This window comes from Corapipo altera, unplaced genomic scaffold, assembly GCF_003945725.1.
Source record: "Corapipo altera isolate COAL_440 unplaced genomic scaffold, ASM394572v1 1, whole genome shotgun sequence".
Taxonomy (NCBI): Eukaryota; Metazoa; Chordata; class Aves; order Passeriformes; family Pipridae; genus Corapipo; species Corapipo altera.
Window position 1 is genome coordinate 36909291 of NW_020884873.1, and position 72089 is coordinate 36981379.

At 42.0% G+C, this 72089-nt stretch overlaps 1 protein-coding gene across 2 annotated transcripts; it reads left to right on the forward strand.

The window, feature by feature from the left end:
- Positions 1–14534: 14534 nt before the first annotated feature.
- SLC38A1 (solute carrier family 38 member 1) lies at positions 14535–56559 on the forward strand. 2 transcript variants are annotated; one of them, XR_003530273.1, is made up of 17 exons: positions 14535–14762; positions 23420–23632; positions 31062–31137; positions 31697–31812; positions 36689–36762; positions 38367–38459; positions 38760–38841; positions 40025–40107; positions 40734–40792; positions 41501–41623; positions 43789–43868; positions 45023–45123; positions 48228–48346; positions 48901–49042; positions 49151–49248; positions 50293–50480; positions 53652–56559. XR_003530273.1 is itself a non-coding variant. In XM_027659066.1 (16 exons), the coding sequence occupies exons 2-16, from the start codon at positions 23514–23516 to the stop codon at positions 50392–50394; spliced, it is 1467 nt and encodes a 488-aa protein (XP_027514867.1). In that variant the 5' UTR covers positions 14535–14762; positions 23420–23513; the 3' UTR covers positions 50395–56555. The 2 variants fall into 2 exon arrangements, 1 of the variants encoding a protein (XP_027514867.1); XM_027659066.1 differs by having other exon boundaries at positions 50293–56555.
- Positions 56560–72089: the final 15530 nt, after the last annotated feature.

A 72089-nucleotide genomic window follows, 5' to 3' on the forward strand; every position in this document is an offset into this window, starting at 1 on the left:
ACGAAGTGAAGAAGTATGTTAATGGAATGTTAGGTCATTTTCGTTTTTCTTTATAGCTGGCTGCACCAAAGGCAAATGACAGTGGTGAATTATTTTGAAGAGCATAGCAACACAGAAAATGAGAGAAATTTAGATTTTGAATAATTAATTTGGATTATGTTGCTGTTGTCAAGTTGTTCATTTATTTGGAAGACATAAAAATTGAAAAATTCTTTGCTTTGAAGAGATTTATAGTCTTAACAATGGTGATCTTACGTGATTTTGGTACTAGCTGTCATATATTTACCTTCACTTTTTTTAAACCTACCATAAAGTTAACAAGGATTAATTGAGGCACTAACTGAAAAAGAGCTGCAAATCCCCTCCAAAACCCAGTGAAGGTGCTCACTCATCATCTAATCAAATTTTCTACACAGCAGAATGTCTGAGGATTATTAAAACCAACTTCAAACCCGACAGCATCATTACTACAGTCCCAGGGTTGCTTTTATTGCTGAAACATAAGTAGCCATGCTCCTAGAGCAATGATGTTGCTTGGAGGAGATGAACAGCACTTAGTCCAGTCTTGCCTGAACTGAAAGACAACTTAAGTTGGCTTTCCCTGCATGGTTCTTGGAGCTCTGAGGATACAAATAAATTATATGCTTTAAGTACCTTGAATGGTCCCACTAACTGATGTTTCTTTTAAAGTAGCTTTGGAATCAAACCTAAAACAAGTTGTTGTTTTTTTAATCAAGACCTCCTATACAGAATGAATTTGGAAAATGAAGAAAGAAAATGGAACTCAAACTTCGCACCAAAACAAGCAAGTAACTGGGGCATGTGCTGAAGAAGGTGACAGGGAGAAGCTCTGCGGCATGAGAAGAGTTACCCTAACTCCCAGGTCTGCTGCAGATACCTAATCCTATTAAAAACCACACTGGATATTTACCAAAACGGTTCTCATGACATTTTCCAGGCCTAAATACCTCCATGTGTTTCACAGCATCAGGCACAGCACCCGTAAGAGAGGGCATGGCATCAGCATAGCCAGGAAGGCCAAGGGTAGCAAAACAAGTTGTGCTTCTGGGATGCATTTGCCAGGTATTTAGCCTTTGAACACACCATCTTTTCAGCTTTGTGGGTTCTTACAAATATTGCCAGATGTTAATGCAGCTGCACGAGTCAAAGAATTTCTCACAGATGCCCTTTCACAGTAAATGTTCCAAGGAACTTCTCAGCTACTGGACATAAAGGTGTTTCACAGAAGACATGGCCACTTTTGGAAGGAGACTTCTCAGCAGGAGAATTAGGAAGATGAAGAGAGCTGACTCAACATGGCTCCTGTGTGAATGTTTTACCTGAACACAGGTGTCCCCCTGCAGCCACCACCTTGCTGCGTGGGCACACAGGATGGCTGCTGGGAGAGAGGGCAGCAGCCACGCTGCGCACACCGGAGCTTCCCTGGGCCCCTCACGTGGGCCAGCAAAGCCACCATTATCCTCCAGGCAAAGTCATATGACAGCACACAGAACAATATTGCTGTGTTTCCTTCCCATTGACTAATTAGTTACCAATTTGATAGTTCAGAGAAAATTAGGAAAATTCCTGCCTGTTGCTGCTAAGTAGCTAAGTTATGAAAAAGTAACCATTTCCTTTAAATTCACTTCTCATTCTCCTCTTTTTACAAAAATTTCTTCATTCTGCTGGAATATAAGACCTTTTAACATTATTTTCTATCTGTTAGGTTTCTTGTGTCGGAAACATCTTCCTGACACACTGTATCAATCCTTAAAGAGGATCAAACAAAAAAAAAGAATAAAAATATTCAAATTTCAGAATTATTAGGATCCTCTTGAGGATGACTTTCTTGTTTTCCATTTCCTGTCAGAATTTGATTTTGCAAAGGAAGCTGACATATGCAAACCCTGATCACATCTCAGTATTAGTTTTATATTTAAACTTATGAGAGTGATTCAGATTTAGCTTGGGATTGTCAGAGCTTCAGGTGCTCATTTCTTTAACTCAGGAAACAGCTCTACAAGGAAAGCATATCTAAGGACAATACCGTGATAGATCAATAAGAGCATTATATGTCATAACACATTTCTATCAAAGATAAAGCACTTCCCACTTGCCTGAGAGGTGTATACCTATCTCCTGGAACAGCAAAAAGGAAAAGAGACAAAGCAGTATATCCAAAACCAAGCGCATACCAAAACTGATGGGGAAAACAGAAATAAACTAAAGAATTTTCAATTTAGATGTCAAAGAACTAACACTGAAATCTTTCCGTACATGTCAAACATGACTGTGGAAAAACTGCAACACAGCAGAGGAACACATATTCTCAGAGAAGTCCATTATAAAGCCATGGGAATCACAATTTAATTTTGTTACTTCCCTCCATAAACTTTGTCACACAAACACATTGTCTCCTTCACATGCTGTAAAATGAAAGATAAGAATACCCTGCCACATATATCAAAATAAGTTGTATTCAATAAATATTTGTATCAAAAGATAGAAAAGATATGTCACTGTAGCCAAAAAGCCACAAGAAAATAAAGAAGACAAGTTTTGTATACAGGGATTACATCTTTTATTAGACAAACTAGTCTAATTAAAAAAAATAAAACTAAAAGAAAGCTTGAAGGAGCACAAACTCTTATACAGATCTGAAATAGAAGCAGCAAACCAAAGTTTGCTATGAAACTACATTTCATAGCACATCACAGTCTGTTTCTTTCCTACTGTCACATCAGGCAGGTGATACGCCTCCCCACACTTCAGGGGATAAAATTATCAAATCTCTCCACTTTGCTGAGCAAGTATCAGCTACCTTTTCTTCTGGGTGGCCTAATTTACATACACCTAATTTGGCTTAGAGCAGCTTACACCCACTTCTGCCAGTTTGCTTCTACATCTTGCCTGGAGAAGGCCATGTGCGCTCAATAGTTTGCTTTACTCACCGTACAAACCTCAGCTTGCCAACAGGTGTTAGTGCACCTCATCTCCATGAATTGTGTCCTATTTTGTTGCCATCTCTCGTGATGTGCTAACACAGAATAATACAGATGCCTAGAAATCAAAGGGCAAGTTTTACTGCAGCAGCATGACAATGAGAGAAACATTTCAAGAATTAGCATCACTAGCATAAGAGAAAATAAACACTTCCATAGTAAGAAATAAATTCTTAGAGAAAATTACAGACTTGTGAATGAAATAGGAGAGAATTCTGTATGACACAGTATTTTTAGACTGGATAAATGCAGGGGGGTGAGAGTCATTTTTGTTAGTAGTTGGATATTTTCCAAGAGCAGTTCAACACTAGATTGAAAAGTTATTTTTAGAAGTTTTATTTCACTCTTCAAATGTGCAGTGTGGACTCAAAAATTCTGAGAGCATGCAAGCAAATTTCCAAATACTCAAACAGCCCCAGAGGGACCATCTAGATTTTGCATTTTATCACCAAGATGAAGGAGAGTACAGGGTGCGCATGCTGTCTCTGTGTCCATAGAGCATACTGGGATGAGGTCTGGATCAACATACTGGGCAATGCAGGTGAGCTGGCAGTGGGGTGTTTTAATTAGCAAAGTGTTCTGCCCTGAAGGTAGTAAAAAAAGAAAGTTTTGTCTGTCTTTAACTAATGACACTGGCACTCCACCTTTCCCATGATGTAATGTGATTTAATGTTATCTATGACGTAACTTAGCCTAAATAAAAGGGAACAAGGTAAGGAAAAAGGCAGGGGAAATAACATAAATTTCAATCCAAAAATTTGCCAAGCATGAGATCAAAATGATGAGGAAAAACTGTCTCCACTTTTAGAAGTCCCAACGCAGCACTGTTGTGTGCAAAAGGCCAGAAGAAGGTGGCCTTTGGTTATGTTACCATCCTCTTCACATTACACAGCTCATCAACTCTGTTGTTGCAACATTTTCAGGCAATTGATTACCTGGTTAGGAAGCACAACTTAATGAGTCATGAGCAGCAGTGTTTGTTGTGAGTGGCACGTGTTTGTTTAATCCACACGAGAAATTAAATGAAAAGCATCAGTAGCCATTTCAAACCAGCTGAACGTCAGAGAAAAGCAAATAGTTTTATATTTGTAATAGTACACACTGGCACTGAACCCTTCTCCTGCATGAAAACCAAAAGGCAAACAAGGACCCAGTGAATGCTTGTGCCCATAGAGGCTGCATGCATCGCTGGCAACGACTAGCCATGAAATTGAAAGCAAATATTTGCTCTGCTTAAAAAATGTTCAGACTGTAATAATTGTATAGTGCTGTAAGCTTCGAGAGCTTCTCGATCATTTATGGAGGCTGCCTCTCTGCTTGCTGAATATATACTGTACGTGGGGGGAGGTTCCCAGCAATTGGCTATCAGTCACTCCCCTGGTTAAATCCAGAACATGTTCAAACAGAACTATGCAAGTGAATCAAGGTTTGATATACCATATTTTTAATTTCCTGGTTCCCTGTAACACAGACTGCTGGGTTTTTTTGTGGCAGTGGGCATGGTCCAAAGTTTGATCCTTGTTTCATGTAAGGTCCTGATTTGGGTTTCTTAAAACCACAATCAAAATCCTGACATTACCTATGCCAGGCATGCTCCAAGCATTAGGTGGCTTGGGGGAAGTTGAGAGGCTGGATTTCTTCTGTCTCAACCAAGAATAGAGGAGGGGAGTCTGTGGCTGAGCTCGGTTACTTTTTGTCTGCTGCCAATCTGCCACTTGACACCCAGATTTTCCCACATCTCACCTCTTCAATAAACCACAGACTTTAGTGCAAAACCCAAAAAGTGCAAAACTCAAGGAAAATTGAAGAGTTCCACTCCCCTGGGATGCAGGAATAAATGCAGTTTTATTACCCAGAGATCTGTACAGCTTCTGTATGACTGTGGTCACTGCTGCAGGGAGTTGGAATGAGCTACCATGCTCCCTCCAGCCTGGCATATAGAGCATCCTCTCTGAGACTTACCAGAGGTTTGCATGACCAGCCCCCTCCTCTGTGTTATGAGGCAGCCCTCACCAGGTCTGACAATGCTGTGACCCTGCTCTGGTCCCAGTCACCCCAATGCTGCCCCTGTCAGCTCACATTGGTGTGCCCTCACTGAGGCTTCCTGGGTCCCAGGAAGGGTCCTGCTCTAGGGAATTGAAACAGCAGTACAGTGGGGACTCTTGAATATCCAGTCTGGGAAGGGAATATGAAGATGTGAGAGAAAAAAAAAATCCCTTGTCCAGGAGTGGGAACTCAGGTACCAGACAAGTTCTTGCAGAAAACTGCTGTAGATTAAAAATACTAGCTCAGGATTCAGAGAAGCAAAGCTGCTTGAGCACCACCTGCCTGTTTCTGCCTGTATCGTGGCCATTCTGGGAACTGATCTGAGCTCAAGGCTTGGAATAGTGTTGTTCCTAACCTGGAACAACAGGTGCCCCAGCCTGGCTCAAAGCAAATGAGATGTCTATGCAACTACAGCCTACTAAGGAGGCATGCCCCTCCCCAGAATCCTCCTTCCCTCTAGACCCTTGTAATTCCAAGCAATTATTTACATCATTACATCCTGGACTCACCATTACAGGCCAAATTTCAGAAAGCGCTTCAGCACAGAGTATGTTTTATGTATCTCTCTGCCTTCATTGACTTCAAGAAGCTTCCGGTCAGCCCTAATGCTGGCTGAGATTGCCAAAGAGGCAACTTCCCACAGTCCCCCTGCATGCACATGGAGAGTTGATGGACTCTGCAAAACCAGCACCACAACTCTTTCTGAAAACAGCAATACTAGATGACAATCTTTTAGAAAGGCATCCAGAATCTGAAACAGGTAGTATTTGCAATGAACATGAATATTTCAGAACACCTTTACAAAATGCAGTCACTCCTTACTTTTACATCTGCATTAGGCTGTGAGTAATACGAAAAACACACTGGGTTACGTACACTAGTCCATAATAATATTTCCAATGTGACTTCAGTACCTGAGTGCACAAAATTTGCAGGATCAGGCTACGGTTTGGTGCCAAGGCAAAGCTTTAGAAAGACAGCATTTTCAAATGGACATTGTGGACTAAGCACACACTTAACAAACTGCAATCAAGTTCTTGCATGAAATACAAGTTCTAAGCCTATTTACAGGAATTTTTTAAAATTTATTTATTATTAGAGCTATAGTAGCATCAACTAATATATAATGTACAATACATATCTGTAAATTTTAGCTATAACGTAGTAATACAAATTTGTATATCATATATACTGTAATATATCTTCTGCCTTCTAGTTATTCAGAGCTTTATACACCAGGTCTACTGGTAAAGCATGATCTTGTAAGAATTTTTTCTGCTATCACTTACCTCAGGATAAAGTCTTTTAAACCAACTTCTAGAATTTTACATGGGTCTTAGAAATGTTATTGCACTTTACCTATGACACAGTCTTATTAAAATGTTACCTGTTTTCTTCATCTTCTGAGTAAGTAACGTGAAACATGGTAAAACAGGAGGGACCTCTAGATGAGTGAAAGCAGTGGGAATCAAAACTACTGAATCTCTTCTCTGGTGTGAAGAGCCTCTGCTAATGTTTGACTTGCATATGTTCCACTGATAAACATTATCTTGTTTGCTGTAAGAAGGTACATGATTAGTTGTATGCACTGCTAAGTTAACAGCATCTTCTGCTAACGTGCTTGTCAGAAGAGGCTGTAGGACAAGGCAGGTAGTCTTCACTCAGATGTTCAACTTCTGGTCGCAGCAAGTGTCCCAGATAGGACACTAAGGGATGTAAGCTCAGATAGGAGAGGAATATTGTGGCAATGGATTTGCCATATGTAGGATGGAAGAAGTGCTGTCAGAGATGGACTAGTGAAGAAAAAGAAAACAGCTCAAATGTTATAGAAACAGAAGTTTTTAATGTGGTTTAAACAGGTTTCAAAATGGCTCTTGCTTTTTTGCAAAGTCACTGCTCCCTTTTCCCGACACCCCCTGTGAGGGACTTGTCTCCCATACAGGAGTGTCCTGGGAAGGTGTCCTGAGGTGTTTCTCATTGGCCTTTGTTAACCCCTTCCTATTGGTTGTTGACTCTTTACCTGATTGGTTTTTTCTATGTGACCCTGAATTTGTGATTGGTCCCCTTTTGACCCTCCTAAAAGCCTTATAAACCCCTACCCCACAATAAACTTCCTCTTTCATCCGTCTCTCCCTGGTGGTCTGTGAGCTCCTTATGGGGTTGTCAGGCCACGTGGCGGGGGCAGGGGGGAAGAGCATTCACCTTCCAGGTAATGGGCTGGCTCCCAGAGCCTGAAGGTCTCCCCCTCCCACTAATCCGTCGTAGAATATAAGTCCATAGTGCTGAAACACATTTTAGGTTGGCAAATATATAGCTGTTGGAAGACAATAAAACAGATGTTGGTAAGAAGCAGGTTCAGTTTTCCATCTCCAAAGATTCCAGGAGCTGGCATGAAGGCAGACCTACTTCTACAGAAGTAAATACTGATACTTAAGGCAGACACCTGAAATATTTTCTATTGTAATACCGTGCTCCTACAATTAACATGACCGTACAGAATTGTACAAAGAGTAGGGATTTGTTCTGGGAAATAAAATTTGCAGGTGCTGTATCCAACTGGATGTATGAGCAGTCTCATTTTGTACTGAAAATCTATAGCACCAGGACCTGCATGGAAGACTTTCATCCAAAAGAAATGTAACAAAAGGTCTTTTGCTTATAGGATCCTTTCAAGGACATCAAAGGAAAGGGCATTTAATCTTGAACTAACTAGTCTTGCCCTAACATTTGACAGGAATCCTAAATAAATAATTATTCTCCTTTTTTTCCCAAGTTTTCAATCTGCAGTGGGGCTAATAACACTTGCCACTTGTAAGCAAAATACTAGGAGATGCTGAAATGAAAAACACTGTGTAAGTTCAAAATACTGTAATCAATAATTCTACAATATGATAGACTCCTCACTTCAATAAGTGCCCTTAAAAAAAAATTATGTACTCTAAAGATAATTTCCCAAACACTATCCTTGAAATCAGAGGATTCAGATATGGAGTACTTAACTAGATTGCAGGAATGCATGCCATTTCTAGTCCTGTAATTAGGCAACAGAGCAGATCTAATCACTTCATTAACGTAATGGCAGCTGCTATATGAAGCCCCAAACCAGAGAGAGAAACGGTTTACCGCACAGGTACCTCAGAATGTGTTTAAGCATGACTGCTAACAGAACTGCATACCTTGACATTTTTGTCTGCCATTTGCCTTTTTCCCTTATTTGCAGTTTGAGCTCAATAGCCTGTCAGTGACGTGCAACTGGTGTTGAGCAGCTCCATGCCGCACGGGAGACTCAGGGGAAGCACGAACACCAGCAGGGCTTGAGACTTCCCTGTCTCGAGTGGATCAGGAAGTTTTGCTATATTTATAACATGAAGTTCCACGTTATAAATATAGTTTATCAGTTTAACGTTCTTTCTACAGAACTTAACTCCTCCATAAACACATGGTTAAAGGCAACACATTGTTAAAGGCATGCACATTTAATAACCACTGAACACACGTGCACAGAGCAGTGCCTTGGCCTATAGCACTGTCACAATCTCTAGGGAAGGACTTGCCAGAATACACAACACCCAATGCCTTGTAAATTATGGATTCAATTTTGCTTTCATTTATTTAATCTAGTTTTAATGAAAATGGAATTAGTTTGCATTTTAAAGAATTGCAAAAGCTAACGTAAACGCTAGGGGAAGTATGGGATGGGTACTGGGCACCACATGAGGCACTTGTCTGGTTTTACCGCTGCATTAACAACATCAGATTTTAAATAAACTGACTATTTCTGCTGGACTTCGGCCATACTTTCTGATGTGCCCTCGGGTGTGTCAATAGCTTTATTTTGGTTTATTCTTTTAAAATATATTAGCCATCAAAATGTTTTAAAGGACTTCATTTTAACCCAGTCCACTACTCCCTGAGTATTAATTTCTCGTGTGTAAAGCTAAGATTTATTAATTGGTTGTTTACTGTGGTGATTTAAAGAGTTCATCATTTTTCCACCATCCTGAAAAGCTTGCCATCTTCTTAGATGGGAATTGTCAAAAAAAAGTCACTCCTTTTTTCCAAATTCACCCATTTAATGATTTTTCATGACCCCATAACTTCTGCAGGATATATTATTGCTGGATTACACGAAGATCAGTACATACAATCTGGATACTAACAGGTCAGCATCTAATATCATATATAGTCAGGGAAATGAGCACTGGTTTCTAAAGATACTGAGTTCCCTTAACTCCTACAGATTTAAGCTGCAGTGAGACATGCTCAGCCACTCTGAAAGCTTTAAATTAATGTTATGGATTTAGATATATAATATTTGGCACTCAAACTCTGAATCAAGTTTTCTTTCTTTCTTTTTTTTTTTTTATATATATGTATATCTATCTTTACTGGGCTCTGCACTAGCAGGCTGGACCCAGATTAAATAAATTAACTTTAGTATAATTTAATACAATACATAACTAAGTATTCTTAGAATAATTTAATTCACAACAGTTATCAATTATTTCATGTTTCTAGACATATCCCATGCTCCATAAATGGAGCCTTTTATGCTCGGACTAGGAGTTGCAATTTGCGTGGACAATTTCTGGCAATATGACATAACAGGTACTGTCCCTCAAAATGCTGGCAAGCCTTTGAAGTTACTCTATAGAAATGGAATTGCAAAAAATATCCTTTTCTGGGGAAAAGGAGAGAGGATCTCATTTTTGTATAGAAACACAAGTCATCATCTTGGTCACCACAAAGTCTAAGTTTACTCATTTCAGAAAGATCAAAATTTTATGGTCTACTCAGACCATATAACTTGGTCTATAGCACTGTAAATTGACATCAAAAAGCAACACCTTAAAAGTAAGTAGATAGAAGAGTATTTTGTTACACCTACTTTTAAAGTGTGTTTGAATGACACTTTTACTATGGCTACAGGGACCTATCATATTGCAAATCTCTTTGGTTTAGTCACTGCTATTTCCTTAACCTCATGCAAGAAGTTTGAAACCTTTGTATCCCAATAAACACTTGTTCTGACCAAAGAAAAGAGTTAGAGCAGATGATCAGGAGGTAAGAAGAAAAAGCACAACTACCTGGTTTGTTGCATGAATTCCTGAATCTAAAGAGGAAGAGCAGAGGACAACTCCTGTTAAACCAGGATTACTCATCATAGTTGTATACCATACTTTGGTCAGAAAACAAACAAATGATAACATATCATGGTCACAGAGTCACTGCCATGCATGCAAGATTTTGGAGCCCTGGAAAACTGACTGTCTCAACACGCAGAGTTGGAGGCGGCTGAACACATGTTTAAACACAGTTGATGCTATCAATGTTCACTAAATCTGTGACAAGTGTGGGCAGTTCTTTTCAGAGCATCGCGCAAGACCAGTCATGTACTTATCGTACATTATGCATTGTAGTCAGTGATGTTCTCCCTTGCTCAGCTGCCAGGCAAAATATCCTCCTCTGCTAATGTCACAGATGCAACATCGGGACCCTGCTAACAGTAGAAGGCTTTTAACATGGCCATAGATTTCCAAGAAACCTTTATTTTTGTTTCCTAGCAAATCCTGGAATGGCAGACTACAGAAACCATAGATTTTTTTTTTAATTATTACTTTATTTCAAAGAAGAAATTTGCACTGTGCAGTGCAATAGCTTGCTGTACCACCCAGAAAGATTACATCCACCTCAGCACACCCCATGGAATGTTTGGGCTTGAGGCACTCCCAGCCCAGGTAGATACCAGTACTTTGTTCATCCTTGCAGAACATCTGCAACACTTTTTGAGCCCACAGTCTCAGTGAAGCCTTGGTGGAAAAAGGCTCTCCCTGTCTAATTACTTCCATTAAGAGGACCGGTACTGCCACCTCCTCTGAGCACCCCATGGCTTAGATGCTGCCTTATCAAACCTGAGCTCACAGGCTCTGCAGCAAATGGACACAAATTCTTCTTTCCAAAAAACAAAACCAATTGAAAAAAACAGCCCCAAAATTCTATGTGCATTTTAGTTCAACTTGATTTAGATGTAGACTGAGGTGCAAAAATAGCCACTGCCTACACCCTGTGCTTCCTCATCACTCTTGACCGTTCTTGAAGGGCAGTCAGACTTCAAAGATGTTCAAGGTCACTTTCTGGTAGCAAGCACCCTCACTGCAAAACACAGGATTTTTCTCCCTAAGGTGACATTTCACTTCTGGTCTGTTCTCTTTTATTCTCCTCTCTTTCACACAAGCACTAGCATGTGAGTTCAAGCATGCCACTGACAGATGTACTAAAATAGAGGTGAAGAGAACTCTGTAAGCACCTCCAGCTCCACCTGTCAGGTTTGTCACATCAGCTGTGAATCCCCCACCCCAGGCACAGCCACCTCCAACCCCAGCAATTCCATTCCCCTGGGCTGTAGTCATATATTTGCCAGAGGGTAAAATAGTTGAAATGGGTAATCATACAAAATTAATGACGCTCTGTCATCAGCTTTGTGCCAGGTGCAAGAATTGTGCTTGGAATGTCTGGTAGGCTTTGCTACAATTTGGAAGCAAAAGACAACGAAGAAGTCAGCCAAGTCCCACTTTCAATGAAATGCACCCCAAATCAAACAGCATTCTGAAAGTGCATGGAGAAAATTGCTAAATGCTCACATGTGCGATAATATAGTAAACCAAAGAAGTATTTGGTGTCTTTTGATTTTAGCTCACTTTTACTATGTAGTTATATTTTTTGTTGCATACTAGCAGTTTCCATTAGGCAGTAAAAGTTAGTCAATAAGCATAAATTTTTGAAGGACAGTTCAGAAGGGAATTTTCCAGACTCTGTAAGAACATTGCACTTCAGAGGGTAGTTCCGAAAATGAATATGGCTGTTGATTCATTTTAGGCTGGTAAAATATAGTCTAAAGAATATTTGGAAGCTGTAGGTCTGAACAAAACAGAGGGAGGCTCAGGGCTATTTCAGAGGAAAGAAAAGAGGACCTATTTTGACTAGATAAAAGTGCATTAAAAGGCATTCAAGAAGAGAACTGCCAGTTCAAGATGGGCAAGAGAAAAAAAAAATTACGTGCCTCAAATATAAAGGTAAATTCCTGAATCTTTTTGGTATATCTGAAACCAGATATGGGAATGATTTAAGACTGAAAAGGATAAAGACCCAGAAGGAATGAATAAGGTCAATAAGAAGCAAATGGTACAAAAATCTGTTGAAAAAAACTTACAAGAAACCATAAAAACTAGAAGATGCTTGCCACAAGCATCAAGGTTTCACAGCATATCAAGGCAAACAGAACCAACAGTGATAAAAAAACAGAGAGAGATTGAGAGGGAGAGTGGAGAAATTTGAAATACTAGAAGTGCAAAGTAAAATAGTTTCCATTTCTTAGAAGTGCTAAGAATTTTGTGGAGCTGTATTAAGATATGTTAAAAAGATTTTTTTTCAAATTCTATAAAAAATTAAGTACCTTGATTTTAAGAACGTGCATGACAAGGTAAGAATCAAATAGCCTGCCTTTACAGCTATAAAATGAAAGCTGGTAGCAGAACACATCAAATCAATGATCATTCACCTGATAGCCTGATAATGTTCTGTTTTAAAGAAATAAAGTTTAGTTTCCTCTTATTCTCTACAGCAACACTGCCTGACCACATCCACTATATAACACACATTTTTATTCAGTAATCTGGGGGAGAGGTTGATTTTCAGTTCAAGATGTATAATCTAATTGAGTCTAAATTGCAAATACCTTCTTATCTGCTTTCAGGCATGATGCCTTGCATGTAGGGCTGGATGGGCAGTCAAGCCTCTAATTTGGAATCCAATCCCACATCTTTTGTCAGTCTGAAATTTCTCTGGGATTGCATATGATTCTGGTGTGAGCCCCAAGAGGTTTACTCACATGAGGAAGTGTTGCAAGAGCAGCCCTTGGCTTAAGACCCTTGGGCAGCTAGCTTTTCCTTGGGCTTCACTCTCATTGCTGGGATGATATAGCTCTTGTCCTAGCAAGGTGCAATGGGATGGGTGTTAATTACTGTTTGCACAGTGCTTCACATTCAGAGAACTCTGGGGTCCTCAGCACAGGAAAGACGCTGTTGGAGTGGGTCCAGAGGAGGGCCATCAGGTGGCTGGAGCACATTTCTATGAGAAAAGGCTGAAAGAGTTGCCGTTGTTCAGCCTGGAGAAGGGTCCAAGGAGACCTTTTAGGTCTTTAATTCCCAAAAAGGGGGCCTATAAGAAAGATAGTGACAAACTTTTTAGCATGGCCTATTGCAATAGAACAAGGGGTGATGGTTCTAAACTGAGAGTCAATTTAGATCAAAGGAAAAATATTTTTTCCCGTATTCTTACATTACAAAGAGGGTGGTGAAACACTGGAACAGGTTGCCCAGAGAGGTGGTGGATGCTCCACCCCTGAAAACATTCAAGGTCAGGTTGGACAGGGTTCCCAGCAACCTGTCCAAATTGAAGATGTCCCTGATTATTGCTCACTGTTCATTGAACTAGATGACCTTTAAAGGTCCTTCTAACACAAACTATTCTATGAACTGCCCTATTGAAAAAAAGATGTGGCAGAAGCGCCAGAATGGGAATGCAATTTGTATATGCAAAGCCAGTGATTTGAAAAACACAGTTCTTAATGTGTGTCCTCTGCCTTTCTGGCCTGACATTTAGAAGACCCAACGTTTTCAACATTTAGTGGAAATTTCAGAGCAAACACCTCAAGAAGCTTCTGGAAGAGCTACCACGAGAGCTTCTCAGCAGCCATTCTCCCCCACTGTGGGCAGCCAGGCAAACTGGCCCCAAAACCTACACCATCCAGCATCCTTTCACTCTTTGCCTTGTGACATCCCATGCGAGTCATGTGCTGTGTGGAATGAAACTGAGGACAGCTGCAATGCCATCTTGCTTCAGGTTTGTTCTTAAAGAGTTTTTTCCAAGTCAAAAAGCTCATACAATGCTTTCTAAAGATTAGTACGGAAATAACAAGCTACAGCAAATCACCTGTGCATCAAACCCCCCCTTGTATTTGCAAAAGGTGTCTTGCCCCAGCTGGAAATCTTCTGACCTCTCGAACGCATGGCAGCATTTTCAACATACACATTTTTGCATGACGAAACAGGAAATCGGGTTACAAGATAATGCCAGATCTCCCGTAGCCATTTCACGCTACAAAAATCCGACCTGCCTGCCAGGAGGGGTTCTCTTGTGGGCAACCGTCGCGTGAAGAGGGAAAAATTATTGTCTGTTGCTGTAAAAAGAGTAAAAAAAATATTTTTTTTTAAAAAGAAAAGTGCTGAACATCCATGGGGCCGGAGAGCTGCGGATGTCGGAGAGCGCCGTGGGTCCCCTGCCCGGACCACGTGCGACCCTCCGCCCCGCGGGGACGGCACGGCCGGGGCTCCGCGTCCCGCAGCACCTGGTGACGCTGCCCCGGCCCCGGTCCCGGCCCCTGGCCCGGCGCGGCGGCGCGCCCGGCGCGCTCCCGCCAGCCCGCCCACCTCCACATGCACACACCCGCGGCGGGAGGAGGAGCGGCATCTTCCTCGCCGTCTTCGTTTCGCCAATTTAATTCCCTTGCATCCTCGCCCCTTTTTCTTCGTCCTTTTTTTTTTTTTAATTTTAAATTTCTTGTTATCCCTGTAATTATTTGTCGCGGTGCTCCAGCCGGCTCCCGGCGGATAGGGTGGATCGGTTTTCGTGGGATCCCCGCAGCTCCTGGGGAAGGTAGGCAGCAGCTGATGCAATCGCGGGGATGGGGCCGCGGCTCCCCGCGCACCCTTTGTCTCCGCGCCGCGCGGGCCGGAGCCCGGAGCCCTGAGCTCGCCGCGCTTTGTCCCCGCCGTCTGCGCATCCCTCTCCGCGCCCCCAAAACGTGCCTCCTCGCCCCCGAGTGCTGCGCATTCCAAACCCTAAAAATGCGCGCAGCGAGCCGGGGAGGGGCTGGGGGAGCCCGGCGGGGCGGGAGGGGACGGGGGGCCGGGGCTGGGGCCGGCCATGCGGCATATCCCCGCGGCTGGGGCGCGTTGCCGGGCCGGAGGCGGGGGGGCGGTGCTGCCCTAGCCGGCTGCTGAGGCGGGCATGGAAAAAAAACCCCAAAAGCCCAGCAGAAATAAAACAAAAACCTGGTAGTCGGCAACTACGAGCTTCTGCTTGCAGCGGGGGGAAAAAAAAAAAAGTAGTAATAGTAATAATAAATGAGTTTGCCCCAGGTGACGGCCGGGCCGCGGGTGCCGCAGCCCCCGCACGGTGCGCGGCCGCGGTGTAGCCCTGCCCGGCTGTGGAACGTTCTTGCCTTTCCCTTAAACCTGCGCTGCTGTGGGGTCAGTGCAAGTTTTACGGTATTCGGAAAATGCAGGCGCGTACGGGTGTGCGTGGTGGCCCGTAAATACATAGTAACAGCTGAGGTAGTCCGTTTTAATGAGCAAAGGCGAGAACAAAAAGGGGCCGGTGTGAATGCCCGCGTGTGCATTGGCTCAGAGGTGTGTACGTCCAGGTCGCTCTTGTGACAGGGAGTTTGTTCCATTGTTTTGCAGAGTTCGTAATGCAACCTGTAGCTAGGATGCGTCTATCTCCTTGTGAAAGAGGAGACGAGGAGGTGTGTAAACCCGTGCTTTGTTTATGTGACATTGGAAGGACTGAAATAAACCCCGGATCTGGCAACTGTTTTTATGGAAGTTGAAGCTATAGTATGCTTGTGCCACCAGCCGAACTCATCTCATGTTCTTAGGCTATTCAGCGTCCCAGACTGCTGTGGGACATTTCTACCAACCTCTAGTTCAAATTATAGATAGGAACCTGTGCTTTTGTGGTGTTTCATTCACCTTGAGGTTTGTTTGGCTTTTACACGTGCTTGAAAGGCAAAAGAACATAGAAGAGCCATTGTTCTAAAAGTAAAGTGTTTGAAAAAGATACTTTTTAGTTGATAAAATACATTCTGGAAATAAAAATAAAAACCAAGAAAGTGACTTTCTGAGTCCAACATTCTTAGATCAGAAGTAAAAACAGCTACAGGGGGAGAAAGAAACAGCATCCTTCCATCTAAGGTTTACTTCATTTGCTACCAAAATACCAACTTTGTTTTAAAAGTCTCTAAAAGGAAATTCCATCTGTTGCTGAAGGACATAGATATCAATAACTGCCCTTTTCAGGTTAGGAGCCCCTGCCGAAATGGCATTGAAATCTGCTTGCAAAACCTACCTGAAATCTAGGAACTGCCATATTGCTGGTAAGCAGAGGCCTTCTGCTGAGGCCTGATGGAAATTCACTGACTAAAATGAGATCTGCTTCACAGTCGTACTGAATGACTCCTATTTGACTTTGCCTTTTCTGAAGGTTTTTTTTTTTTTCTTTTTAAGAGGCACCATAGAGAGAGCACTTCTCTGAAGCACACTGCAGCATCCTCTGGCTTGTCACTTGAGGCTGTTTATGCTGTAGTTGGACCAACTGGGCTTTCTAGCCCAGGTGAGGACAGGAGACAGTTGTTAGTGGTGAGCGCCACACTCCACATACACCTGTGCAGAGGATTATCCTCTGAGTTGTTTGAAGCTTTTTGAAGAGTGCTGTAAAACACAGAGGATCAACTGTCCTTCATGACCAAATCCCTCTTTTTACAAAGGTTTTAGAGGATGGAAGGCGAGGCAGGGCTCTCTCCGCCTTCCTGCTTGCAGGCTGCTTGTCCTGGGTCTCTGTCCTACATTTTGTCTGTGTTTTTCTGGTTTGGGAGTTTGTTTTTTTTAGCAGGGGAAGAGTGGTGACTGAGCAGAAATAGGACTTTCCTTCCCTCTGTGCTCTCCTCTGTCTTTTTATCAACCTGCTCATTTCTGTACAAATCCATGTAGCACGTAGCATGACAATAACCACAGCTTTAAAGTTTGTATTGTGAGGACAAATGAAATGTTGTGGGAATATTTAAATATTTTAAGCCTGAATTCAGTTTCCTTTCTGGTAGGTATTTACTGCTGTGACCTTAATCCAATCCAAGAAGTTTGAGCGGCTGCTCTTGGGAAAAATCGCAGCTTTTTCATGTTTTGCAGTCAACTCTCATAATATTTGTCTAAGCTTATCAGATAAATATCACTCTGAGTCTCTTAGAGTCAAAACTGAGGTAGAGAAATTACTTGTAAACTGGGGCAGAAGGGAAGTGAGTTACATATGAACTTGTACAAAGGGTTCTTCCTTCTGTAGTACAAAATTTATTGAAATAGGAATTTCAGGGCTGCTGTTTAACCCTTACAAATACATCTGGGTAGTCTGTTTTGTTGCAGTGCCCCATAAAGTCCCACTCATACAGCATTTCCACTTTCTATGGAAGACAAGAGTTTATTTGTGGCAGTGCGTTCTGGGATCTCTTTTCAAAACCGAGACTGTTGAGAGGATTTCACAGAGAAATATAATTAGGAAAAAATGTGACTATATTCCTCTGCCAAATGCCTTTCCTAAATTGACTGGGAAGGGCTCAAAACAAAAATGTACTTAAACCCATTTTCCTTTATGGTTCATCTTTAAGTGTTTTGCTTAAAGTAATGAATCACTGGGTGAATCAGACTGAGATTTTATGGTTTCTTATTTGCCTGCCTTTGATCAGCTGAGTAGCCTGTCGAGACTTAATTTGGGACTGTGTTCTCTTTCTTTATGGCAGCATGGAAGGGCAGTGTGGAGAGTGATGGGGCAAAGCAGGAACATTTTCCTGTTGCAGCACAAGGTCACACACTACCAAGAGAAAGGTCGACAATCCACATTTGTGCTCATCGCTTCTGAGTGATATATAGCATCCTTTTCTGAGCTTCCTTCCGCTTCCTTCCTAAGTCTTCTGTCGATCCTTTCCCCCCTCCCCATCTTATCTTTTAACTGTTTCCATCCTGTGTGCTGTGGAAGCTGTGTGAGAGAGAAGAAGCCTGAAAATGAAAGGTGGTGGTTTACAACCACCAAAGAAGCAGCTGCAGCAGCTCGAAGTCCTTCCAGCTGCTGCACTGCTTTCGTCCTGGCGCTGTGTCCGATGGGCAGGACGGCTGTGTGCTGGTACCTTGTCAGTTCTCTGTGGCTCCCTGAGCCCAACTGGGGCTGGGCTACCGTGGGACCGGAGTGAACCCGCTTCCTTCCACTGCTACTGTGGCTGCAGCCTGCTGCAGAGGGGCAGAGCTGAGGAGCTGGAGGCAATGACATTTCAAGCACTGCAGCTGTTTGCTCAGTGGATGTGAGTCAGTCTTTAATTTCCAAGCTCTTTTTATCTCAGTGGCTGTTCTCTAATCTCTCCATTTTGTCCTTCCTGTAGATGAGGAGTAAATCTGGAGCTTTATGTTCCTCATGTCAGGTGTCACTAATGTGGAACGAAAAGGAGATAGTTGCTTCCCCGCCTCCCAACGTGATACTGTTTCGTATAAAGCTTATTTTTGCTTTTTGTTGTTTAAGTGAATAGTCTGTGCACAGAGTTTCAGGCTCAATGTTTCATTGTTTATATCCATGATATCTTACTGGTCATATTGGTCTACTTTGAAAGAAGTTTCAAAAGTATGAGCAAAGACGTATCACATCTTGGGCTTTGCAGGACTAAAACCAGCCGATGTGAAAATCAAGTGCTGGATTCTGATGAGTTGTAACCAACCAAGAGGAGTTCTTGGCAAAACTCCCTTTGTGAAGGAAATTGAGTTATGTTTCATCTTTTGAGTGAATTAGCTTGGATTTCATAGTTAAAAGTGCTTAGTGTGTCTTGGATATTTACAAATCCCAAGACTGACTGTGGGAAGCACACAGTGAATGAAGCTCCCCTCTGGGTGTGCAAGGGCACATTACAAAAACCATATCCAGAGATGGGCTAGATGGTGTCCAACCTGACCAATTATCCAAATACCTCTTGCATACTGGCTCAGCTTTTGGGCAGTCATGTGCTTTAAGGTGACACTTTTTGAAAGATGTAATTTACGGGACATGAAAGAAAAAAAAGTCATGTGAATTAAGACATCACCATTACCACCTAGAGTGTTGATGTTACTGTTAAAAACACAACTTCCAGCAAAGTGTTTTCTGAGAATACACCTCTTCCAGGTATGGCCCAGAAACGATTCATGCTTGAACCAGCAGAAGAAATAAGGATATACCATCTGTATAACATTTTTTTTTCAAATACAAGGGTTTTGATCCCATTACTGCTCTTGTGGAATTTAACAGTCCAGAAAACTGGAGTTGCAGGGATTTTTTTTTTTTTTTATGTTTCAGAAGGCAACAGAGAAAATTACCACAGTTCTTGGAATGTGCTTTAAAGGCTTGTGAAGGTCTCAGTGTCCTTGAAAAAAAAAACAACTTTCATTTTATCTTCTTGTGTCATCACATAGTCCTCCTGAATTCTGTGACCAGTTGTAATCTTTCCCATATTCTGCAAGGAGCACACAACAAATAAATTATCCATAAAGGGTTTTACAAGACATATCATGGAACGTTTAAAGAGAAAGCCAAGCTCCTAGGTCAGAGCACTGCTTTTTCTACTAAAGGAGGGGCTGGGTCAGCTACCAAACAAAGGCCCTTTAGGTTCCTTTTGAAGGGTCATTAACTCTTTCCTGGTTTTCTCTTAGGGTGATTCCTGCTTCAAGGAGCAGTGATTGCCCATATGAGTATAAAAGTTTGAAATAAGATCAAAATTCTAATTTCTTCTTCATGATTTACTTTGTGTGTGTCTGGAGAGAGAGGTTCTCTTTTTGGAAGGTTTAAGGATGGACAGAGTATTAGGCACAGTGACTGAAGTGATTGGGATTTCTGCAGTAACTCTTCACATGATTATTTACTACCTTTCAATGTGAATTAGGAATAAAGCTCAGTTTAGGAACTCTTGCCAACATAGCATTTTTATTTGCATTTCTTTTATGACATTTCTTGAATGAAAAGGCTGCAAAAGTACAAATATTACCATGCTGCTTCCAATATAGCTCAGTATCAACATATAGTGAATTTCTATTAGTTGAAGCAGTTTGGGTTTTTCTTCCCACAGCATTAGTGGCACCTACACCTGAGGTGGCAACTTGCTTAGTTCAGCTATCCCAGCATTCAGTCTCCCTTGGGGAGCAAAGCTATTGCAATTGTAGGGAACAGCTCAGTGAGACTTCAGACCACTCCTGTGGGTCAGGGTAAGTTGTCCTTCAGCAGTGCCAGGCTCCGCTGTAGAGGCCAAGTGACAAGCCTGGAGCGGACACTTGACTTGTAGGGAATGAAGCTGGTTGATGTGAACGCTATCATTTGGAACTGTAGATTTTATTAAGGCTCTGCGGTTTGTCACATGGGTGAATTTGAAGTTTAAAATGGGGAGGAAAGTTATATGACCACCTGTACTCCATTGACTGTGGAGGGTGCCCAGAGTGATTAGCAATGACAATGGGTTTTCTCTGTATCTTTGCAAAAAGATATAGGAATAAGATAACTGTATCTTTGCAAAAATTTTGTGATTTGCATAGTGCTTTATTCCAGGTATCACATTTATCACCCTTTCTCTCTGAATCTTCAAGGGCTTCACAAACTGAGTGTTATTGTCGCTATTATCATCTTAATTTTACAGATGGAAGTGTTAAGGGCATGTTAGTTTTTCTTTGCCAAAGATCTGTGATGAGTTCATGCCATGACAATGAAAATTTCAGTCCCCAGCCCCACCACTCTCTTCTCACCCTCCTCATGTTTTGGCACTGAGATGAAGTTTTCTCATACTTGGAAGTGCAGTGCATTATTTCACTCAATTTTTTTTTCTTTCATGGTTTTTTATTTTGGTGGTCTTTTAGTAAATCACCCTAACAAGAACCTGAGGCAGATTCAAAGATGACTGTCATGCTGCTTCAGGAACAACTTGTCTGCCTAAAAGCTGGAATCGACTGAAATGATTACTGATGCTTCAGCTTGTACTAAGATTTCACTCCATCTTATAGAATCGTAGAATGGTTTGGTTTGGAAGGGACCTTGAAGATGATCTTGTTCCAACCCCCCTGCCATGAACAAGGACACCTTCCACTACACCAGGTTGCTCAAAGCCCCATCCAGCCTGGCCTTGAACAATTCCAGGGATGGGGCATCCACATCTTCTCTGGGCAACTTGTGCCAGTGCCTCACCATCCTCACAGTAAAGCATTTCTTCATAATATCTAACTTAAACCCACTCTCTTTCAGTTTAAAGCCATTCCCCCTTGTCCTATCATTACATGCCTTTGCGGAAGTCTTCATTCAATTAATTTTCTGTAGAAGCAGAGTTTTGGTTAAAACAGACAAAGCTTGTCGCTCCTTACGAATAAAGCAGTGAGCTATGCTCCTGCCACTCTGGCCCTGCAGTGTTTCAGTGACAGAGGGCCAGAGCAGCAGCTCCTGAAGCCGGAGCCGCACGTCAGTGAGCTGTGCAGCCAGCTCTCCAGTGTGCTGTTTACCTCACATGAGTGCTAATTTCAGCACCTGCTTTTGAAACACTTCATGGAGAATTTATTAAGCACAGGCAACGTCAAGGCAGTTCTGAAAATCCTCCTGGGGCACCATGATGCAAAATGGTGCCCAGAGGAGAAGCTTCTCTGCTTGAATCTCAGATGAACATTACACAGGTTTGTAAATGCCAGGGGATACAGATCCTGGTACAGAGGTTGTAAAGTCTCTTAAAGAATATTTTATTTTAGGAATTCGTGGTCACAAGAAACTTGAGGATTCAGTGGGCTTGATCCTTACCATCTCAGCAGTTGCCGTCTCCTGTGGCTTTATCCTTTTATAAAAAGATCGTGCTTCTCTTCCAAAATAGGTAGACTATTTTATCCCTGCAGTCTCCTGAAGACTGTTCCAGAATGTCACTGCTAAAACTACCCTCTGCTTGCGAGTCTGCATTTGTTTATCAGCAGCCTAAATCAATGGTTTTAAAAATATTTTATTGTGCTAACATTTTAATACTCGAGCAGTTTTCTCCTGGTGTCTGTGGTGGAAATCTCTTCTGTAGAGGAGTTAAAAAGGACTCAGCTAACATGCCCCAAACTCTATCCTCACAACAGGCTGTACCAGGCCCTGTCAGCCACCATAACCATGTGCTTAGTTGCTCTTTCAGTGGAAAAGAACAGATCTTGCTCTACTGTTAGCCTTGAGACTGGCCTTTAAACTTTGCACCTGAAGTTTAGACAGGGTGGGCCCTTGAGGAATTGTTAGGAGCACATGTACATTTTAAAACTGCATTTCTGAGAAAGTATTTACAGGGAAGAAACTGCTCATTTGCAAAGTCCTCTTCTGCGTGGTGGAGATGTGGTATAAAACAGAAGTATTGGCTTCTGTAAACTTAATTTGAAACAGGCAGCTGTCATAACTGAACAAGTGAACTACATCCTCCTGTCTCACCCTGCAAGAGCTGGGTATGCTCGTGCCTCTTTGGTTGCATGCAAGCAGTTCGATGACTTTGAGGTAGCCCTGAGAAATTTAAAAATATTCCCAGATTAATCTGGCGTCTGAGTGTTCACCACATACCCCAAGGTGAATAGTTGTTTGGCAGTACTGCAGGAAATTCATTCACAAAATGGGAATTGAGAGAGTTGTGGTGTAGGAACTTGTTTGTGAATAGCATACTGTTGCCTCACTACCACGCTGGAGTTGTAGCTCAGCTTAGAGTGGTTGGACTCCAGAAAATATTGGTCTTTCAGTTGATTTGCATTGCTGATAAGGAAATATGTAATTGTAGCAGACTTCTCTGATCTGCCTTTGGTGTTATTCTCAGTGCTTTTATGCAACACATCTATCAAAGGAGAGTTCACTTGATCATCTAGACAGTAACTGCTTGACACAAGGTATACATTACTCTTTCTCCCATGACGCATGAGCTCAGCGATTTGGTTTTGTCTGCTTCTGTCCTTGTTCATTATAAGTTTAACCATACTCAAAGCATCATCTACACATCCATTTTACCAAAAGTGTGTTGGAATATATGTATTAGTAGAACGGGGTACTGGGATAACTCACTCCGTCTTTCCACTTAGCATCAGCATGGACACAATGTGCTTTATATTTTTAATTAAGAATGGAGAACATACAGAAGACAAACACCAAATATCAATATGTGACTTGGATAAGCAAATAATTTTTATTCCTTATTTTGTAGGCAGTTCATCTCTTTTTCCTGAAACAAACAGGCTGGGTTTGCTCACAAGTTTGTAAATAAAGTACTGTCTTCAGCAGTTGGTTGGAGGACAGGGTAAATTTGTAAGGTTGATCTCATTAAGGCATATAAGATTACTACTGTTCTGCAATGCATTGAGGTTATAACCTGAGGTCCATCTAACAATACAAAACTGCATAGTAAGGATGGTCCCTCCTTGCAGGTTTCACTGGTTTCTTCTGGTGATATTTCCTGCTGTTGGTGGTATACATCTTAGGTTTTTTTCTTGTGTTTTATTTAGGTTGCTGACACTGTGGCTGCAGTTTATTCACAAGATACCAACCAAACACTAGTATTTGAAGAACCACTTGGATAGGCACAGTTCCTCACCCAGCATGCCTTTCAAAGCTGGATTAGAACTGACTGAATTGCAGAATATGACTGTCCCTGAAGATGATAACATCAGCAATGATTCAAATGATTTCACAGAGGTGGAAAATGGCCAGATAAATAGGTGAGTATTTTTCCACTGACGTTTCCTCTGCTAAGAAACACACTGTTTAAAAACAGCATTCTAATTTTCAGTATATGTCTTGAATTATTCATTACCAAGTCATGCTTCATTTGAAGATGTAATTTGAATTTCATACGTAACATCTGTTGGGCATAGGCTGCAATAGGAGATAAAGCAAACAGAGTGGCAATTTATTCATCGTTTTGAATCTTTCAAATTAGTCTAATAAAATTCACAAATGTATAATGTAGCAAAAAGTCAACATTTTGAAATATCTACTCGCACACAGCAAGGAAGTAATAACAGTTAATACAGTGGCAGAATTCAGGGCAAATCTTCTTGTTGGCCTTTGATCCCTGATATGACAATTTTAACCTACCTGGCCACATCCATGCATCCAAGCTCCTGGAGATTTACAGCTGATGTGGTTGGAAGCAAGTGTAGTCCCAGTCCATGTTTGCAATTTGGCAAGATAAACTGGGCAGCAGTTTGCTCCCTTCAGGCAGGGATGGCAAGAAGATGGTAAAACAGAGTCTTACACCTAAGTCATATCAAGTTTCAAAAAAATGCATGAATACTGGTGAATTAGTTACAATTATTAGGCTGTTGGCTTTTTCTATAAGCAGTAGTCATTTCCAAAGAGCTGCCTTTTCCACCAGAGAGTAGCTCTCCAGCCCTTCCTGTCAGGCTCTAACAGGTGCTGAGCCTACCAGTTTGTAGCAAAGACCTGCTGGCAGACTCTGTTTGGGTTTTGTGAGCTGTAAAACAGGAAGCTTTTTTTTGATCAAACTTCCTTTTCACATATTGCAAACCAAGGTGGAGCACATTGGCCACAGCTAGTGACTGCATGGGGATCCAGCCCTTTAAAATCTTCTCTTGCCCTTTCTTCCTTTTGGCAACATCTTCTCTGGCTATCTGGGAAACTCACTTTCTACTGTTAAAACAAAACCTAGAGCTGTTTTTTCCCAAGTGCAGGTGGAGTCATGTGACTCTCACAATTGTGTGGGGGGACAGGGAGCTTGGTGACAGGTATAGGAATAAGCAGCCAGCACTGGCTATACCATTCACGTAGCAAAACCAGACAGCCATACTGTGGGATGGAGCAGGGGACCCTGGCTGGTGGTGTGGGTGAGCCCCCAGCAGGAGGGTGGCAGCCTCCCCCCATCGCCCGCCCTGGGGAAGTCCTGGGGACGTAGCCAGCAGGGCGTGTGGTGGTGTGACCACAACAGCTGCGCTGATGAAGATTAGAGCTGGTCAGGAATTTTCTGATGCAACTGCTTTGATGGAAAGTGCCAAAACAAAATGCAAACCACTTCTGTTAAAAAAAAAAAAAAAGAAAAAAAAAGAAAGGGAAGAGCACTACACAAAACCACTCCAACTTTGCCAAAACAACACAGTTCCAGTATGAACCTGCTTGCTTTCCTGCTGGTTCACGTTGGAAGGAGAGGAGCTCATGGGCTGACAGTAGTAAATTTGCTCCCTTTAACCTGCCGAGAATTTATATCCTTGAGAGAGGGAGTGGCTGTACCTGGCTGGCTGCACCTCCCCAGCACTTTGGCTGGTGTCACCAGTAACTGTTATGGGGGAAAACCTTGTTGGCACTTCATCTTTCAGTGAATGTTTATGGAGGGTGGGGAAGGAGTGTGTCATATGTGCCTGATTCTCTTCAGTCACAATGTGCTTTGTGGAGTTAAGACGTAGTAAGCATGACAAGAACTGAGTTGAATTCAGACTGCCTGCAGAAGGAAGTAGAAAAGTGGGGTGAAGGAAAGAGGGTCAGAAACTCAGAAGCAGAATTTCTGATTAATGCTCTGGCTCTTAGGGCATATGAACATATTCCACAATTTTCTATTCCTTTCTGGATAACTTTTTTTCTTCTGCAGACAATCATTTGGTTGTAGGATATAGCCCATTATAGTTCTCTATTATCCCACTGCCAGGGCTCTCATGGGACAGCTACTTACATCCCACACATGAGTATTTTGGTGTATATATCCCAGTTTGTTCATGTTCCACTCCATGTCTAAAACAAGTTTCAAGGCAGCTCGTGCTGACCACAGCTTCCAGTGCAGCAGCATGTTGGCACCAGTGCAGCCCTGTGAGCATCCCCATGTATGATGAGCAGGGGGACATATCCTGCTCTGCACCCCATGCTGAATGCATCCTGAAAGGATGTAGTTATTCCCTTTCTATAACTATCTTGGGAAACACTGTTTTTCCATGGAATAAGAGGTTAACAGGTATAGGGAATAACACATTTTGTGCTGCCTGGCACATGGTGTGAGGCCTTGTGAAACTCCAAAGTGCATCAAAATCAGTGGGACTTTTTTTGTTGATTTCACTTGAGCTTTAGATTAGATCTGTAATTTTCAACTAGCTTGCTTTTTTTGTTGTTTCAACCTGTTCCATTTTGCATACTGTATTTAATTTTGAACATTTTTTCTCCCACTGCATAATTGTTCAAGCTCAATATAGAACAGAGTTTTTAAGGGTCTTTTGGAGAAGGTATACCAGGCAGAAGCTGATTCCAAGTCTGGTTGTAAACTCCAAATAGTTCTTTATCTTGGAAAAGAATTCTGTAGTTTCCTTTGGATTTCCAGCCTTTTCCAGGCCTAAATATACAGTTGTATGTAGGGAGGGGATATTGTTTTGAAGAGGCTGTACTTAGAGGGTGGTTTCTTTGTATGCAGATGTTGAATGGAAATGCCAATCTAGAGATTTGCATCAAATTCAGACATGGGTTTGGTGATTTTTAACCGTGTCTCCTGGCTATAAAACTTTCATCTCTGCACATAACTGTAAATCGGTATTTAGATGACTTATTCCTTATCTATAACTATGACAATGCAATACTTTCAGGAAGCTGATATCTGAATGCCTGTCTTGGTTTAGAGCTACTACTAGTAAGTCATCAGCACCCCTTGTTTTGTTAACAAGGTTGTTAGTAGGTATACCAAGATCTGGTCCAAGTTTCATAGTGTAAGTCAGACCAAGCTTTCTTCTGTTCTGGCCTGCCCTGGAAATCTTTGCCACTGCTCAAGTTAGCATGCAGTTTAAGAAGCTGCCTAAGGATAAACTTCCATCATCTTAGCAGAACTAGCTTTTCCTAACAAATGTTTAAGGCATCATCAAATATCATTTTAATTTAATTATGTTTAAACATATCCAAGATAGCTAAATGGTTTCTGGCTAACTTGCTTAGCCAAAGTGATTAGGTTGGAGATATCACCTTAACCAAACATTTTTCATTGAAGTCCTTTAATAAATTAAATTTGGAAACCATAGTTTAAGATCATCCTTTTAAAATCACTTTATCAATAATACTAAGTTTCTACTTTGCACTAAATCAATCCAGGAAAATAATTAGATTAAGATATCCTTTCCAAGCCAACTGTGAGGCTTCATGCATTGCAAGGATGAGCTCATTATATCTTGGCCAGGATATTTCATTAATGTACCTGAAAAGTTTTGTATAATCTGTTCATACTCAGCTGTGATACAGGAAACACAACAGGAAAGCAGAAACATTTAAGAACAGGTTATGTCTTTTAATGATGAGTAAAGCATTTGAAATGAAGACAACAAACAGCACAAATGGATTTCATGCTTGTCAGGCTTTGATGGCACAGGCGGTCCTGCAGCTCATTGCCACAGCACCTCTCACAGTGGCCTTTGGTCCTTGGGAGGGCTGGGAGAGGCTGGCATAAACAGGCGTTTCACTTAATTTGTGTCATATTTTTAAAGGTCAAATATACAACATTCTGTGACAATGAATGGCTTGTTGTCTAAGCACATCTATTAAGCAGAGCAGATGCATGGCACAGTTTAACTAGAAATTCCAGTATTTCAACATATGTTTCCTTTCATATGCTATAGGGGAAAAAAACCACCCTGAAATGAAAAAAAAATGTTTACAGAAAGCAGTATCTTGGGAAAATTTGTTTCTGTTGAATTCATTAAAATACCTTCCCCCTTACACTTTTTTTAAAAAATTTTATTTTTATTTAATGTAAGATCAGTAATACTTTCCTTTTATGGAAAATTTGTCTGTTATATGGTATGGCTGTACCACCTCCCAAGCATTGTGCCAAAGCTATCTTCTTGTCTGGACTTGCAGGTTAAATTACCTGCAACAGCAAATGCAGCACAGGCAGACCCCACATCCCCCCACACTACATCACTGATGAACTTTCTGGGAAAGCAATCCTGGGGCTGGAAGATAGCCTAGGAAGCACCCCATAAAGAAACTGGGCTCAGTGCTGTGTAGTTCATGATTTGGGAGCACAGTAGCCACATTCTCACGTCTGACTTTGCCCTCCTGTACACATCACACAGCAGAAGTGGAGCAAAATATGCAGTGTGATTTGGTAAACATGGGGTGAATGAGGAGCCCAGCTTGTAATAGGAGATGAGAGGCTGGACAGCAAGCCCACTCCATTTCTAATGTAGAGCTAACTCAAAAGAAAGTACTTTGGATCAATTTATCAAATCAGGCTAGTTTTCTCAAAGTCCCATCCGGAAGGAAATAACATGTTTGTTGGCCACAGAAGATACCGGTTTTGCAGAAACTGTTTACTTTGTCAGAAATATTCTAATGGAAAGTCCCACGGTAGTTTTTATATTCAAACAATACTTCTCAAGTGTTGTCTTTATCGTGTATTAGTTTTTTAACAATAATTTTCATGGAACTCTAATACCAGACAGCAATAATAATAGTATCTACAAATTTGTTATTTTTGTAATTATTAAGGGGGGATTGGCTGCAGGGGGATGAGCAGAAGTGGGGAGATCAGACTAATGACTTCTGTCATAACTCTTGACAAAATCTAAAATGACACATGATCTCCATAAATGACAGAAGAAGGCAAAGTCCACAGATGTTCCCAGCAGCAGTTACAAATCCAAAAGAGATAAAGCTCTTCTCTGTGCTCCTGCCTGTACAAATTGCCTGCAGGGTGTTTCAAGAGAGAGCTGGAATGTCTTTTTCAAACTGTTCACACTCTGCTGCCTGCGTTCAAGAGATGAGCTTTAAACAGACATGAAAAAGAAAAGCACATGCTCTGAGTCAAGTTGAGATTTTATTCCATGAGGATGATATACCTACAAGGTGAGCTTTGGAAAGTTAATTTCGATCAGTTTATCTTAGAAGTGGTTGCTTTTCACTTCTTCAAACAGTGGGGGGGGGTTCAGCCATCTATTCCAACTGTGTTAGCACTGATAAATCTGACATGATGTCTATATTTTGCAGCAAATTAGTTGCTGAAGTTAGTATTCAAAAAATACGGGAGAAACCTATAGTTGTTTTTTATTGACATAAAGGAAATCAAAGCAGACCAGTGAGTAGGAGTCAAAATTGCAACAAATCCAGGAAAAAATACTACATACATTTTGCTAGCTATGCCCGGATTTAAGGGATAAACACAAAATGTTAAAGACACTAAGTCCAAGTGTGTCAGCTGTGGAAACCAAGTCAGCAGCATTATAACTGCATGATTTTGCCATAACTGTGCTAGCATATATCAGTAGTAATTAGGCCACAGCTGAGGTAGTAGGGAAGTTTGACAGAGCTCTGTCTTTACAAGTTCCCCTGAATACCACTGGATGTACTCAGATGATGTGCAGTCTTGAGTCACAGTTTGAATTAGACATCCCCAGCCAGTAGACGTTCCCAGCTGTGGGAAAGGACCAGCAGTGCTGCTGTTTGTGTCCAGTGTTGTTTGTCTGTTTTAATCTAAGAAGAGTCATCTTAATGTACCTACAGCTAAAACAGTCTCTGACACTTGGTGACAGCCCCTAGTTAGGTATGTGACATGTACAATGGCTGATGCATTAGCCAGTGCAGACTAAGAACCATCTGTGGATTAACAGAGATGCCAGGGACCTAATTGTGCATAAACCTTCAAAAGATGAAAAGCTGAAAGAATGCTTTATACAAACTAAAAAGTTTGCTGAAGAGAAGATCTGCGAGAAAATAACAGCTCATCTAAATCAGAAGTGTTGTAAATCCCAAGGATGCCACCACAGCCACAGGAGGACAGTAAGTTCCTAAATGTGGATACATCAAGGACACAAAACAAGTAAAGGGTGAAGAGAAAGAAAAGCTGTTTGTTCCATGTTTCCCTGCACAGAAGTGTTGAATTTTGCAGTATGATGAATTCAGTAGTGAGTTTTGAAAGACACTCAGTTGAAAATCTAGTAGCCCAGAACAGCGCAGGTTGCCTGGTTCAGGATGGTCTAGGCAGTGCTGACTATGTGTGACCATCCTCCTGTTCTTAACTTCAGACGTACCAACACTATGTGGCAATTTAGGGTTTTAGGGTTTTACAGTGTCACCCGACAGTGAGGGGACAGTTGGAGTCTTTTAGGGATCCTTGGCAGAATGATGATAGCAGTAAATTATAGTTACAATTAAAACTTTTTTTTTTAACAGGGTATTATGATTAGTGTAGCACAGAATTTAGTATTTGAATGGCACAGGACTTCAACAAACTGAATCAATGTAGTGCAATTTATAAGTATTATAATACAGAATTTATAGTATAACTTAAGATTTATAATCACCTGGACCCGCAGCAGATGGGGTCAAATCTTAGTACCTGATTTGTTTTATCAATGTACAATAATAATATAGGCATAAAAATCATATAAAAGAATATAAGTCACTCCCTTATTCCTTGGAGGATGCAGAGGACAGAGGGGTGTTCCTGGCCAGCAGCAGCTGCAGTCCCAAGTTCCCCACTTAGGCCCTGTAACTGCTTGATTTTACAGTCAGCGCTAGGGGTGATGTTGTGCTTCCCCTCTTCTATGAAGGGGTCATCACCACTTCCTGGTGGGCTGGGTGCCTGGGGCCTTCCAGGCTGGCAAGGAAGGAAGTAGTTGAGTTGGCGCCCAGGCGTCTTGAGGTCGATAGGGAGGGGAAGAAGAAATCTGATTGGTTTGTCTGCTTGCTTCACAGGACCTTCAGGGTGTGATAATGGGAGAAAGGAATGAATACATGACATACTTGGTCACAGAGAATGGCTGCTTGCCTTACAGAGTAGCGTTAGTTATGCTAACCCCATGAGCAGGGCTGGGAGCAGTGGGTACTCCTCATAAGCATCTCTGCAGGATACCTGGAGAAGCATTTCCTCTTAGCATCTGTGCAAACAAATTGCTTTCCCATCCACAAAATTGTTGCTGCTGCTTTACAAAATTGCCTAAAAGACCATTCTGTATATATATATACATTTATTCTGATCTTGTGCTGGTGTTACCTTTACTGATGCTCAATGTACACTGTATTAGTGGGGCATAATCTGTTATGAGTTTGACCTCTTTTCGCACACAGTTTTTATACATTGCTTATTTTGTAATCACATGCTGCTTATGGAATTAATGTGTTCACATTTTCTAAGCACTTGTTGGAAATAAATCCTCTGACTTCTTTCAGCAAGTTTATTTCAGATCGAGAAAGCAGAAGAAGTCTCACAAACAGCCACCTGGAGAAGAAGAAATGTGATGAATATGTAAGTCTCTCTCACTGTTCTGTTCCCTGTCGAAAGGAACTGCGTGTTGTGTATGAAGGGCCTTTAGATATCATCTTCAAAAGTGCTGGGCGCACAATTATAACTGTATTCAAGTTTCAGTGCCTGGGAGCAGCACTTAAATAAAACCCCAAAACAAACCCCCAAGCATTTTGGTTGGGTTGAGGCAAGGGAATCCCTCTGGCCTGTGTTGGGCAGGAAGTTGTGGTGGTTCTTTATGTCTTTACCATATATAAATTATGTGCCTAAGATGTTTCACAGGCATAGTGAAAGATGGAATTTAAAACTGAAATTGTATATGAGTTTTGTATTGCCTATAGCATTTACGTCAGTTTATAAAATCTATTGGACAGCAATCAGAATGTAGCTCTGACAGGGTTCAGCAATGCTTTTTCCTCTTTCAAACCAATTTTTATTAAGTAGTTTCCATAGGAGTTGTTACTTACATCTGATACATCACAAAACATGGAGTTTGAAGCAGAAGTGCATTTCCCTGCTGTGTTCCAAGCTGTTGCTGACACATCTGTCTTTACTTCTCCAGATCCCAGGAACTACTTCACTGGGGATGTCTGTCTTCAACCTTAGCAATGCAATTATGGGCAGTGGGATTTTGGGTCTTGCTTTTGCCTTGGCCAATACAGGAATTGTCCTTTTTCTGTAAGTATTCACATGATGAATAGCTGATCTCTGTGGAGTTTCACTGTGTTTAAAGAATGTGTGCACTGTCAGCAAGTGGAGGGATTTATAGTCCATCTGTAATGAAGTACAGCATTCAAGCCTGAAAATATTAGCTACAAGTTTCAGACATTTTTTTTCCAGTCAAATATTTTTGAGGAAAAAGCCATTACTTGTAATGCTAGGGAAAATTAACTCCATATTATTTACTACAGACCTAGATGGGGATTTTTCCTGTGCTCCGCAAGCTATGCATACATCAGAAATATTCAGTAGTAATAGCTGCAGTGGGCTAGGACCTTGTTCTTACTTATGTCACAGGATCTCCAGAGCTTTCTTCAGAGTATGGTGCAGTAAACACTCTTTTAAAAAACAAGAATATTTATATTCCTTTATAAGTTACATATAGTATTTTCATCTCACACAGTTTCTTCATTTTTTTTAGGTGAGTACTTGAGAGCCAACATAAATATAGCCAAGATTTTGGTATAGAAAAGAGTTGAGGCAGAGTACTTAACTGGCAAAAAAAAAAAAAAGGCTTTTTATAAAGGAGAATTAAATAGTTTAAAAATGAAACAGTACCCTTAAATGACTAAGACACTTATTTTGGATCTCAGTATGAGACGTTTCATTGTGAAAAGTGATTGTTAAGAAATCAGTTGGGAATTGTGTGCAGATTTCAATGATAAATGTTCATTGAGGGAAGAAATACAATAATTTACAATATTTGAGAACTATTCAACAGGGTTACTGAGTTTACAGATTGCTCTAAAGAGGTGTCATTTCTTGAATGTCGAATCTAAAAATATAAAACTTTTGTCATTTCTTAGTATATAATGTGAGCCCTGTAGAAAGTAGTGTAGATAGCCAAAGTGGTATGTATTGCCATCTGCTCTGGGATTTTGTGCCAGAATAGCTTAGATCCATGATGCTAGCTTACAATTTGCTGTGGTTGGGTAAAATCTAGAAATAATCCAAGGAATTAATCCATTTACATTAAGAATGTATGAAGTCTCATAATTGTTTGTCACTAAAATAGACTGCAAAATATCTGGATTGTAATTTACATCTTTCTTTAGCAGAGTGACTCAGTTTATTTTATTTTTGCTGCATTTTTTACCCAGTACTCCAACCCATATGTGATAGTCCACCCATGCTCTGATAAGCACATCTCTGTGGGTACAAACTGGTGGTTGCAAAAACTGCTGTAAGGAGAGAAAAAAAAAGTTATGTCTTTTCAGCCTTGTTACCTCTTCTGTGATAATAGTGTCTCAGCCAAGGAACAGCCTCAATTTCTCCTTACTGCTTTAGTTTTCTATAAGCTCATCTTCTTCTCATTCTTTCAGCAGTTTTTCATGAGAGTAAAGTGAAATGTGTTGTTCTAAAGGATGTAAAAAGGCAGTTTCTTTTAAGTGAAGTAGATCAGACCAGTGATGTGAACACCAGAGAAACTTCTTACAGTGTGTGATGGTGACTGAGCTCAACTCGAGTAGTGAGTATGTAGATCTGTACCAACACACTGTCCAAAAAACTACCAAACTGAATATAGAGATTTTATAGAGTAAATAACAGCATTATTCTCTGTGGAATAAACTGTGTGTGTTCAAAAGTGGGTAATTGTTTTTGTTAGCTTTATAATGCCTTTAGATCTGTTGGCTTTGAGATATAGCAGCCAACTGAGATCACAGGTAAGGAAACTAGCAGGACCTAATTGAGCAGGCTAGCAGAGCTTTCCCCTTTGAAGCCTGAAGATGCAGGATCCTAACATGGTGTCTGTAGTTGTGCTTGAAAGTTGAACTGCTTTAAATGTTCTTTTATCTTACAATAATCTTATAGTTAAACCTAGTCTATTAGTGTTAGATTTTTTCTTACACTCTCATTCCATACATTTTTCCCGTAAGTGTATAGTTTTGCTGTTGCTGTCACAGGTAGATCATTTCTGCTTTCACTGCATTTTGCACATGAGAAAGCACTTAAATTCATTGCCTTTGAGTAGCACAGTTCTGGAAAGTTTATCCCATATTAGCATGCACCATCCCTGAAAAGCAGGAAGCAGAGGCAGAAAAATTAAGGGAGAATTTTCAGCACTGACAAAGCAGACTCACCCTGATTTCCTTTCTCACAGCTTTTGGGCTCTCACAGTATGAAGTGCACACTACCATGAACACCTGGATCACTTCGTATCTTATATCCTTAGCATAAGACATGCAAAATAAACATGGCAATGTTTATGTCCTATTTGCATAACTTAGTGCCATAACAAAGCATCATAGTGTCTAGGCAAAACTACTGCGGTAGGAACTCAGAGGAGCTTAATCCCAGCATTGGTGATAAGTACAGCCTAGACCAAAAGAGACTATAATTTCCTGTATGCCAAAGGAGAGAAAACTTTGCTGCCAAAAGATGGCACAAAAAGTTTCAGAAGTTAGAGATGAGCCAAGCCACCTAGGAATTGCAAGAGCAGTTGTTGCTGCTTGTGGTTTCATCCTGGAGAGCCAGGTCCAAGAGTGATGGATCATGTTGCTGAGACATGTAGGCCAGCCATGCAGAAGGTGCCTTCAGCCTGCATTTAGTCCAGCACTGCATATGATCTGAAAAACCCTGCTGAGGCAGAGGAGCTTGTTAGATGAGGTATAGATTGAGACTACAGCTGAAGTTTCACACTGCTTCCTGCAGCCAATTCTGCTAGTTTTGGCTGAAAGGACTCATGAAGCTGCAGCCTAACTCCTCCAGAGGTTTAGGGCAGCTGGCAGACCAGCCCTCTAGGAGGCTGTAGGGTAGCAAACCCCATGCTCTTTTTTCCTCTGCACCCAATACCTTATGAGGGTTCAGAACTGCTCTGTGAAATAATTCAGGTGACTTCATGAGCCTCACAGCTCTTCTAGCCCCAAATCCTGGGACTTCACAGCAGGCTGGGCACAGCATAGAATTCAGCTGACCTGGTAAATGTGGTATCTGGGAGAAAACAGCAGTGGCATCACAGGAACAGTTTGTTCTTCCCAACACTGTATCAGTCCTCTGGCCTAAACTGTTTATTCTTTTGCAGGGAAGTGACTTTTGCATCTGCCATTTGCTTGCACAGCTACCAGCACTTCTTTAAAAGCAGGCAAAACAAAGAGTAGGGGAGTGCTTTTGGGACTGTAGTGCAAGTTCCCTGTTTCTGTTTTGAATTTGTGCAGAGTGAGTGGCATGGACAGTTTCATTCCTTTCCAAGGGGTGGTTCTGGCACAAATATTCCTGTCCATACCACAGTCCTAACACAAACAAGTTTTTCATACAGTGCTAATGAAAATGCCAAGTGTCTGTAAGAATCCTATGGGGAGCTAAAGACAACAGATCAGATAAATACCTGGCTGCTCGGGAGTGTTATTTTTTCCGCTGCAAAGGCTCTGTGAGCTCAGCGCTTGAAAAACAGGAGCTTTTAATATTAAGACAGACTGGATGCTGGCATGCAAAGCTGGAGCCATTTGGGGCTGGGATTGAGTCAGCCCCAGCAGCTGAGCACAGGGGCTGAGCGCGGTGTCTGCAGGCAGACAGGGGCGGAACAGCTCAGCAGGGAACCCGGGCAGGAGGAGGGCTTAGCAAATCTGTAAAAAATGGAGCAGAGTGACCTCAGCCAGTACAATCTCCCTTCCCTTCTCCACCTTCTCAAGGCGAAACAGCCTTGGGGCTGTACAAAGAATGCGTTGTTATTGTCAACCATCATTCTTTCTTGGCAAAAGAACAGTTCCTTCTATCACCTCTTTATGTTTCTCCCTGCTCCTCTGGCCCCAAGGAACTTGTGGGTCATTATTTGGCACTAAAGTATTTCCAGTCTAAACTAATAAAAAAGTGACGGGAGGAGGCTTCTCGTCCTGTTCTTTCTATATATTCATATGAAAAAGATGTGTTGCTGCCTATCTATGGCAGCAGTTTGTTTTCTGTTAAATTTTAGTCTTGTTTTCCTTGGTGTCCGGAGGGTAGTTGTCATAATAAAGAGAGGAATTGCCAACAGATTGTCGGAATGCTTTTCACACACATCATGAAAACATCATCAGGTCTTTGTGTGTCAGTGTTGGAGGGGAAGGCACACATGGTGTTTGACTTAAAGACATTGAGCAATGAGAAAATGTGCTTTTATGCACTTAGCCCCCAGCACTGACTAATTATCATTTGTGCCAGCAAGTTCCCTACACAAACAGTTTGGTCACTACTTCCTGCAATTCTTCTATGTGAAGTTAAATTATGGATCATGTCAGACCAGGACTGACATCAGTGAGGGAACAATAGCCCCCACCTGGACAAAGTATAAGCCTTTGGTTGCTGCCTTTATTCCCAAGGGAGGGCAGTTAAGCCTTAACTTCCCTCTCCTTGGGCACTGTGAGGCACATAAAAAGCAATTTGGGCATGTTACCCTTTGGAGATAACATATGAAACGTGTCCTGGGAAAAGATGTTTCTATTTGTTATGGGAGTCCTTAAATACGGGACTTTTCTCAATTTTTACTCTGCTTCCAGAATAAAAAAGTTTAGAGTGCATGTTGAACGACATACCTAGCTCATTTGTGCTCTGATTAAATCTTCATTTCTGTCTGATAAGAGATCTTTACTCTTGCTTTTTTCAATATGGGGAGGTGTAACTCAGCTGCACTCTGTGGCTCCGCTAAGTTTTATTTGGTTGAATCCCTCTACATGTGGGATCTTCTACCTCCATGGTGGAACTGCAAACAGCATGTGAATCACATGTATTTTAGGGCTTTTTGCATGGTCAGAAGAATAAAAAAATTGTCTTGGAGTCAATAGGAATATGACCTGACATGAAATATTGAAATGTTAGACTTCATCTCTTATGGTAAGCTTTATTTTCCATTCTTTTGTAGGCTGCTTTTGATTTCAGTCACGCTGCTGTCTATTTATTCAATACATCTCCTGTTGGTGTGTTCAAAGGAAACAGGTAATCTAAGATGTTTTACCATTTCAGTAGAATCATAAAAACCAAGAGGTAAAAAGTGTTCAAATGAAGCCAGGTGCTTTGTGTAAGGTGGAGTTTTTGTCACTTTGCTGACATGATAGGAAGACCTGACAAATTTGGGTCAAAAGCCCAGAATTAACAAGAATTTATGTCATGACAATGGAGAAGAGCACTATATCACTATAAAGAAAAAAACTTATGACAAAGAGTGAATCCTGCTGCCTGGAAATGTTGTCTTCAGTGAGCTAGAAGGAACAGCTCGTATAGTTTCTTTGCATTAAAAAGTGAATTACAAATGAAACATAGCGAACCTTCGCCAGTGATGAAGAATGCATGAAAATACAGTTTGTCCTTAATGGTTAGTGTGAAATTCCTGATAGCCTTTGTGGTGTAGTAGTAGTTTTCCTAGAATAAAATAGAAGGGAACAGTTCCTTCACAGAGAGAAGCGTATTTGTAACACAGATACACTAAACACAGAAATGAGGAGTTACCTACAATGTTAAATGTCACTGTGCTCTGAAGTCCGAGAGTCTCTTTCCTTGTAAACAATCTCTGAAGCCATATTTTTAAAATTATCTGTGCACGAGAACACTATAATATATAAATACGCAATTTAATCACACGAGTTACTGTTCTAGCGTGTATAATGTCACCAATTGCCTATTTAAATTCAATGTGGACACATTTGTGCCGTGTTAGTTCCCAAAATCTGAGCCGTATTTTCTATGTTGCTGGTACATTTAAGCTCAGACTTATTTTTTATATAAGCTTCAAAGCAGAAATGCCAGCTGTAAGGAAATATAGAGAAAACCAAACAATGGAATGCATTTTAAAAATCATCTGCCCAGTGTAACATCTGCAGTATTTCTCTTTTGGTTCTAATGTATCTCATGATCTTCACAATGCCCAGTCTTTTTCTCAGCCTAATTCACAGACAAGGAAAAAAACCATTTAACAGAAACACAAACCAATTAATAGGGGAGTTTCTTAAGCTTGATGGTTACTTAAAAAGAAATCTTAGTTATAATTTACACCTTTCTCTGGTTTTACCAAAACTATACCACACTGAGAACTCACAAGTTAGGGCTTTGTCATTAGAAGTTGTAAATGATCCTGTTAAACAGTGGCTGTCCTCATTTGGATCGTTCAGGGAAAGCAAGCGGAATTGCATAATGGCAGTTCTGTGTCTGTGATAACCAGGCTGCCAGTGGTGACTTGTGGGTCCTGCTGTACTGGGTTTTGGAGGCTTTCTATGTCATTCTCATTGCAGACGCAAATCTATGCCAGGATGGGGATACCAGAAGGAAATGTCACTGGGGGTATAGACAGACTCATTAAAGGAGTGCAATAGTCTAATTAAGAGCTTCCATTTCAAAAGTGACTGGTAACCAATGATAATATTTATAGAAGTCAAGAAAACATATAAGTTTCAGCCCTAGAAATTACAAGAGAGCTCCCTATTTACTTGCAAAGGGCAGTTTGGGCTGCACAGATGGCTGGTTAGCTGAAAAGAAATCATAAGTGTTTCAACTCAGCAGCTTTCAATGGTGTATTTGTTACCTTTCTCCTCTTTTCTTTTATGCAGGGTGCATGGTGTATGAAAAGCTTGGTGAGCAGATCTTTGGTACCCCAGGCAAAATGATTGTCTTTGGCTCTACATCTCTTCAGAACGTTGGAGGTAAAGGAAATGAGGAATATTAGAAAACAAAGCCCAGGAATATCTCAGTAATGTTACAGCTACCAACCAGTCAGGTTCCTCCTTCTCCCCACGACATCTTGGGATCTTCATGCTCCTCAAGATAGCTGTGGCCAACACTTTGCATGCAGCGTTTTGAAAATGCTGTAGTTTTACAGTCAGTCATACTTCAGGGTCTTCTGTCATCAGACATCACTGTGGGAGAAGGTTCAGGATGCTTCTCAGTACTTGTTCCACAAAATACTTTATCCATTTTCTAAACTGATCTTCTTCTTCCTCCAGCAATGTTGAGCTATCTCTTCATAGTCAAAAATGAACTGCCTTCTGCCATAAAGTTTCTAATGGGAAAAGAAGAAACTTTTTCGTAAGTTGAATTAATTTTGATGCTTAGACTGTAGAATTTAACATTGCGTAGTTAAGTTTAAGCATATGTTTACAAAAGCTCTTAAATATTGAATATCCTTTAGGTTTGTCAAAGTAGATTTTCACAGGAGTCTCTCAGGGGGTTCATAAAAACCAAGACAGTTTTGGGAAGGAAAAGATGGATAGGAAATGCAGGTTAGTTAGCTGCTAGTTTTGCACACTAGATTTTTATGAAGAATGGTGATTTATACAAAGCTCTTATCATAGAATCCAATATTTTATAGTGTTAGGCAACACTTGAAAATATTGGGAGCAATGCAAGTTAAAGATATTATGTGTTTCCCTGCATTCTCAGCATCTTGCAGAATTTTGTCCCTGGAACATTGTCTGTAGTGTGAAATTCTTCAATACTAGCATATGACAACTGCAGAATATTATACTTAGACTTCTGCCACTTAATCATTCCTTGAATTTACCAGTTTCTTTAATAGCGGGATGACATTGTTTTATAGTGGTAAATATCCCTCACACTAGGTTATATGGTGTGCTGTAGTGCACAAGAAAGTGGTAGAGACTCCATTCCTCCTCGGGCTATCATACTAAACTGGACCAAGCAATAGAAATAGGTCATCAGAACATCGCTAACACTGTCCTTTCTCCTCTTTCTTGCTTTCCAGCAGTATTCAAAGCACTTTGCTAGAGGAGATATAGTCTTGAACTGGCCAGTGCATGCCAGCCCTCAGGAGCCTGGTTTGCCACTCCAGTCAAATGCCTGGGTGGTTTCCCAAATGAATTGTGGTGCCCCTCCCTGCTCCACTGTGCCGTATGTGTGACCCTTTGCACAATCTTTTGTCGTCCTGACACAGTGGCTTATATCAGGTCACACAGGTGGTTGTTCTGCCTCTCAGTCCCACTCACTGATCCCAGCAGTAGGGTGATGTTTCGACTAGTGACTATGAAAATCTGCCATACCTGAGTCAGACCAGTGCCCTGTTTCGAGGACTGGATACTTTAAGAGTCCACAAAGTTGAGATGTGACCCCTTCTCTCCTTTCGTAGGAGCTTGTAGGGTAAAAAGACCAAAGATAGTTCTATAACTACAACAGTCAAAGAGGGTGACTGAAGGGAAAACCAGAGAGTGTTTAAGGTGTGCTCATGATATGGTTTTTTAAATGTTTTATGCAGGGCATGGTACGTGGATGGACGGATTCTTGTTGTCGTAGTGACATTTGGCATAATCCTCCCTTTATGTCTCCTTAAGAACTTAGGTAAGATGAAAATGCCATTTTGGGCATCATGCCACTGACAGCCACACTGACAAAAAATAAGTTACTTTTCTATAAGCATCAAAATTTTTAGTGTTGAGGTGTTGGACTTTGAAGTAAGATATATGCAGAGAATTGCACTTTCAAATGTGTTTGAATCCACAGAGATGCCAGTAGGTACACAATGTATTTTTTTAAAATCATGTAACAACATTTGGCATCAAAGTCCAGCTGGGATCTTCCTTTTGAGAAAATAACCCGAACTCAGCTGATGTGACTTGTATCAGGGAATCTGTGTCACGTTCTGATTGCAACTGCACACTTTCATGTATTTTTCAATTATCACAACCTCTTTCAAAAGTAAAATTAGTTAAACTGATGTATAGGTGACCCTGAGGAAGTCAAATGGGTCAGAGCAAGGCTCAGGCCTGACCAAAAGCTAGGAGACTTGTTATGTAGGAGATTCCCAACGTGGGAGACTTCCACACCAATAAGACGTGTTTTTGTCCTGCCCAGAAGCTCACAATGCATAGCACATTTGAACTTTTCATGAAGAAGCAAAAGGAAGTAAAAGCCAAGATAGACTAATAAAATAATTTTGTGTAAGATTTCCTTTTAATTTCTTTCAGGGTATCTTGGCTATACCAGTGGATTTTCATTAAGCTGCATGGTATTTTTCCTGGTAGTGGTAAGTTCAGCTTGCTTTCTTTGTTGGATGAGTCTTAGAACCATAGAATCATTAAGATTGGAAAAGACCTTTAAAACCATCAAGTCCAACTGTCAACCTAGCACAAGTTCACCACTAAACCATGTCCTCAAGTGAAATAGGCGCACATTTTTTGAACACTTCCAGAGGTGGTGACTCCACCACTTCCCTGGGCACTCTTTTCCAATACTTTACAATCCTTTCCGTGAAAAAAATTTCCTAGTATTCAATCCATAACTCCCCTGGTGCAACTTGGGGCCATTTCTTTTTGTCCTGTCAATTGTTACCTGGGAGAAGAGACTGACACCGACCTCCTACAACCTCCTTTCAGGTAGTTGCAGAGTGATAAGGTCTCCTCTGAGCTTCCTTTTCTCTGGGCTAAATAACCGCAGTTACCTCAGCAGCTTCTCATATGACTTGCTCCCCAGACCCTTCACTGCCTTTCTTGTCCTTCTCTGGACTCACTTCAGTACCTCAATGTCTTTTTTGTAGTGAGGAGCCGAGAACTGGACACAGTACTTGAGATGTGGCCTGATCAGTGCCAAGTACAGGGGAATGATCACTTCCCTAGTCCTGCTGGCCACGCTATTTATGATACAGGCCAGGATGCTCACAATTTCACTGATATTTTAATTTTAATTTACTTTTTTTATTATTTTAGCAATTAGCTATCTTCCATTCTTATTCTAGGTTATTTACAAGAAGTTTCAAATCTCCTGTGGTGTACCAGAACTAAATGCAACATCTGTCCTATCAAATAGCTCAGCACATGAACATATGTGTAAGCCAAAGTATGTTATCTTTAATTCCAAGGTATGTTTCTTTTTATAATACTTATTTTTAATTCACATAATATGTGCACCTGCACCCCATGTTCTTAATCCAAACAGCACCACATAGGACCTGATTCTCCATGCTTCCATTTGTGATCCAGTGGTGAATGCACAATGGGTCTCCTTGCCCGATCTTACGGAGATGCCATGATGAATGTACCTTGCAGTCTTGTCCTGCCCTGGTAGTAGATGTGCTAAGGCTATGAGCCTGAGCTACCACCATTAATGCTTTCTTCAGGAGATTTTTCCTTTCCACTGCTTCTTACTATCCATACTACAACTGTGCCTTTAGACTCTTGTTCGGTAGAAGTTGAGTAAGCCACACGTGCATCCAAAGCCCAGAAGTAATCTCTGTCCTTTTGCAGAAAAACCACTTCTTTGTGACAGTGTACATGTTTCTGTAGCCATGTGGTGAACTGGACTGCAAAAAGGATACAGTTGGAAGTTAGTCCAGCAAAAATTTGGTTGCCTTCCAGTCAAATGCTTCCCTCTGTTACCAGACAGCTGCAAAAGAAGTTGGTCTAAGAGAATGTGAGAGGTCTGGGAGCAGGAGGATGGCTCCTGTCAGCTGTGCTGGGATGCAGTGCTCCCAGTGGAACAGCCCCTTATCCAGCAGGGCGTGGTCCTCAGGGCCTTACAGTCGCATTCATAGACAATGCGCATGTGTAGCAGAGGCATGCAAAAATTATTTTTTTTAAAATTCAGTCTACCAGCTTCAGTTGAAGAAGCCAGTCCAAGCACTGTTCTTTGGTTGGGGGAAACCGTCACCCCAGGTACAGAGTGACGGAACAAGAATTAGTTAATTTGGTGTGCGATAGCGGCTTAAGTGTGGGTATTCCAGATAGTATGGAAGGGCACCTTCTTCTACAGTGAATCTCAGCATTTGCCTCAGAGCCAGTGGAGTCACATCAGAAGGATCAGTCCATTTGAAGTAGGCACCCGGAGCTGATATTCCGAGGTTTGCACCCAGGGCCAACAGTTTGCCAATCATTTTAGCAACTTCAGTGTGTGAGGAGAGACAGGACAGTTTCACAGAATCAGAGGATAACCGAGGTTGGCAGAGACCACTGGAGGTCACCTGGTCCAAACCCCGTGCTGAAGCAGGACCACCCAGGACTGTGTCCAGGCAACTTCTGAATATCTTTAAAGATGGAGACACCACAGCAGCAATGTGCTATAAGTGAGCGAGAGGAGGTCACAAAGGCCTGGGCAAGGAAGGGCCACTGGAGAGCAGCCAGTGCATTTACTGAATCTGCCAGGCCTGAGCTGTATCACAGAACAGCTTCTGTGGGAAGGGGATGCCTGTGACCAGCACAAGATCTCAGAGGGTGGGACAGAGCGGCATATAGGGATGGACTCATTTTGTCCTTGCAGATTCACATTACCTCTGCTCATATCCATTCCCTAATGGAGAATGGAAGTGCCTGGGCACTGATCGTTTGTGAAATTTGGCTGAGGGCTGAAATCCCCTCAAGCTCTTAGTGGAGAAGGGGGTGAGGTACCCCTCAGAGGCCTCCTGCACTTCCTGGTGACATAATGGTCTTTCTCTTTCCCCAAAGAAAAGCATGCTCCCTCCAAAGCCCTCCTAGTCCTTTTGTTGGCCTGGGAAATAAAGGGATTCAGTCTGGTACATTGAAATATCCATTTATTTGTAAGTTCTGCATTCCTGTTCTCTTTTCTTACAGTCTGGATACGGGCTTCCTCTTCAGGACCTCAGCCTTAGCACCACGGGTGCGCACCCCTCTCCATGCCAAGGCAGGGTAGCGTAGCGGTGACCCGCCATATGTCCCTTTTACGCGTGACACTGTGCTAGTAACCATGACAGTAGCTGGGCAGGGAGACCCATCCCAGGGAGCAAAACCAGCAGCAGTGTGGCATCCAGAGCTGCGCTCTACAAGCACAGTCAGGGCTGCACTTGCGCCACCAATGTGAAGACTTTGTCCTCAGGTTGAAAGCACGCTGCTTTCTGTATTTCATTAAATATGTGCTAATTGACAGGTCTTCTGCCTTCTCAGAAGGGCTCTCAATGTTCAGTTGAAGAATTCAAAAAGCTGGGAGCTGAGGTAGTTGAATACAGAACGTTTCTTCACACCACTGGAGGAAATACTACTTCTTAACTTCTTTTCTGAAATTCTCTCTGAACAGACTGTGTACGCTTTGCCCACCATTGCTTTTGCATTTGTGTGCCACCCGTCAGTCCTCCCGATTTACAGCGAACTTAAAGAGTAAGCCTTTCTCTTTCTTTTTTTTTCTTTTTCTTTTTTTTCCAGTTAATTGTTTTTAACCATTTTACATGGAAAATGTTAGCACAGAGGTGCTCTGAGTCATTTGTGCCACTCAGAGATGTGCTTTAACAACACCCAACAAGCCCGCAAGCATGGCTGTCAGCTAGGAAATCTGGCTGTGCCGCACTGCTGGGGTGGGGGCAAGGGAAGTAGAGAATAATGCAATACTTGTGAGTTTTCTCTGGAAGTACACAGCAGCCTGGGGAGAGCCAAATTGTGCTGGTCATTATTTGGCAGAGGTGTGTGTTCCACTAATGGTGTTTGTTCCAGTGCAACTAAAAATCTGTTGCAGTACCAGGAAAATAAAAGTACTTTCAGCCTCACTGATATTAAAAGACCTGTGCTGGTACTGCTGTCTCACTGACACTTCTGGCTGGGACCAGTCCTTCTGTGACATCATTGGCAGCCCTGGGCAGCTACAGTGGGGTCCTGGGCCGCTGGGGAGCCCAGGAGGGAGGTCAGAGTCAGGCAGACCCATGAGTGCCCTCGGGCCCCTGCCACTTGCTGGGTGCTTTAAATTTCAAGTGACTTTAGCAGGTTCACAGGTGCCTATTTAGGGCATCCTTGTGTGGATTTAAAAGTCTAAGTTTAGACACTGGAGTGTAAATATTTTAGAACAAATATCTAAAGATGAAATGTTTACACTTTTACCTATTTTATAGGTCTGCATACATCCAGTATTTTCTACCCATGGCAACACGAATGTTTTTCTGCAGTCATTCAGAATGTTTCTGGGTTCTTTTCATCTCTTTATAATTTTATGCTTCTCTCATTTTGACCTTTTAATTTAATTATTGAAGTGTTTCAGGGCCGTCCTCTCTCCACAGGGTTTCACTCTGCTTAAGCAGGTTTGGCCATGGAGCAGAGCCATAGGTTGGACCCACCATTTTTTGACTTAAGCCCCAAGTAGGGTCCTTTTCCCCAGTCCTTTTCTTCCTTGTGCAGCTGTCAATGAATTCTTGTTTTATATGGAAATGCATTAGTGAGTCTCCCCAGAAATACTGTGTTTATGCAAAGACTTAAAACATTTGAAACAGCTATTGAAAAATCCAGCCTAACCATTTTTATGTGTTCTTTTTCTGTTCTTTCTCCAGCCGTTCACAGAAAAAAATGCAGTTGGTTTCAAATATCTCATTTTTTGCCATGTTTCTGATGTACTTTATGACTGCCATATTTGGCTATTTGACTTTCTACGGTAAGTACGCAGTTCTTTATTGATCAGAGTTGAAAGGGGATACGTGTAAAATCAATAGTCTAGCCCAGCTGGAAAGGAAAATCCCATCCACTTATATTAAAATACTATTCCAAATAATTTTCCTTAAAGTTTTCATATGGAAGATATAAGTCCTTTCTTCCTTTTCCCCTGTGGATGAAAAGCACAAGTGAAAGTATTATTTGCAAAAGGCATATTCAAAATATGAGGGAGAGATTTGTTTAACAGAATTGGGGATTAGCTGGGGCCCACTAAGATTGTGTTCCAGGGTCCTCACCTGAATGATGTGTGCATTGGTAACGACTGAAGCATGCAAACTTGCAAAAAATTAGACAGATTTGAGAGTAGGTCCTAGGAAATGAGTAACAAATAGGCCATCACAGGTTTTTCACTTTTTTATTGATGTGTTTAGAGACACCAGACCAAATGTTTTCCCTGTGTCCCTGGAGCTGACCTCTTTAGGTCTTGGTTAAACAAACTGGCAGTGGGGAAGCTTTGAGTATTGTCCCAGCTCAGCTACCAAAGGATGGTTATTTCAGTGTTTGAGACACACACCGTCTCTTTTCATGCATATCAATTCACTTAACAAATTATGTTGTGTCACTAAAGGGTACAATATGTATGCCCTAAAGGCACAGTTGTTAAGTAGAGTAGGATAAAATATGAATGTTGCCCAGGAAGCTATTCCCATGTTCCAGTATAATGAGAATGTTAAAAAGCAGTCTCTTTTTCCATGGACCATTGAGGGGTTACAAGACAGGTGACAAAGCTGATGTTTGCCTTTTACTTCAGAGTCACCATCAGTCTTCTCCACCCTATTCCAAGTGACCTTTTTGTTACAACCTCTTCATTTATGATACTGTCCCTTGTAAGCCACCTATTGCAAGAGAAAGAAAATAACTAAATATGAAATGTGGCATTTTTTTTCTTTCAAAGGTTTACCTATCTCATATTTGTTTTCTCAGACTCTCATTCTAAGGCCTTGAGTATACATGCGCTGAAGTAATTTGAGGTCATCTGTTCTAATTTTCCCAATAAAACCACAAATAGGCTGCAAGTGACAACAGCATCAACTGTTCTCATCCAACTGCTCCCATCTAATACATTTTCATAGAGATGTGTCAAATTAGCAGCCCCAGGGAGCAAGTGGGTGTAAATCAGCATGGACCCCTTCACTTTGGCAGGGAGGAGATTCTGATGTGATTGCCCCAGGGATCTGAGGAGGCAGATCCGTGGCGCTCCTCTCTGGGAATCTCCCACATCCCTCAAGGACGAGGGTCTGGAGTCCATGGAGGAGGTAGGGGCTGCGTCCTTCTGGCCCTCCTGAGGGGGAATGGTGGAGGAATCCCTGGGGTGTCTTGTGTGCGTCTTCCCACATCAGGCTCCCCAGCACTGAGAGCCCACAAACAGAAGCTGTGCAGCTCTGCTGGCACTTCTGCAAGTGTCAGTGCCGTGACAGGCAGCAAAAAAGACACTGAGGGAATATAAAATTCCTCCACTTGGATCATTCTTCCCCTTGAGACGGACAAGACCTTACGTTTCATATGTTCACTTACAGTGTTCTAACCCTCTTCTCTACCCTTACCTGGGTAAGAACAGTATTTTTATTGTGACCATTTCTTCTTTGCACCAATAGTACTTGTCTGTTTGCTGTGTTCTCAAAAGTGTTGCAGTGATGACTATATTTACATTGCAGAATTACAGAAAAGAGGTGTTTTTCTTCCCCTAAAAGGTCACAGTGTGGTTGGGCTCTGTGGTGTATCTAGCTGAAAGGAAAACAGACCTTCAACTGTAAGCCTTGCCCTTCACTTCCTACCTGGCTGCAGCCCGTGAGTGGTACAGAAGTTGCAGTCTGTGCTTGCAGGAGCAGAGTAAGCTCTGTGTCGCAGAAGCTGTGCATGTGCCCGGCTTGAAAACCCCACTCCTGATCTGCAGGGAGGTGGGAGAGCATTTTCTTTCTCCTAGTGGGGATTCAAGCACTGCATAGGTGGTGTTAACCTGTGGTCTCTACCCAGAAAGGTGCCCTGGGGGGAGTGTAGGCATTTTGCCACAGGATAGATCCCTCTGCCTCCAGGAATACATGAGGTTTTACTAAGTGCCAAAGATGGTAAATCAGACGTGGCCATTGAGTTCCCTTTAAGAGCTGTTATATTTTACCACCAGCTTTCTAAGATTAGCAGGCAGAAACAAAACATAAGCCTAAAAAGGGGCAGCAAGTATGTTTTGTGTCACGCTTAACAGCCTCCGCCTTAGGTTATTGCTCCTGGATATTTAAAACTTACAAAGCAAACATGTAGATCCCTCAGCAACTTGGTTTTCCTCTTGCTTAGTACATGCAGACCTGCTCTGCACTATTTATCACAACTTCAAGGAAACATTTTGGCAGGAGGTTGTATTAAAATATTGCCAGCGCCTCCCCATTAGGCACCCCCTGTGATTTGTCTTGGCTGCTGGGGCCGCCGGCTGGCGTGGAGCTGAGCTGCAGGCACTGCTGGCAGCCCTCAGGAGCTGCTGAGGGATTTCAGTGCAAATGTCAGTGTCCCACTGAGAGCTGACCCAAGATAGGCTTTGTTCTCGGTTGAGAACAGGGGCACTGCTTTTCACTGGTAGTTTATTTGCTGTTTAGACTAATTTAGTTCAAAACCTTGCAGTTTATATTAAGTTCAACCATTGCAGTGCATGTGTTTATTTTTATATCCTTTGAAACAAAAAACCAAAAAGTCCATGGAACTAATTAAAAATAGCTTATTTCACTTTACCTATTTTTGTATCTATGTATATATGTAAGCAAGCTTTTGTGTATGTCTCACTGTTGTCTTTCCTACAGTGAAAATTACCTTAGACTTAGGCACGTGCTGTCTTGAATTAAGATGCATTCCTAAATCAGGCCTCCAAAGGATTAATCTGGAATAATGGGATCATTAGGATTTTGTTCAAAGCGCTGTTTTAACTCAAGAATGTTTCATTCCATACTCTTTTGTTTACAGATAAATCACTTGTTGTTCAAGAAGGCTGTTGTTAAACAATGATTTTTGTGAACTAATTGCCTGTTTGCCAGAACACTTACCTTACTGTCTTTTCCATAGAGAGTGTGCAGTCAGATCTGCTTCACAAATACCAGAGCAAAGATGACATCCTGATCCTGACCGTGCGCTTGGCTGTGATTGTGGCAGTGATACTCACTGTGCCGGTGCTGTTTTTCACTGTAAGTAAAACTTCCTGCACGGTTTGGAAGTTGGTAATAGCTGTACACAGCATGTTTCTTCAAACCACAGTCCAGCAGTTGCTGAGACCATAATGTTGCAGCTACTAAAAGAGCTTGAGCTTGGATCAGTTTTCCGCACACCAGACTCCCCCTTAAACTTTTCTGCATGGAGAAGTTCTTCATCCAGGAAATAAATAAATTGCTTTTGGTCTTAAACATGTTTTAAATTGAATCCACAAGAGTTCTCTCTTCCTTCACATCACTTTATTGGAGGAGGCTCAGAGATGAAGTTAATTTTTAAGTGCAGAAGGATTCCAAAAGATACGTTAGAAAGAGAGGAATATCCTACTACACATGCATGTGTAACTACAGTTCTGAAGTAACAAACTGATTTTAAGGATTATTTCAAAGGACATTACATGAGACAATCTAAAATTTATGACAGATCTATGCAGCACTTATCACATGAAGAACCAGTTCAAATAAACATGGGAAGCTTTGAATTGGCTCATAGACTATTCTTGACAGAGAAATTTCTCTCTCTCTCCCTACAGGTGCGTTCATCATTATTTGAGATGGCCAGAAAAACAAAATTTGACTTAGGCCGTCATGTTTTGGTTACTTTTGTTCTTTTGGTTATCATCAACCTGTTAGTCATTTTTATCCCATCCATGAAGGATATTTTTGGAGTTGTAGGTACAGTATCCTGGTTTTGTACTACTAATAAAAGACGGTTGCTAATTAGCAACACAATAACTAGCTGTTGCTGACAGTTAACAAAACTCATTTATTTGAATTTTACAGGGGTCACTTCTGCCAATATGCTGATTTTCATTCTTCCTTCATCGTTGTATTTAAAAATTACACAGCAGGATGGATCAAAGTTGACTCAGAGGATTTGGGTATGCATTTCATTCCCATCAATGCAACACTTCCGTTTTGTCATTTTTTATAATGTGCTACGTGCAAAGCACATCTGATCTGAACATAGGTTCTTTACATTACTTTTCCCCTGTGCTTCAGTTAGCTGGCAGCTGTGCTCGCCTTTCTCCTTGGCTTACTCTGGGGGTCTCCTAGTGGAGGGGCCGTACCATGCACAGCATCTCATATTTTGGGGAGCCCTTCTCTGCAGGGTGAGGGACTCCCCTGGCTGGCAAGCAGCAGCCCTGCAAGCAGCAGTAGCTGTCAGTGGGGTGCAGAAACCCCTCCAGCCACCTCAGCAAACCTTTCAGCCCAGAAAGCTCTCTCTGTTTCTGTGAGATAATCCAGAAAGTGTGCAAAGTGCTCCATTTGTTGTATTCCTCACAGTTTTCATGGACCAGAGTCAGACTTAGGGTAGTTCCACCAGAAGCAGCCAGCTGAAATGTTATGTTAGCCCTTTGGCATGCATGAGCAGATGGAAATGGGCCTTGGAAAGATTTCCTATGAGCCCCAGAAAGAGCTGAAAAGATGCAATACTGTGTATTCCCAACCTAATGGGGCATGCACTGGAAGCATTGTAAGGTCAGACCTTCCTTTTCTGAGCAGACAGGCAGGAAACATGTGTTTCACTTGTGGCTACATCCACAGATCCCATGACGAAAGGGCTGAACTTTGATGAACACATATCCGCTGGGAAGAATATACTGATTTCTGTGAGGCTTTGGAAAGAGCAGAGCTGATCAGTCCTAAAAACAGACTCACTTAATCCTCTTTAGGGATGATCGGTGTTTAAGAAGTGAATTGAGAGAAGAAAAAAGATTCGTTTGGTGCTCAGCAAGTAATTATTAATGACGCTAATCTGTTTAATTATCTATGGGTCTTGTCTTTACCAGAAGTGCTATTTCATTTTAGTTGATAACTTTGATACCTCACCTTGTAAGTCTCCTTAAGAGGAGAAGTTAACATACTTGAATTAATTGTCTTTTCTTTTTATGCATTAATTTTCTCTCTGTTTTTTGTTTCAGGCTTCTCTTTTCTTGGTGCTGGGGGTAATGTTTTCCCTAGTGAGCATTCCCTTGGTCATCTATGACTGGGTACAATCGGGAGGCAGTGCCGAAGGCCACTGAAGTTCACCTCCTTCTGAAAAGAAGACACCCCTGTTCACTATACACCAAAATCTCAACCATCTGTTCTGTTATCTATTCCATCTTTTGTGAGTTTACTCAAATCAAATCCAAATAATTATTATCCAGTACTGAAAATACTGTTATGGGTGTATTTTCTTGGAGAAAACAGACCCATTTTTCCAACAGACATATTGAATTATCAGATCAGTGATAAGTCTGTGTTAATTGTCTATGAAGCTATATAGAGCATTGCTCATAGGAATTCATCACAATTAGTTTCCCCTCTTCCACTCATGAACTGCATTGTTTCATTATTGTCATTAGCCCTTCATCCACAAGTTCTGCTCCTTTAGAGCAGCAGCACCTGTTGCTGTCAATTCCAACTGGAGTGATGTCCGTTCACACCCTTCCCTCCCTCTTTTAGCCAAAACTCTGCTCTTTAATTGTACACATCTGGTTTGTTGGTTTGTTTGTTTCTTCTGTTGCAGTTTCAGGCAACATTTGCCTCACTGGGTCAAGTGTAGGATTGTGGATACAGGCATGAAAAGCACCAGGAGAGCATAACTGAGCATTATATAAGCATAGGTCCTAAATCCGGTGCTTCTCTCTGGTATTCTGCTGGGGGAGCCAACCCCAGGGCTTGACCTGTTTATGGCTTTTGGGAACAGACTGTGTGTGTCTTTGTGATGGGGTGCAGGGAGCAAGAGAAGGATGGACACCACCACCAGCCACCCTGGCGCACTTCTGTTGGAGACTGACCAGAACTAGACTTGACCCCAAACCATGAGTACTTGAGCCTGAAGAGAAGCAGATGTTCAGAGATTTCCATGGGAAGTCTGCATCTTCTTCAGCATTAAACTGTTCAGTAATGTCCCGCTGCTGTCAGAAAAAAAAAACTAACCTCCAGTTTTATTAAAACCTACACATTTAATCATACCTCATGCCTTTTCCATTCTAGGATTCATTTGTACATACCTTACCCTCCTCCCACTGAAGTCAGCAGGATCTTTGACAGCAGTGGGAGCCTGATTGGACTCACTCTCTAGTGGAAATTGAAATCTGTAACATTTCTTTAAATGAACAGAAATACTTTTTAGTTTTAAAAGTTTCATTTACATTTTTCATCAGTTCTTCATAACAATTAAACGACTTTCAATTACTACTAGCAGAAACACTGTAACTTGCATCTGTTGTCCACAGAATAAGCATTTGCCTAATGCCTTATAGCTGGTGTAGAGAACTACTTGTAGAGACTCAAATGCTGAGCAGACATCTTCTATTACTGCACTGCCAGCAGCATAAATGTGTGCACTTTGTGTCATTCACCGTGTGAGCCAAAAAGTGTCTCAGAATATGAATGTGGCTCCCACTGAAAGCACTGATGGCTAAAGGGAGCCCCTGTCAAGCCCCAGGGCTGAGTGATGCTCTCAGTATGCTCGAGCCATATCTCTCACTATGTAGTAACCCTTTTGTTCCCAGTAGCTGGTTCATTGACAACTCCCATTGTAACTGTGGAAGCATACTGTCATCAGCTGTGAGGAACCTGTCATTGCAACTTGCTCTTTTTAAGGTTAGGGATGGAGTATTTGGGGTCTTTGGATTTCTGGGAGCTACTGAATTGCCTCAGTTGCCATGACTTGAAGTCACTGAAAGTTGGGACCACAGAACGCATCTCAGGACCTTGAAAGTTGGTTTCTAAGGGTAGCATCCAGAGAGGTTAGTTTAAGGCCTTCCTTAGAATTTGGGCATTGATCTGCAGTGTTCATGCTGCAGAAACTAAGCCTACTAAGCCCAGACTTCCAGATCTGTACCTCAGCCCAGGCAGTGAGGTATCTGCCTCTGATGATACTCCACTGTGATCCAGAAATAATGCAAAGTGGACTCCACAGGCTGCCCAAGTCCTTGGAGTAGCCCAGCAGCAAGAACAAAACTGGAGGCCTTCTCCCTTCAGGCAGAGTGACCTGCTAGACTGCAGCGCAGGGTTCCTTTATTCTTCCTTCCTCCTGGCCCCTGAGACCTTCACTCACAGGCTCCCAGCAAGATCTCCAGTGCAGCATCCTTTCTCCCAAGGATCCCCTAGCCCAGCCTTTAACACATGAACTGCTGAGATACCTGGGACCACTGGGCTATTGTCCCTTGTGCTTTCCTGTGACTGGTCTCAGACCCTGCGATGGTGCAGGTCACCAGCTCTCTCTGTGCCATCTTTATGGGACTGATCCCTGCCCTTATTCACAAAGAAGTCCATACCACAGCCTACAAGACCAAGTGTTAGGCAAGCTCTTGGGAGAAGAACCTATGCTTCGTTCCTATCTCTTTGCACTTCACCCACCAGCTTGGCTGTAAGTTTGTGGCTCCTCTTTTGCAGGCACCCAACCCTCAGTGGTCACTGCAGCAGGAGCCCAGCATCTCACTCCATTCTCTGACTCAACTTTCTGAGGTCACATTTCAGTTTTTGAGGTGCCTTATAATCTCTCTGGATCTTATCCTGAAAAACCTAACTCAGACCTGAGGATGCTGTACAGTGTTATCCTTAAGATGCTCCAGGGCTCTCCTGCTTCCCTCCCCGCTTTATCCTTCTGCTACTGATTAATGAGCAGCATCGCCCTGTGCATCAGGAGTTGTGAGAGAGGAGATCCTGGGAACAACTTTCAAGAACCCAGCTATGAGCTAGAGGTCTGATCTGCTGCACAGGGTTCCAGCAAGGTCTCATCTGTGACATCTCCCTCCTCTCCATCCCCCCAAATAATCTGTAGTCTTCTGTTTGAAATACCAACCATTGAGTTTTGGCACCCAACTTCCTTCGACTGGAAGGGCTGTTGGGTCACTGATTGCTCCTTTTATATTCCTAAATCTCTTCCATCACTATTGCTTTCTCTCCTCTTTGCTGTTCTGTCTTCTCCTTTTTCCCAGTTTATTTGTATACTGGAGTTTTACTGAATAAATAGGGAGAATGAGCTGAGTGTGCATAGAGTGAAATTACCCAAGGTACTGGACCACCAAAGCAAATCTTAGATACTGAAAAATAGATACCCAAAATATTAAGTCTTTAAACAGACTTTGCTTCTGGGTCTCTTAACTAGGAAAAAACCAAACCAAACCAAAACAAACAAACAAACAACAAAAAAATAATAAAAGAGAATTTTGCTTAAACTGATTTTCTGGCATCATATTTATAGATATTTATGGAAAGGTATCATGTGTTTATTGATGTCTGTGGTAATGAACGTGAAATAACTTGCTTTTTGTTTTTTCATCAGGTTTATACATTCTTAACAGAATGCAATAGACCCTGCTGTAACTGTCAACATCAGTGATGGATGACAATATTTGTTTGAGGTTATCTGTAAAATGTACTGCTGTTTTTCAGTTCATTTGGAATAGTGAATCTGTAGCCAATGATTGTATGAGTCCCACATTTTAGCTAGGATTTTAAAAGCACAGTGAAATGCTGTATGAGTTTCTCTGTTAAATTAATAGGATCCAGAGTACCATATCTACTTAGTAGGGAGTAGCATGCTTTCTTTTCATAGAGAGTTTATCGCTATTGTGAGCACTGCAAATGTCATAGACTGGATGCAGAATTGCTCCTAATAACTGCAACAAAAAAACCTTTAAAATTCTCATTTGCATAATCACAACAATCGAGTGGTGAGGGACAAGAAAGGACTAATTAGAAGCAGGGGCTACTAATGAGATTGTGAGAGTTAATCCTACACTTAAAAGATGGCCTTGCTGCCTCTCCTAGATAACAGCACATTGCAAACAAAATAGTCATGGGCTTAACCGTAATACTGCTGCCCTTCTCTGTCCCATGGCACACATACCTAGTAAGTAAAACACAATAAATTGTTATTCGAGAACAGTATCTCAGGAGTAGTGACCTCTCTGGGTGATGCTTGCTTCTGGTCGAAGGGCCAGTACCAAATCCATGCACCAGCACAGACCTTTTGTAGAGCTGACATGGACCAAGTGGTGCCTGGCCCATGTGCAGGCCTGGGGCAGAACAGCTGGTCTCATCCTGCGAGGTCAGGGATGGGGATGCTCATCCGCTCCTGAGGGCTGCTCTTCTGAGGCACATTTGAACGCACAGCCTGTGCTCCACTTGAAATAGGTCACATGCAAGTGTGAGTTAGATGATCCGTGGGTTGAGTCTGTACGTCTGCCTTACAGTGCATAAGCGCAACACAGTTCTGGTATTGAGTATTAACAGTAACAATGGTATCTCTAGCTTATCTTTAAATGAAAAGGTTTCTTTGCTTGAACCTTACATTAAGGCTAAAGAGCATCTCGGTCAAAACAAAGCTCTTTTCATGTGGTGGTGTCCCACGTCCAGTCCTACTGTCCCACCCCAGTGCCTGTAGGAGAAAGGCACCGCAGAATGTACTCAGCTCCATCAGCAGCTCTAAGAGATGGCTTTATCAACTGGCACCAGGGTGCTTTCTTAAACAAGTCCCTAGAGCCCTTGGTGCTGGAAAATCTTTATTTCCTATAACGTACACAAAGAATGTTTTATTTGTATCTAATGTAAGGATTTGTGTAACAAACTGTGAAAAAAAAAAAGAATGAATTAATAAAAAGTACAGGGCTGGAAAGGTCTAGAATTCACAAATTGTACACATGCCTATGTTTCTCAAAACAAATCTATGCAGTTGTGTTGTATTGTAGGAAATTTCATTTTTATGTACATATATATTGTAAATAAATAGGATGCTGTATATTTTTGCAGTTGTTTTTCCCCTATGATATAGAAGTGTTGAGATAGGCTCTGCATATTAAGAGTAATTTAAATAGAAATACAAATACTTTAGCTTCTTAGTAAAATGCATATCCTTTTCTTTCTCCCAAGAGTACACAAGTTAAATCCTAAACTTGAAATTACAATTACATCACTAATGTGACAAGAAACAGAAAAATAAAAGGTCCAGTGAAATTGCTAGGATTAATTCCAGTGCACGACTCCCTGTTTTCTCAAGAGCAAGTTTGTCAGTCTTCCTGGTCGGTAAAATATCTCCCTTGTAAAAGGCCCCTTTGGTATGCAGGTACCTCTTGCCTCCTAAGCCAAGATCAGGTGGTAGTAAAGTGTTGAAAAGGCTTTATGCAGAAACCATGGCAAACTGCAACCAGCAGTTTGACCCAGCATTATGCCATGTTGCATCCAGGCATATATTTACCCAACTAACCCGAACAGGTCAGGGCAAAACTTCTGCATTTCCATTTTCAGCTATCAGAAATGCGTGTACTTCAGAAAACAAATACTACAAGCAAGGGGTGGGCAGCAACCAGAGCAATTGGAATTGGTGCCATTTCTAACCCCTGCCCTTCCTGCAGAGTCCTGTGGCTGCTTCTCCGCCACAGACCCCGCTGTTCTCATGCAACCAAAACACTAATGCCTGAGGATGCCAAGAGCATCCCCGGGCAGGGACTGCTTGCACATCCCACCCTGTGAACAGACAGAGGCCAGTATTTTGGTCATGGGATAGCTGCGTGTCCAGGGGTGAGGGTGATGGGGGGGAAGAGCTGTGTGCATCCCGAGAGTGCCTCCATCAAAGGCCTTGTATAGACTTTCTCACTGGTAAAGCATGGAAACATGTCTTTTTCAGGATTGCTGAAAAATGGAGGTTAAGGAAGTGCATCTAAAAATAATTGGGGTTTTTTTCCATGTTTACTTTATAAGCTTGGATGAAAATGAAACTTGAAATAACATTTGCTTTCACCATGAGCACAAATTGAGGAAAAAAACGTATATACAGTCAGTTCTACAAAGCTTTTCAAGTTAATACAAGTGTACATTTTATTTTCAATGTTATAGCCAACAAAATATAAACTGTAAAGGTATTTTTCCACAAGACTTGAACTTTAACTTGTTTATAGAAACCTATTTTTAGTGTCCCAATATATGTTATGGCTCACCCAGATCCAGTATGAACAATACTGTTTGAATGATGTATGCTTGATACAAGCTCGCCTGTAATAGATTGTTGAAGTGAGTCATTGGTAATGTTTTGCTCCTGTTAATATCACCTGTTAACTTTGTGCTGCTCATATCCAAATAAACAACGCCGTTTTTTCTGTTTCTGTGTGTAAATAAAAAAAAATTGTATTGAGTTCTATAATCTCTCTGTTAACTCTATAGTTTTTAAACATTAAAATTGTAATCTAAACTAATGTTGGGACCATATTCTTTCAAAGGAATGTGTATGTATTATTTTAATAATTTGAATAGCATATGCTCCCTGCTGTTTATGCAAGTATTATCACTGAATATAGGGCATGCAGCTTTTGCGAAGCCAACTATATTAGATTTGGTGCAGTATATGCAGCAAAATATCAATAGACATCTGTGGAGCATTAAAGTGAAGTTTCTGATACAGTTTTAGAGGGACCTGAAGCTGGGGCATATGGTCACCGTGGTCTGGGGTTGCTGAAGATGACAGCATTCCTAAAAGACAGTACTTGTTTCTGCCTGCTCTTTGAAGACTGTCCAAGTGCTTGCCAGTCTGTTTCAGGGTCAAGTCAGGCAGTTCAATTTCAAGGACTGCTGTTAGAGTTAGGTTTGAGTACAGATGTCAAACTGGTACCTGGAGTGACTAAGCCTTTGCCAGACTTTCTCTGTCTGCTAGCAGATGTATGAGGAGATTCCCAAAGACTCAAATGTCTTAAGCATTCCCAGATATATCTACCAAAATGTCTCTGTCAGAGTCTTAAAGGTTCTGGAAATTGCTAACTTTTTTGCCTTTGGTCATGAATTTTACTAGTGCTCAGGTCGTAGTGACCACCTACAAAAACAGCTCTTGGCTCAAGTCCTATAAACAACCCAAGAGCTTACTTGACTGCATGGGATGAGTACAGCTCCCTGGGCCCCTCTGCAGGAGAAGTGATGGGAGGATTTATGTATCAGGATCTCTGGCAAGCCGTTGCCTGGTCCCCAAGCCCAGGGACATGTCTTAAAGCCATAAGTCAGGGAGCACAGAGGTAGAAGCTTCTGCACTGACCTGGTCTAATAGCCCCTTCTGTTTGGCATACATTTGCACCCACTTCTCTACCCAGCCAAGCTTAATCATCTCGTAGCCATACCTTAAGACATAGGAACATGGTTTATGGAGCAGAGGGAAAAGCAGAAACTACAGTTACTTTTTTCCTTTCTTGCAGAGACTACAACAAACATCTGTTGCCTTCTGCAGTGCAGTCTGACAGCCTCACCTGAAGTTCACCTAAAACCACGCAACCAAACACCAGTCTCTTTTCCAGCCACATACTTCTACCGTTGGCTTGGCACGATCTTCTTGTATCCCCAAGGTCAGCCAGATCTCTTGAGTTCATCTGACCTGTCCCTATTTGGGAATGAAAAAAAAAATGAGAAAATTACTATTTCCTAGGGCAAGCAATGCAGCCCTGTCTGAAGGAAGAGATTCCCCCATGTGGTTCAAGTGGGGTCTTAGTTCAACTGAAATTCATGTAAAATTGCATTTAATCTTCAGGCTGAAGCCCAAATTCAAGCAACTGTTAAGATGTCTCATTCCTCAGTTTGCCAAGAGCTAAAAGTAAGCACTCATGCCAAGTTTAAGAAGTGTGGAGAAAGTGGGGATGGTAGGAACAGGGACAAGTGATAAGTCCATTTCCAAAACTTTCTGGCCACAAACACATAATAAACTTAGCACGGGCTTTGCTTCCTGCACCCTGTTGTCCTCAGACCCATGCAAGAGAGCAGCACCATTTGCCTTGCAGTCAGCTGTGGTAAGTATCTCTGGTTCAAACACCAACTTCCTAACATAGATCCCAGTGTGGTTAGACAGAAGTTTTCAAGCAGCCCAGCATCTGTGTTTTGCAAATATTAAGTGCCATGCATTTCTCTTTCAGCTTACAGTTATGGAAAATGGAGACTCCTAAAGATGGTGCCCTGCTAAATGCCATGGCACTGGCAAGGGACAGTGCTGCTGTCTTAGTGTGCCTCAACCTTGCCATGACTCCCTGCTTGAAAAACATGTGGTTACTGGTTTTCTTGGAAAATGGTGTTGATCGGCCAAGGCTTAGGCAATACAGCTAAGCAAATAAATTGTGATGGGCTGGGGTGGCACCAGCCAGCCCTGTCTGAGGTTCAATCTGCAGAGCAAAGCCACCTTGTGAGTTCCCTGAGCTATGGGCTAAGGGAAGCTGCTGTCTTAGAAAAATGGAGGAAAGTGTATCATCAACATGAGTCAGAACGTATCCCGGAGACGAACCACGTCCCCTCCTTAGAAAATGCCTGGCTTAAAGTCTCAGATCCTTTTCCCAGAGGTAACCAGGTCCCCCTCCTCCTGCCTGCCATGTACCCTTGGAAGAGCATTTCCCCGGTGGGCAGCAAACCTTAAGAACTGTCCTCTTGCCAGTTATGAAAAGCTGGTGAAATTTACCTAGTTTTTTGTGGAGATTATTACTTCAGACTAAACTTTTCAAATGTACCAGGTACTGACCGTGCCCTTGACATGCTCCCATATGCTCTTCCTTCCTGGACACCTTTTGGGATCCATTGTAACACCCTAGGGTCGCTCTATGAGCTCATCAAAGGGGTTTTACGTTAAAAATATACAAGGCTCCAAAAATCCACCTGCCAGATTTATTAAAAGGGCCTTCAGTTCTTTTTATACCTTGACAGAGAGCACAAGAGAAGACGCTATACACATTTCTCAAGAGGTCAAATAACACACTTTTACTGGCAAACTTTAGAAAATAAGGGAACTTGCCAAAATTTAAGGGCAGCATTCAAACAAACTAAAGCATTTCACAAAACATTGACTTAGCACATGCTAACCCATACAACTTAGCAAAATCCCACCCATCCAGCCTTAAGTTACCCAAATATCAAGAAACGAGATTAGAAGAAGAAGTAAAGAAAGAGAGAGAAAAAAAGAAAGTTATATCTACTGCCTTGGGTCACTGGAATTTCAGCTTCCATATGTCCTGACGGTAGGGTCATGACCATATGGAGGCTTCATGGTGTTGGTTTTATTTGGCCCTCTGTGGCCACCCCCTTCATGTGGGACCTCTGGCCCACTGGCCACTCTGGGGCTGGACTGGGGCTCCAGGGCAGGGTGTGAGGCAATGCTTCCAGTGTGCCAGTGACTGACAGCTGTGCCAAAGGCTCTCAAGGAGGCAGAATTATGGGGGGGGGGGGGGGGGGCACAGCACCACTCCACCTTGGCAGAACCCGATCTGCCTCCTCTCCCCACACACAGAGTTGTTCTGAGCCAGTTAATTTCTTTCAGTCCCTCACACCCATGCTCAGGTAAGTTCCCAAAAATTATTCTTCCCTAACCCTAACCTATTGTTTTCCCAGCAGTTCTCACTTTACATAAGCTTTGCAACAGCTGGACTGTCCCCATTACTGCCTGGTACAGACCTGCCCCCACAGCCCAGGCAAACCTGCTGATTCCCCTTACCTTGCTTAGGAGGGGTTTGCTCAACCATTCCCCTTGCACAGCAAGGGTGGCAACAACCCTTGTGCAGAGGTGTTTGACAGTCAATAGAGAAGTGAAAACCAAGTACCAGATGCAGGAGCAGCTGACATTTCTCCTCTTCAGGCTCATGCCAAGAGGTTATCCTGGTGAGCAGCTGATGAGGATGAGAGAGGTTGGTCTGTTGGCCAGATGTCTCCCCAGCCGCCCGGACCAGCCTTTCAGAGCTCCTGGATGTGCAGTCTGTCACAGAGATGGGGTGAGTGTGGTGCTCAGCAGCACCACCACAGGAGCCAAGTACATCGAGGATAAAAAAGCACTTGTTCTATCCCAAGTAATTATAAGGGAATATAGCAGAGTTAGGCACCAAGATATTGGTAAGAGTTATGATAAGAAAGAAACTCATAAAGAGAGTGGAGAAATTTTTACGATGTGGGATCAGATTAATGACCTGTACAATGACTGTAGTAAAAACAGCACCATACAGATGCTACAACATTTGTAGAACACATTTCTTCAGATCATAACCAAAGCCTGTAATTTATTCAGATGTTAAAAAAAAAAAAAAATAAAAGGAAAAAAAAGAAAATTATATGTTCACTGACAAAGCCAGTTCTTGCAGACTGAAGTCTCCTTGGGCTTGGTGCAGAAAGCAGTTCCCAGTAGTATTTCTTATGTAATAGCTTGATCTCCTATTAATTTTCAGATACCATTTGTAGATAATCAGAAGTACCAGATGCTGGAGAAACAACTTCCCTGACATAACAAGGAATTATATATCTCTTGCAATTAGATCATCATAAAATGAAAGGAAAACAGGCATCAGGCTGCCATTCCCACATCCAGTAGCATTTAAAACAATGAGCGCAGTCTCTGTTACTTCTGCTGGCAGCCCTCCAGCAGCAGTTTGAAAAGGCAGCGTGGCCTCCCTGTAAATTGATAAACAATCTTGTAGAGCAACAGGCAAGTCTTTGTTAAGTTTTTACTTAAGTAGAGAATTAATTGGCATCTTTCTGTGCAGAACAAGCAGGGTCAACTGCTCCGTTTTCCAGAGGCAGATTATTTTAACCAGAATATGCAGTCCCTGCAGTTAATGGAATAAACCTAGGATGTGGGTACAGAAATTGTTTGTTTTCTTAAAGAGTTCTGGGAGCAGAACAATCAAACTCAGTTGGCCAGAAAGACTAAATAACTGAGTCCTAGCTGTGTTGATGGCTTCAACACACAATCACTATCACTACAAAAGCAGATGTGTCATCCTCACACAGGATGCTGATTTCCTAGAGTAACATGTCGTCACTGGCTGTACCATTCACGACCAATCCCATCCAGAGAGGCAATGATATTCTCACCTCTACTCTGGGCCAAGGAATAGAGAATAGCCTGAAATCTTTTGTACAAGGCTACCAGTGCCCAGTAAGATGCAGATTGTTCTCTAGGGTGTGGGTAATGTGTTTAGATACATGCATGTCACATAATTATCTTCCTTCATCTAGTGCTCCAGCATGTCTTTGCTTGCTATAGATTACAACAGGGCAAATTCAGCTCTTACTGGCACTCATGCTCTGGTCAGCTGTGAGGAGGAAGCTTGTCTCTGTGGCTGACCAGAGTATGAGTAGATATAGCATAGACATACTAAAGCAGAAGATGTACCCCATTTAGTCTACAGACCGCATATAGGCAGCTAAAGCACTGAGCAAGTGCGGTGCCACTTCAACACATGAGCAAACACATCACCAACACCTTGACTTCTCTTGGGACAATCTCACTATCCTAAAAGAGAGCACAATGATAAATCAGTTCATTCAAGTAAGAACATTTCTATATTTACATTGCAACCCTCTATTAAGCACAAGATTGACCACTAGTTCCTGTTTACTGCAGAAATAACCTGTACTTCCTCTCAGGGCAAATGAGTACCACTCTGAGGGCTCAATATAGTTGCCTAAAATTGGAAAGCATTTTTTTGGTATTTTTTTTATTTTACTGGCATCTGGACAAACAGTCCAGATACCAATAAACAAAATAGGTCAAAACTAATAGCTAGAAAACAAGTCTTGCAACATACTCTTTACTTAGCTACCTACCTCTGCAGAAACAATATGGTTAGCACAGTTGAGACATGAAAACAACATCCACAAAGAGCAGGACTCATCAAAGCCAGCTCTGAGAGGTACTTTTCACAAAGGGACAGACAAGAAGAGGGCATTTACACAGAAGAAGAACGTGCAGTATTTCCAACCCCACTCCTTTATAGGTGCCGCATCAGTGGACCTCCCTAAGTGCTCCACCACATGCAGCAATGTCCTGATACACAGCTGGAAACACTTCTGCTACTTTGCTGGGAAAGTACCAACTTTGGGATGTCCTATGGCTCAAAGCAGACAAAGAGATTCCACGTGTCCTTGTCATGGATCTCCCCAGCAAATTTTCCCTCCCAGGGACCTTACAGGAAAACTGGATGAGCCAAAGACAGAAAACCCACAGTCCAGTTACAATGGACCAGATTAGCTATATAGAACCCATATATGAATTTTTTAAGAATTAAGAGTTAATTAGTGGCTCACAAGAATTTAGGGTGCCAAGTTTTATGAGCAAAGAGTTCTAGACACGAAGATCTTGGGTACAGAGCTTATTTTCAAAGGTCACTAGCAGCCACTGCTAAGTGGTAGTAACATCAGACTAATTTACTAATGAGATACACAGAGCTATTCCCAGGCATTACTTCCACAGACTTTCCAAGATTCACAGCCTGCAATGAAACAGTTGAGGTCCACTGTGATCAAAGGAATTAGCCTTAGATTTATATAACCTGCTGAAATGTCTTAGACTTCCACAATCTGAAGAACTGCCTTAATGGATTTCTACTAAGTTATACATGAACTGCTTTGGAGGGATGGGGGAGACAAAAGAAATGCTAGATGGGCTTCAAGCCTTTATATATTTTACTGTTGTTAAAGGATTTATATTTTATTTGTACCAATCTTGGTAAGAAATGAAAATCATCTAAACCAACTCTATAAAAGACGTAGAGAGTCAACAAAACCCCAGAAAAATAAACAGCTCTACCAAGGAAAACATCGACAGGAATGAAAACTACCGCACTGGAGTTGTAGGAGCTCCAGGTCTTATAGGACAACACTACTGCAAATCTCAACTGAGAATAAAAAAATTAAAGGGAAGTGCAAGTATGGTTGTAGAGCTCAGTGAGACCCTACTTAATGCACAAGGCCCAAGCTGTGAGGAAGTAGCCAACGTGGCTGGGGATGGCTACTGAGAATTGCACAACTACCCACCAAAGTCTTCTCTGTTCTTGCAGTAACATTACTTTGCACACACACTCATATTTATAAGTGTGTCTTTAGCTATTGCTGCTTTTTTAATTCATCTTCACAGTCAGCAGAGAAAAACCATCATTACTGATATGATTTGTCCTTGTGGGCTACACAGGCAGACCCCAATCCCTGACACAAACTTGTCATTCTCATCCAAGTTAGGAGGTAAATCAGCACAGACACTAGCAGTTTAGCACTTCACCAATAGGCTTTGCAGCAATACTGCATGCTATAGAAAATATATCTGCTCTCAGCTCCGACAAAACTAGGTCACCAAAAGTATTTGCTCCTGCACCATTGTTTTATATCTAAACACACAGAAACTGAAGTGTTACTCCGGCATGTAAGCTCCTGATGACCCATGGAACAAATCCACCTCACCCAGCAAGAAATGAAGCACAAACACAAGCCTCACTGGGAATCATTTTTCAAATGGTTAGGCCTGAGATGAGACAGGTACATGTTTTTCTTCAACAGCTGAAGAAAAAATAGACATACCACAGCACTAATGTGTGCATGTCATTTAGCAGCCCATCTGACGTTGGTTGTGATGCCCATAACTTCTCTGCAAGACATTGTGTGCCTACTGCTTTTCTGTTTCAAGTCAGAAAATAGCGCTTTTAGAAGGACCATCTTCTCTGTCAGCTGCTTTACAGTCAAAAAAGTTTGGTATACTCCATAAAGGGATGCTCCAGCAAGATGCACCTCACCTGGGAAGCCCAGAAGGGGAGTAAGAGAAAAGGGTTACACACACATAACCTTGATGCTGATTGAAGTAAGGAAAGACTGACAGAAGATCAGAAAGCTTTGTGTGGGGTCCCTTGATGAGCCATGCTTTCTTTTTTAGTAATGTTTTGCTCTCTCATTTCAGCATTTTATGCTGCTGGTTCTCACAAGAGAGTCTCTAAGCGCCCCCAGTGCAGAGTCAGTCGAGATGGTGAAGTCTGTTCAATGTATTCTCTAGAGAGGCACAAAACACACTGCAAAGGAAGAAAGTGCCCATGAGAGACTCAACATCTCCTCAGAGCTGGCCAGGCAGGAGATGTTGGCTAGAAGGCCTGTTTGACTGTCCTGCATTTGAGAGCCTCAAGCAGGACTGGAGAAGAGAATAAGGCAGCTCAGTTTATTTATAATTCCCTTTTTAATGCTTCTGTGCTTTTCTGTCTGACTCAGTCTCTGCCTCGTGGTTGGAATTTCCATGTCAAAACACAAGCCATTTGAATAAATTTTAATAATACTGGTCATTATATTATTCATATTGTTACATTGTTATAACTGTGATAATTCAGAAAATGAAAATTGCTTATATTCTTTAAATATTGATTCCCTTTACCTTTTTATTGAAATTTATATTTTTCTTGAGTTTTTATAAAGATCTCGAGCATTTTCAGGTGCCTCCCCTCTCCACTTTGCCCAGGAGGTGTAGCCACAGATGGATTTTCAGGAGGGCAGCTCAGACTCCTCTACACACAGAGGCAATCCTCGCTCTCTGCTTGCCTGCTCTTAGAGACTGGGCAGGAAGGGCAGAGACAGGTTCTTGACCTCCAACCGAGTTCACAAACCATGCAAGAGCAAAAGTAACTCATCACAGGCTCACTGAACCAGGCAGGCTCACGGAGCCAGGCAGGCTCACTGAACTGTTCCCAAACTCATGGGGCTGGTGTTAGAACTGGGTATCCCGCCTGTCATTCTTTTCTTGTCATAACAAATCCATAGTTCTTCCGTCACTGCCTTTGTGCTTTCGAGGGACTGCCAGCAGCCTAGCTCCTGTAATGCTAAATGGAGCAAAGCATAGGACGACACGCTCACACCCATAACCACCTCCACTGCCCTTTTGCTGGTACTGAGCCACCTTCTCCCTGCAGAGCCAGCGACCCATTAAGGGTTCACATTGCTGCGCTGTAACCCAAGTGACATCAGTGATGCTCCTGTCTGGCACCTGTACTTATCCTGACATTATAATAGCAATAATACAAACCAGATCTCTGCAACTTTCATGGCTACTTTGTAATAACCCAGAACTAACACAAACATTACTCTAACATCGTTCAAGCAAATCCATAGTAAGTTTTAGACCAGTATGGAAAATATTTAATAAATGAGAAGGTCTACATCAGTTTTCTTGCTGTTTTACAGAATAAACCTAGTTCAAAACATTTTAATTTTAGCACAGTTGATTGGTGATACTCAATGTGTTTCCTAGACCTAGCAAAAGTTAAAGTAATTTAAATCTCCAATCTCTCACAAAACCACAGATGGTTGTTAGTCCCAGGTGTGTAGAAGGTAGCCAATATGATTTTTCTGGTATATTGCAGCAAATGACAACACAAAATTGGCAAAAGGCAGAAGACCAGCAGAAGATGTGCAAACACCATGAAGGAGTTGACTCTCTACAATTGTCTTAGCTGTGCCTCCTGCAGTTTGTTATAACATCACTCACACATGAAAGCAGATGGTTTGCTACATATCAATGTATTACACCTCTCTTTCACTGATTTTTTTTCAGCTCCACCTGTGCATTTTTATTCAAAAGGGGACCACATGGTCCCTGTGAGATACTTTATAAATAATTGTATATTTACAGTAGCAATTGAAGCCAGGGTCACATGCTTACCTTCAAGAAAGCAGCTTAAAGTAGCTGGGTACTACAGGATTTGGAATTATTTCCTCAGTACAGCATAGAGATATGCAATTAATAATTAAACAAAAATTGATTTCACATGGCCTTCCTGATTGCATTTGTTCTGCTACTGCTGCAAAACACAAGGTTCCTAATCAGAGCTAGTCGAAGAGAGATGGGGTCACATGTGCCCTGACAGCATTGCCTCCATCCATCATTTGCATGCTGGAGCAAATATCCCATGTCCTTGCTCTGTCAAGGGCTGGGTTCAGCTGTCAGTGAGGGATGGCCTAGGAAAGATGGTGCTGTCTCACTTGGAGACCCTCCTTTAATTTATCCTTGAAGTCTGCAGGGGCTGGTTTGAACACCTAGTTCAGCCCCTCCCCCAGTAGAGAAGTTTTCCAGGTACAGACTGTGGAGGACAGCCAATATCTAGATAGCACCACTTCCCCAAACACTGAGAATTAAAGGCTCTTGTGAGTGATTGTTTTACTAATGCTTCTTCTGCTTGCCCTTCCCCTTCCTCCCTGTGTGCCTGTTGGTCATACCCTATTTCAATCTCAGCAAAGAGCAAATTTACTTTAAGAAAAAACCCAACTGTCTGAAGAAACAAGACCAAAGTTGCTCATATAACTTTGTGACCAAAGTGACTGAATTAGAGGCCAGCCTTGCTTCCCCCTTTTTCTTCCCCACACCATAATATTTTTAGCACTGCCCTTGTTTTAGCACAAAAAGAATGAAAGACAAACCTGTACCTCCCCAGTACCAAGGGAAGGTATGCAAGATCAGATGTCCCAGATACTTGGTCTCCCCACTGAGAATAAATTGCCAGAAGAGTTCAGCTCCTGCTTAGGTCAATAAATAAGAGAATATTTTTAAGTGCCTCACATTGATATTACTGGTCAGGATATGTCAGTGAGAGCACTATTCTGGAAAGTTCAATATCTCTTTGTAAATCCTGCCTACTCATTTGAGGGCATAGCTGAGGACAATAGAATAAACATGGCCCCTGACTCACTAATCCCACACCTTCAGCCTGAGATCTGGGTTCCTTCAGTCATGGACAATCCTCTACTCCACTTCCTACCTCATTTACCACCCCCCCCCCACGCACAGTGGGTTTGGGTTTGTGTGTCTAAGAATTAATACAGGATAAAAATTAAGATAAAACTGATTCCATCTAGGTGGCAACATTATAATTCTCTTTACTTTCGATTTTCTCTCTCTTGCACTGCTGATGGGTAATGAGATTTGCTTTTCATCATTATCCTCTGGTTAAGAAGAGGGCTGCAAGCTGTGATTTACTAAGCTAGGAGGCAGGATTAGGTGGGTTATATAAGCAAGACAGCAAAATCAATCATGAACAAAACCTAGACTCATTTTAGTGTTGTTGTCCTGCCCTCTTCCCTTCAGCTTGAGGAGAAAATTGCAGAGATCTGTACAATGATTTGAGAAGTGGCTTTCAGGCACTGTCCCTTCTACTCCTTTCCATCTTGTCTGTTCATATCACCAGATGCTGCCAGCAACTTTTGCTTCTGTTATCCCGCATGTCCATCAGTACCTCAATGTGTGCTCATGTGTTTCTCTCACGAAAGGATGAAAGAAAAGTAGTATAACACACACTTGCAGCCCCAGGTGATTAAGTCTGCTCCTTGTTCAGTGATCAGTAAATATGGATGGGGTAAGGTGACGGTTTGCCCACGAAGCACAGGGACAAGCACTGCCAGCCCTAAGCTCCCCCAAGGATAGCCATTGGGATGGCATGTGGTGGGAAGTGGAGCTGGTTGGGTTTGCAGAGTTGCAGACACATCTCCTTCAGAGATGCCAGGCCTCTGTGGTGCTTCAGAAAGCTAGAAGATGCATTGCCTGGAATTGCTGCCCTTTTTCCACTTCCTGAGGTGGTTACAGTATGGTCCTCTCACTGAGAGGGAGAGGAGGGCTGCCAGCCTGCATCCCCCACCACAGCTTACAGCTGTCCTGTCCATCCCTGTGCCCTGGGGTAGTCACCGTGCACAAGCATCTGCAGGAGTGTGAGCTTCTGTGTGGGAAGCCACTCACCTGCTGTTATCTTCCCTACCGCTGGATGGAATCTTTCTGCCCTCTTTCTTTATTCTGAGAGTGAGAAAGAAGTTTTTCTTTCTAAGCTTGACAACCAGAGTGTTCACAGTAACAAAGTTAGGTACGGATTAATGTGCTTCCATTACCAGGACTAATGTCTGACTCCACAAAGTTATTTAGGTTTCTAATAATAAACACAAGCACCAGGCTTGCCCTTCATTTCCAAACTGAAATGCCTCTGAAGATCTAGATCTAAGTGGCCATATCAGCAAACCCGTGAAACTAATTATGGACAGATGGCTATCAAATGCATAGACTAATCAGCTAAAAAATAGGAATTGCTTTTTGCTAATGGTTTTCATTAATAATTATTTTGCTGTTATTAGTGATAATAGTTCAGACTTTTTCACCCAATAGGATCCCTTTAAAAGTCCCAGTGTAATACTTCATACAAATACAGTGCATCAGTACTGTGCTTCTGCTCCAGATGGTAAAACCAACATAAACCCAAGAAATATAGTTTTTTGTCTAAACCAGTTCACTGTGATAAAATGAGAGAGCAGAATACCTAAAAATACTGAAATTTTAAAAGTGTTATTGTTTCATATAGTCTACACTGTTACTGGTTTAGCAATCCTACCTTTAAAGATATAGAACCATATTTAAGTATACTGGACCAGATAGTACCCTGATGCAAATAATAATTTCACTGATTTTGCCAAACCTCCTTTAACTTTTGTTAAGCGACAACCAGATCCAATATTATCTGAACTCCATTTATAGCTTTACTTCAGAACTTCACATTGTCCCTGACATAGTAAAATAACACCTTCCACAAAGGCAAGAAATTAATTGACTTAATATTCTAAACAAGCCATTGTCAAAATAAACGGAAGTCTCTTAACAATAGCGAGTCAAATGGATATGACCTCTGTGGGTTGGACTTTAATTATACCCACTATGTTTAAGAAAGTACAGTATCATAATAATATTATTCATTGCATTCCAAGAGTTCCATCAAAGGTTTGACAATCCCAGGAAATGATGCACATCCTCACTTACAGTACTGCTAAATTGCTAAATATGTCTGGTCATAAAAAGCCTGATCCTGTGAAATTTTGACATCACCACTCCATAGAAACTAACAATATCTTTGTCTGTCCCTTTCTCTAAGGGACAGTCATTGTGCTCAATCACAGGTTGTCGCCTTTAGCTCTCTCTGAAAAGGGATAACTGGAATAAACCTCCAGCAAAACCCAGTAGCATCAGTGCTGTACAATGAAGTGTTTGTGAGGGATGGAAGGAAGGGGGTGAATAAGTGGCTATCCAGTGGGGAAAGCCAGGGATGGGAAATGTGTATCCCATGAAAGCCAGGAGGGCTGATGGAGAGAGGGAGGTTGCAACGTGACATAAAAGCAGCATCTCTCTGGTTTCTACTCACCAGCTCGGTTATGAGTCAGAGCTCCCCAGCAACACATTGCCCTGTCACAGGGTGACAGGGTGCCACCTACTGCTCCTCCTGACCAGCTGGCGGGAAGTCCCATCGGGAGAGAGAAATTCTGCATCTCCTTCAAATGGTGTGGCTAACTGACATGTAACATGACAATTAATTTTGAACTGACTTCATCGCAGTGAACAGAAAAGTTGTCTAAAAGGAGTTACTGCGGTAACTTTTTTTTTCCTTCTGGAGATGGAGGATGCCACCGCTCATTTATACCTCTCATTCACAGAAATGATTGCAGCCTTATTCTGAATCATAGGCTCTGTTTTAGAACTTGATGAAATATTTTTTTTTGGTGGAAATCAGCTAAATGATGTTCAAAATTGAACTTTTCCCCTAATCCTACGTTTCCATTTTAGCAGTTAGTTGTGTAGCCACGGTCCTGTGCCTGCTGGCACTCAATTCTGCTGTTTAGTTTTGCTGAACAGCTTGCTAAATCTCTTCCTTGTTGACAAATGTTTTTTCTCTGTGTGTTTCCTCTCTATTTGAAGGCCTACGGATCACTTATGTCTGGAAGACAACAAGCAGGAAACCAGCCAGCAGTTTGGGAGGCGGCATCTCTCTTCCCACAGTCAGGAGAAGCATCTCCTGGGATGCTTACACCGCCCTCTCCTCAAAGCTAGCTCCACCATGCGGCTAGTTGCGTTATTTGGCATCTTTCGCAGCTCCAGGCATAAAATAGCTGCTTGGTGCCTGCTTTGCAGGAGCCGCTCCAGGAAAGTTGTCTGGCGGGGCTTTCCAGCTACTCATCCTGATGGTCATTTGGGGAAGAGGCCCTATTCAAAGAGGATCTTGCATCGTTTCCCACAATTATCTGAGTAACTAAAGCTTGAGAAAATATGGACAACTGTAGCTAGCATATAGAGCTTTTGTTTCCAATTAAAATTTTTGAGAATTATTGGCCAGTTCAGAGTCAAATAAAAATCCACATTTTTCCTCTAAAAATTAGAAATTTGCTTTATTAAAATTAGTGTAGAAATCCCCACAAGCTACTGGCCCAGGAAATGTTCCCAGGGGCCGAGGAGTGGGGGAACAGGTACAAGCTGGCTGACAGGAGTTGTCTCCTTGCCACATGCAAGCCCAGGGATCCAGCTTGCTCCAGAGCCTCCTCAGGAACAGCCCCTCCAGGGAGCAAGATGCATGGCTTTGAGGAGTGGCACAAGACAGCTGTCCATCTCTCCCACCACAAAAAAATCCCAGCATTCAGAAGCCAGCAACTGCCATCTGATAAATTCACCTCACCCTTAAAATGGTTCCCTATCCATTCCTGAAGTCCTTTTGGAAGGGTGGTCAGCAAGTAGGGAGAGCAGAATAATTGCTCTCATGGGCAGCAGTGCCCTCCAGACCACCACAGCACCAGTCTCCCACATAAGCTAGTACACAGATGCTGTGATAGGAAAGATGGTATCAAGGAAATACAAGGAAATCACAGGGCTAGAGAGCATTCAACATATCCAACTTATTCTGGAGGGCTGGCAAAACACGGAGTACCTCTGCTGGCAAAACACGGAGAGGTGCAGTCTCAGTGCTGGATGTCATTTTTGTTAAGGTACAAAATTTTATTTGAAGTCTCTTTACCACTTGTATTATAGACTTTAAAGCCACTGGAAAGAATTTGGTAGGTACAAATAAATACTCTTACACCATGTGCTTAGAATGTTAGTAGACAGTGTACCCTAATACTTGAAACTCTAGGATTGTCACAGATCAGGTATAGATTCAGTCACAATTTTAATGTCAAAATGAATAGGTCACTACTGACTGCCCTTAACAGCTCAGTGTTATTATTAGCTACAAAATATATAATGCGCTCCCTCAGAACAAATGTGGCTATTTTATTAAAACTTTATAACATTTCCTTTTCACTAACCTGGGAAGATAGCATTAATAGGATCTACTTAGTTCTTTCATAAATTTGGAAATTCACAGAACAGCTCATCTAATTTCATACCATTTTCTTTTTCTTTTTTTTCCCCATACTTGCTCAAAAGCAGCTTGGCAGAAAAGGCCCTGGAGGTCCTAGTGAGGACACAGTTGAACACGAACCAGCAAGGTGCCCTTGCTGAAAAGAAGGCAAACGGTATACCCTGGGCTGCATTAGGCAAAGTATTGCCAGCAGGCTGAAGGAGGTGATCCTTCACCTCTGCTTAGCCCTGCAGTGCTGTATCCAGATCTAAGCTCCCCACTACAAGAGCAATGCAGAGCTACTTGAGAGACTCTAGCAAAGGACTGCACAGATGATGAAGGGATTGGAGTGCCTCACATATGAGGCAAGGCCAAGAGACTGGGACTGTCCAGCCTCCGGGAGAAGAGGAGGGTCAGTGTGTACAAATTCCTAAAGGGAGGGTGTAGAGAAGACAGAGTTAGGCTCTTTTCAGTGGTGCCCAGAGATAGGACCCACAACAATGTACAAAACCTGAAACACAGGTGGTTCCCTCTGAATATCGGGAAACACTTTTTCACTGTGAGAGGTGACTAAGCACCAGCACAGGCTGCCCAGGGAGGCTGTGGTCTCCATCCTTGGAAATATTCAAAAGCCATCTAGACATGGTCCTGGGCAACCCACTTTAAATGGCCCTGCCTGAGTGAGGTGATATTGGACGAGATGACCTTCAGAGGTCCCTCCCAACCACAACCGTTCTGTGATTCTGTGAGTTCTGTCTGATAAACAAATGGATACATGACCATCCTGTACAGGTATATCACAAGGATATATCCAGTGTAAAAAGCACACACAGATCATGAAGGAC

Excerpts from the sequence above, each read along its gene's own strand:
- SLC38A1 (XM_027659066.1), top strand. The coding sequence starts at position 23,514 with ATGCCTTTCAAAGCTGGATTAGAACTGACTGAATTGCAGAATATGACT. Across the intron at positions 38,460-38,759 it reads ATCTCTTCAGAACGTTGGAG|CAATGTTGAGCTATCTCTTC; the intron begins GTAAAGGAAATG and ends TTCTTCCTCCAG. Across the intron at positions 40,108-40,733 it reads ATGTCTCCTTAAGAACTTAG|GGTATCTTGGCTATACCAGT; the intron begins GTAAGATGAAAA and ends AATTTCTTTCAG.